The following is a 72,089-nucleotide window of genomic DNA, read 5'->3' as shown; positions in this document are numbered from 1 at the left end:
AGCAAATCTCTGTATATGTATGTATGTGTGCATCTCACTGATGCACCCCTCTCGAGAACTCAGACTTAGCTATTTGGCACCAAGAGTGATTCTAGAAGAACAAAACTCAAAGAATAAGTGGTAGTTACATCATTTCATGTCAACTTGAAGATATATGAAAGTGTAAGGGTAGAGTTTAGTCTGTCAATCAGGTCACACCCTGATGGTGACTCTCTGTGGGCGAGACGTTCTCATAAGCAGGGTCCTGGGCACCTCCCCCACTCTCTGTGCCTTCACTTTCTTGGCTGCTGCAAGCACTACGATACGGTCAGTTGGATCCACATAACTACACCCACTGGCCTGTGATTGTCCTGCATTCTGCATCATTGCATGTGACTTAATGAGTCTGAAGAGCGACTTATAGACTGAAGAGCTGGACTGGGATGGAATGTTTTATTGATCCATAATTACTTCTTGAGATAAAACTTTTTCTTATACATATATGAGTATCTCTGGATTTGTTTCTCTAGTCAACCCGGCCCAACACAGAATGCTTTCTTTCTTTTTTAGTTATATACTTTCCTTGGGAACTCTTACATCTCTTATCACAATCCACACAATCATCCATTGTGTCAAGCACATTTGTACATCTGTTGCCATCATCATTCTCAAACATTTGCTTTCTACTTGAGCCCTTGGCATCAGTTCCTTGTTTCCCCCCTCTCCCCAGTCCCCCTCTCTTATGAACCTTTGATAATTTATAAATTGTTATTTTGTCATGTCTTACACTGTCCGACATCTTCCTTCACCCACTTTTCTGTTGTCTGTCCCCCAGGGAGGGGGTTTTATGTAAATCCTTGTGACTGGTTCCCCCTTTCTATTCTACATTCCCTTGACACTCCCGGTATCACCACTCGTCCTGAGGAGTTCATCCATCCTGGATTCCCTGTGTTTCCATTTCCTATCTGTATCAGTCTACATCCTCTGGCCAGATTTGTAAGGTAGCATTGGGATCATGATGGCGGGGGAGGGAGAGGAAGCATTTAAGAACTAGAGGAAAGTTGTATGTTTCATCATTGCTACACTGCACCCTGACTGGCTTGTCTCCTCCCCATGATCCTTCTGTGAGGGGATCTCCAGTTGCCTAAAGATGGGCTTTGTGTCCCTACTCTGCACTTCCCCTCATTCACCATGATAGGATTTTTTGTTCTTTGATGCCTGATATCTGATCCCTTCGACACCTCATGATCACACAGGTTGTTGTGCTTTTTCTATGTGGGTTTTGTTGCTTCTGAGCTAGATGGCCAATTGTTTACCTTCAAGCCTTTAAGACCCCAGATGCTATATCTTTTGATAGCTGGGCACCATCAGCTTTCTTCACCACATTTGCTTATGTACCCATTTGTCTTCAGCGATCATGTCAGGAAGGTGAGCTTCATGGAATACCAGCTTAATAGAACAAAGTGTTCTGACATTGAGGGAGTACTTGAGTGGAGGCCCAATGTCCATCTGCTACCTTAATACTAAATCTATAACTATATGCACATAGATCTATTTCCCCATCATCATATATAAATATATTTACATATGTACACACCTGTACTTAGACCTCTATAAATGCCCTTTGCCTTGTAGTTCTTTCCTCTATTTCCATTTACTTTTCTCTTGTCCCACTATCATGCTCAGCCTTCATTTGAGTTTCAGCAATTCCGCTCAGTTACATTGTCCTTGATCAAGCCCTACTAGGCCTCTTACACCATCCTCGTCACTGATTTTGGAGCACTTGTTGTTCTCTTGTCCCTGGGTTTGTTAACTCCACTACAGCATGCTTTCTGAACTTATTCTCAAGTCTGGCTGGATTTAAAAGTACTAATTGCTCGACTTCCAATAGTAAAGAAGCATAGTAATCCATGGCATGAGGTGGCAATAAAGACAAGCATAATATCCCCACCATTAGATCAAACATCTGTGAGAGAAAATGCTGTGAGTGACTACTATTTCATTATTATCTTTCAACATTTTTGTTACACCCACAAGCATAGTGAAGCTGGCTGGTTCAGCTTTCAGATACACAACGCGGAAAGAGAAAATGATGAGTCCAGAGCTTCAAAGTCCTGGCTCAAGCAGTACATAAAGGACCTGAAAGTTGCTATTTGGGTCTTGAAATAAAGTCTTATTTCTTGTAGCAGTGTTGAGATTGCTGAAAACCCATCCAGAGTCTTATCCTCACTACCACTGAGTTGGCTGCAATGCACAGTGACTGCACAAGCCAAAATCGAATGTCCTCGAGGGCTCTGGGGGCTATAAATATTTATCGGAGCACAAACTTCATCTTTTACCTGGGGCATGGCTGGTGCTTTTAAAATCGCTGACCTTTAGCTAACAGTCCAGTTTGTAACCCACACACCACCATCATTCCTGAGTCCTAGCTGAAGAATAGTTAATTACACCATCAACTGAATCCCTTATGTTGAAAGGTTTGACGGGGAAGATGTGAGATCCTGAAAATTGAGATGGGAAAATGTGGACAATAAAAGGATCAAGCTAGGGACATGGAGCCCTTATTGTTGAATTACCTTTTTTTATTTTCAGAAGGACCAGCCTCCTGCCCCCATCTGAAGGGATTAACCCACCTTCTTTGCCTGAATCACCTTCGAGAGTAAAATCAGCCCTCTTATCCTCATCTGACCATAGTCCCACAGCTGTGTCCCAGGAATCTTTGTATGAGGCAAATGCTTTGCAAGATGCACTTTTTGCTTTTAGAACAATAACTAGTGTGAAGTCCACTGTCCCGTGACACGACTTCTTTGAGGCATAAAGTGTGGCCCAGGAGGAGGTATGGCATACTCCAGACAGAGACTGCTTGCTTTTCCTACTGAACACAAGGAGAAACAAAGGCCTCGGGATTAGGTGTGGGAACTGTGTCAGTCTGAGTGTAGTGCTATGAGCCTGCCAAGTGGCAAGTCTTCATTCGATGTTTCAGCTCACGGCGTCAGAAAAGTACCTAGTAGTTACATTGTTGCGGGACGACAATGAGGACTATGAAGTGGCCTATACTGAATGAAGTTGAATTGCTTTTATATACTGGAAAAGGGATCTAAAAGCTGAAGTAAATTGGAATGTTAGAGTAGATTTATCAAGATGGACATACCCACACATGCAGGGGATGCTTAGAGGGCTCTATCAATTCCAAGATGAGCAAGTGTATAGGCCCACAACTCCTATGAATCCTCTGAGGTAGAAATCCACTACACTGTCAGAATATAGATAGTTAATATTTCTCAAAGGATCCCTATGGCACTAAACTGACACTCATTCTAGGAGGCCCAAATGTCAGCTCATGCCTATCCAACAGTGGGTACAGTGGTCTCTGAAATAATCCTGTAATAATCTCTCCAGGTCCAGAATATGCAATTGGCAGAATTTTGGATCCCTGACACATGGAGAAAGGGTTATTACAGTAAGAAAGGCCAAGTGGAAGCCATTAGAACTTTCCTCAAAGAAATATTAGACCAAAAGCAGTATTACATTGCTGGAGAACCTGCAGAGATTAATGTCACCATAAAGACTTGAAGAATGGAGGGGGATGATTTCCACCACAATCTCATTCAACTTACCTATCTGTCTTGTGCAAAAAAAAAAAAAAAAAGGATCTTAAGAGAGTGACAGTGAATTGATATAAACTTAACCAGTGGTGGCTCTGATTGTAACTGCTAATCCAGATGTGGTTTCACTGCTTGAGCACATTAGTACATTTCCTGGAAGACAGCACATAGCTATTGCTTTAATCAATGTCTTTTTCTTGATACCTGTCAGAAGCAGTGTACCTTTAGCTATCAAGGTCAAGAATACAAGGGGGCTTCAAAAAGTTCTTGAATGAGATCAGGTCCCTTAAGGGTAGCATTGGTGAAGAAATTAGATGGTGCCCCACTAATCAGACAGAACAGCATCTGGGATCTTAAAGGCTTGTTTCCAAACAAGCAGCCATCTAAGTGAGATGTCAACTAATCCACATGGAAGAAGCACACCAACATCTGTTATCCATGGATTGTAAATTATATAATCCAAATCGGAAGAAGGGAATAGTATCAAAGCTTAGCAGGCGAGATTCTGGTTTTCAGAAGGGAATGGATGAGAGCGGAAGGCCAAAATACATTTGCAGGAGCTACTCAGCGAATAAGTCTCCAGTGATTTTCCGATGAAACTGAGGAATGGGAAGAACCTGGTTACCAGATGAGAGTACTGAAGATGACTATAGGAAATTAAAATGATAACTCTGACTTGAATAGCTAAAATCTCGAACAGTTAAAACTATGGGGGTTTATTTCTGTTGTATTTTGTCATCGTGGTTAGCCGTCTCGATTCTTTGTTATGTTTTTGCTTAACGCCTGGCCTGCAGTTCTAGTTCATAAACCTGCAGACATCTGTTCCTCTGCTACCCCATGAACCAGCAGAGGTCTCCAAGTTGCCACTGGACCCACGGATATGGGACGTGCTAACCCCCCCATGTGTGTGAGTCACGAAGTACAATTTTCTCAATATATTTACATACATGTTTTACTGGTTTTGCTTGTCTACAGAAACCCCGAGGCTGTTCCTGTAAGATGACATGTGAACGGAGTTCTGAGTAAAATGAGAGTCCAGAGACTATCCCAGTTTTTCCCAAAGGGGGCGGTACTGCCCGTTGGGTAGCAGTGAAACAGTCCAGTGACGATGTCTGGGCCTCAAAGCATCCAGGGGCGCTACACAAGCAGACACCCAAACCGTATCCTGAATTAGGGGCAATAGTACAAAAGATTTTAATGGTCAGGTGGACAATGAGTGATTTTTTTTCCTGTAAAAAGGGGTGGTAGGCCAAGTAAGTTTAGGAATCTAGGGGCTATGTGAACACCAGGTAGCAAGAAGAGAGATTACAAAGACCTTGCAGCTGGTCAGGGCCTCGGGTGACTAGGTAGCAGCAGGCAGCCACCATAGCTGAAGGTGTGTGCTCCTGAGGAAACATAGACAGGAAGTCAGGGCAGGAGTGGACACTAAATCTAAGAGAGCCTTAAAGGACACCGTGACAAGGTTGACTTTTACTTTGAAGAAGATGGGAAGGTGTGAGGCGCGGCGAGCTGAGATCTCAGAGGTATTGCAGCGCCTGTGCTAAGAAGAAATCAAGGCCGGTATGCAAGGCAGAACCAGGAAGGCCAGAGAGAGGGCATAAAGTGAGGGGGTGTGGACCAGAGTGAGATCAGTGGGGTACGAGTGCTTGGAGTCTATATCCATTCTGAAAGCTGAGCTGCGAATTAGGTGTAGACCCAGGCAGGGGGGACGAACAGTGGCTGAGCCATGAGAGGAGCATGGAAGGGAGAGAAGCAGGGTTGTGAGCACAGAGTCTTTGAAGGGCATTTAAAGAGCAGAGAGGAGGGCTGAGGGCTAGGCCAGAGGGCCAGGCTTCTTTACAATGGGCTTACATACTTATGGCAAGGAGGGCTCCCAGTGAGTGGGGGAATAAAAAAGAGCAAGGCAGGATGGAAAGAAGAGGAGAAAGGGGACTTAAGAGGAGTAGGGGAGGGACAGGAGGAAGTAAAGGAACAGTAGAACAGTGACAGGCATGGTGCCTGGCACTCGGTAGAGCAAAACCTTTTACAGGGCCGAGACTATTTCCCCACAACCACGAACAGGGAAGTGTAAGTGTGTGGGTGCCTATTTATGGCTGTCTGGTGATCAGGAAATGTTACCGGTATTTAGCACCTGTCAGGAAGGATTCTCAAGTACAACACATGTGATATTCCACCAGTGAGCAACATGCTTCCCCCAATGCTAATCTGTTTTCTACTTGAGGTATACGATGGGGTACCCACAAAACCTGGAATTTTGTTTCAAAGCTTTGTATTTAAATTTTTTTACAAAACAACCTTATCACCTTCAAAGTACTCTCCATTACACCTAATACATTTGTCAATTCTGCGCTTCCATTCTTGGAAACATTGTTTTTTTTTTTCAAATTCAGCTGTTTGGACGGCTGACAGCACCTCTCTCATTTTTTTGCTTCATCTCTTCTATATCATCAACTAGCTGTCCTTTCATGTTCCTCTGCATTGGTGGAAACACAAAGAATTTGCATGGAGTGAAGTCAGGTAAGGTGCATGGGACAAGAGAGGCATGCTGTTTCTTGTCAAAAATTGGCACACTGAGATGGCATGTGAGCAGTTGCATTGTCATGATGGTAAAACCAGTCCCCCATCTGCCACAAATCAGGTCTTTTTTGTTGCACATTGTTACACAATATTTTCAAAACCTCTAAATAGAAAGTTTGATTAACAGTCTGACCTAGTGGAAGGAACTCTAAATGCACTATATTATGGACATCAAAAAAATCAAATGAGCATAATCTTGATCTTTAATTTCACTTGACGAGTTTTTCTTGGGCAAGGTGATGACGGTGTCTTCCCCTGGCTTGACTGAAGTTTGCTTGTCACCAGTAATGACCTTGAGAAAAGTCTGGATCACTTCAGAGTTGTTCTTTCCAAGAATGACTTGTTTCCAGTTGACACTCCTTCTTGGTGGCCTGTCACAAATCTTCTGTTAAACTTCACTCAACTAAGCTCCAAGATAGTCCAGATAACTTCCCCATCTTTTTAATGGTCCATCATTGGTCTTCAAGCAAAAGTGGATGAATTTTTTGGACATTTTTGTCTGTTTGGAAAGTTGATGGACATCCAGAATAAGGTTTGTTATCGATCGACATTTTACCTTGTTGGAAATAAGAAAACTACTGGTACACTTGAGTTTTTTTCAGAGTGCTATCCTTGTAAGTTGTATTCAACATCACAACAGTTTCTGTGACATTTTTCTGGAGCAGAAAGCAAACTTTCACAGCCACACGCAGTTCTCTTAAATGAGCCATCACAAAAAACAAGGTGTGAGCAAAACTGCTTTTATGAAAAAATTCACTGTGACCAGAGAACCTTCCCAGGCGACGCCGCTGGGTGCACTATCTCAGAACAAGTTGCTCGATGCTCAGCTAGTAGGAACAATGCATCCTATGAAAGCTCCACAGAGTGGAGTTTTCCTGTTTTTCTTTTTTACCCACTCATATATGTTAGGTCATGATTAAGGGGCTGCTCAGATACCTTATCTGTGCAGTATAGTCTCCCCTAACACCCTGACTCTACAGTCCAGGAAAATGTGTTTTCTTCAAAGCCCTTGGCCAACTACAATCTTATTATTAGCTCTCATCAGCTCTAGAATTTAAGTTCCATGAGGGCTTATTTATCTCAGGTCTACCTAGAAAAATGCTTTCCTACACAGTAGGTGCTCAGTAGGCAATGTGCTGAATGAAGGATGCATGAATAAATCCATAACCTTCCTGAGGTTATGTGGCCATCTCAAAAAAGAAACCTTAAAATGATACCCAAAAGAAAATAAGTACAATAAACAAGCTAGTTTTATATATATAATAGAATCTTTTATTGACTGCTATTAATTATGAATCCTGTGGAAAATTACTTCATGTTCAAGTATAAGGTGTTGACAGAGGCTCAGTCTGAGGGGTAACTAATGAACATGGCCTCTCGGAGTCTGTGACCAGACAGTCTCTTACTACACCAGCTGTGTGAATACCCAGGAGGTAGAAGTGTGCAGATATAAGATGTTTGTGAGGAAATGACAAGAACTTATCACTCACCTGGTCCTTCTGCTCATCTACTTTTTCTTGTAGAAGCATTTCCATATTCTTTAAGATCATTTCCACTTTATCCACTTGCTTTTCTGTGGTATTAAGTTGTTTTTCATGTATTTCCTGACAAAAGGAGGTTACCAATCAAAAAATTATGTTTTAAAAGAACTAACTTCAAGACATTTAAAGTGGTATTTGGGCGAAATGTACACATCTACAAGTTACTAGCTACGAGCCTCTGTCTGAACATGGGATGCTAACAAGCTCTGTCAGGAGTATAGGTGTGGCGCAAGGCGTAGTGTTTTGCATAGGAATCCGACAGTGGCAGTTTCTTACATAGGCTTACAAAAAAACAAAAACAATGCCATCAAGCCAATTTGACTCACAGCGTCCCTCTATAGAGTTTCTGACAGGATTTCTTTATGGGAATAGATAGGCTTATCTTTTTCCCTCGGATCATCTGGTGGATTTGAACTGTCAATCTCGCTGTCAGCAGTCCAATACTTATCTGGTAATGTAACCACTATTCCAAAGGCCTGTCATATGTTTTAGCAGTTGTGTTCCTAGGTATTTACTCAAATGAGTTGAAAATCTGTATCCACATAAAAGCCTGCATACAAATATTTATCGTAATTTTATTCATTATTGCCCCAAACTGGAAGTAATCAAGAGGTCCTTCAACAGGTCAATGGCTAAACAAACGAGCATATCTGTATCATGGAAATATTATCTAGCAAAAAAAATAAATGAGCCATCAAGCCATGAAAAAAAATATGGAGGAAACTTAAGTACTTATTAAGTACAAGAAACCAGTCTGAAAAAGCTACATAATGCATGATTCCAATTATAAAGCAAAATTAAAGAGACAGAAACAAGGTCAGCGACTAGCAGGAGTTCAAGGAACAATAGAGGAACAAACAGGTGGAGCAGAGAATTTTAAGGGCAGTGAAATTATTCTGCATGAAACTTTAATCTTGGGTACAGGGCATGCCTACGGGCAACCCTAAGCGTCATCCTGAATGGGAACAAGAGACAGCAGTTAATAACGAAAACTGATGCTGTGGAGTTAGTTCTAACTCAGGGCAACACATGTATTTGTCAGAGTCGAAGTGCTCCATGGGGCTTTCTTGGTCATGATATAACTCTGTAATTCTAACATCCCAGAAAACCTGATCTGATCTGTAACCACATGGAGTTTCTTTCTATCTCGTTATTTATTTTTCAATATGAAAACCGTTTGCAGTAGTGGTCTCATACAATATCTGTCTCTTGTGATTGACTAATTTCACTCAGCATCATGTTCTCCCGAATAATCCATATTATTGTTTTGCATCACATCTTTTAAAACAGTTGTATTAGCACTTCACCCACGTCATACAATTCAATCAGATCAAGAAAAGTTGTCCAATTGTTACAATATTTAATTCAAAACCTTTTTCTTCTTCCTTGTACTCATTGTAATTCATGTACTTATTTTTTTCTAACTGTGGCACAAATGTACAGAAATATTTTCCAATTGCACAACTTCTAGTTGTATAATTCAGAGCGAGAAGAGGCTCAATAATATTCTTCATGTTGTACAACTATCATTGTTATCTTTTTTCAAACTATCGACCACAGTGACAGAAACTCAATGCTCCCAAAGCAACAGATCTTTCCCCTTCACCCATGGTAACTGTTGGTCAAGTTTGGTTTCTTTTTTTACAGTATTTTAAAAAATCATTTTTTTAGGGGCTCATACAACTTTAAAAAAATTTATTATTATTTTTTAAACAATTTATTAGGGGCTCATACAACTCTTATCACAATCCATACATATACATACATCAATTGTATAAAGCACATCCATACATTCTTTGCCCTAATCACTCTCAAAGCATTTGCTCTCCACTTAACCCCTCTGCATCAGGTCCTCCCAAGAGCAACCTCACTGGACACCCCTCCCCCACAATGTCAGCCCTCCCTCTTCTCCCCTCAACAGGCATGCACCTATGTTCCCCCAAATTTGACCATTGCCTTTCTTCTTTCCTGTGCTGCCCCTCGCATCAGTAAGCCCCATTCCTCTGACAGGGCTGATTCCCTCTCTGGGAGACCTCACCCCAAATCCACATGGCTACCTCTCAGGGACCAGCATCAACCCCACCCCATCCATCTGATTCCAGCTCTCATGAGGTGACCTTCGGCCAAGTGACCTACATGATACTTACTTTGAGCAGATGATGTGTGGCTCTTTAGCGGCCTGCCTGGTCCCCAGCCAGACGACTGGATGGCCTGCACACTTGAACTTGTGCCCGTTCTGCTGCATGTTCCTATTATCGTGGACTCACACAGTGTTTATCCTTCTGTGCTTGACTAGCTTCACTCAGCATAATATCTTCCAGATGCCTCTACAACTTGAGGTGTTTCATTGTTGTTTTTAGGGATGTATTCCATTGTATGTATGTACCAGAGTTTTTATCCACTCTTGTACTGATGGTAATGTAGGCTGTTTCCAGCTTCTTCCTGCCCACCCACCAGCTTTTTGCTACTATGAACTCTGCTGTGATGACCATAGGGGAGGGAAACATCTGTCCGTGATCTGCTTCTTATTTCTTTGGGGTACATACCAGCAATGGTATTGCTGGATCATATGGTAGTTCAGTTGCCATCTGTTTTAGGTATCGCCATACTGCCTTCCAGAGTGCCTGTACATATTTACCAGTCCACCAGCAGGGGATAAGAGTTCCTATCTCACCACACACTCTCCAACATTTGTTGTTCTGTTTCTTTTGAAAAATCATTTTATTGGGGACTTGTACAACTTATTGTAATCCTTCCATTGTGTCAAGCACATTTGTTCATTTGTTGCCATCATCATTTTCAAAATATTTTCTTTCTACTTGAGCCCTTGGCATCAGCTCCTCATTCCTCCCCCTACCTCCGCCCTATCCTCCCTTTCACATTCTGTTTTTTTTAATTGGGCTAGTTATGGGCATTAGGTGGGATTTTATGGTCATTTTGACTCGCATTTCCTGGGTGGCTAGTGACAGGGAGCATGTATCAGTATACCAGTATCAGACTGTTTTGACAACTGTGGCTGTATAAGTAGGTTTTGGGGTCAAGTAATGTGAGATCACCTGCTTTGTTCTTTTTCTTGGGGAGTTCTTTGCTTATCCTGGGTTTCTTCCCTTTTTATATGGAGTTAATAATCAGTGTTTCCATTTCTTTGAAGAATGATGTTAGAATTTGGATCGGCAATGCATTTTATTTGTAGATTGTTTTAGATAGTATCAACATTCTCACAATACTGAGTCTTCTGATCCACAAACACGGAATATGCTTCCATTTGTGTAGATCCCGGTTGGCTTCTTATAGTAATGTTCTATAGTTTTCTTCGTACAAGTCTTGGTTTTTGGTTAAGTTTATTCCCAGGTATTTCAGCTTTTGCAAAGGATACTGATTCCTTGGTATCTTTTTCTGTACCCCCATCCCTGGTATAGAAGAAGTCAATTGTTACTCTTGTATACTGCTACTCTACTAAACTCCTCTATGACTTCCAGCTAGTCTCTTGTGGACCCTTTAGGATTCTCAATATATAAAATCATATTATTTGCAAACAGTGAAGTTTCACTTCTTATAATGAGATTCTTGAGGCTCTTGCTATCTATATTTTCAACTTGTCTTTTCAGAAAGGTTGTAGGAATTCACTCTCTTTTTAAGATTTAATTCCTTTATGCTACTCTTCTAAATAAAGCAGATTTATAAAAAACTATGATATTCCATGTTCTTTTCCCCCAGGCTTCCTGGCTATGTGTGGGGCAGTGTATGTCTCCATATCTTTAAGTTGTTGCTCTCATATTCCCACTCTGCACTGCGCACTCACCTGCTCTTTCACCTGGTGACCAGCCCGATCCATCTTCAGTGTCAGCAACTGAACGGGTACTTGATTTTTCTCATTTTGAGCCTTGTGGACAAAGGCCTCCTCACCCAGGTGAAGGATCCTATGGTTGAGCTGAGATAACTGATCCTTGTATTTCTGACTCTAGAGCAAAAAAGGGTAAAACAATGATTGAAAACAAAAACGAAGCCCCAGCAGATCCTTTCAGTGGTTAATGAGGGGTAATTTTGTCTCACTGTGGGACGTGGCAACATCTGGAGGCATTTTTCATGGTCATAATTGGGGTAGGTAGGGGTGGCTACTGACATGTAGAAATGCTACTAAATATCCTACAGTGTATAGGACAGCCCCTATACAGACTTATCCAGTCTCACACAGCAATGATGCTGAAGTTGAGAACTCTGCTTTATTCCTGAGAAGAAGTGAGAATACATCTAGACCATTAAGAACATTTAAACCACTGTTCTGAAGGCCTCCCACTTTTATCTAAGTTATTTAAAACATCGTGTTAAGGGGGGGGGGGAGGAAGAAACTTAAAGCATATGAATCTCTTCAAAAGGACCTCTGACCTGTCCCTGATATCCAAATCTATCTGGCAGTAAGTTGTTGATATTCTCAGTACCACTGGGCCAGGAAATTAGAGTGTCTGACAGATGTCCTCTTGGTGTATACACAAATGGCCGTGTGTTCCAACAGTTGCTAGAAAATTTCTCAGTTTTTCACCATAGAGATTTCAGTTACTGTCAACCACTGGTCAGGAGCATCTTTCAATAAATTACAATTTAAAAGAATCAAATTAAATTTTTGTTGGATTGCCTTTCTTTTTTTCTCACAACAATTAGTTTTCAGGGGAGAGATCAACCACAGTTCCAAGGTATTCCCACGTTGGTGTGAATACCTATGGTTCAGCAATGAGCAGAATCATATCATTTTTATCTTGTAGGTTTAATACGCACACACAAGGGTAAGTATAAAAGCATTTTATAATAGAAACTTGTTAAAAATGATTATGGAAACATATGTATGAATGTGCTTGACACAATGAATGTATGTATGGAATGTGATAAGTTGTATGAGCCCCCAATAAAATGATTAAAAAAAGAAACCTTAATTAAACAAAACTATCAAAATATGAAGCTACTGTTTCATGTCATATCTTTATCTATGCCTATATGCTTCTGAAGTGTTTTCATCTTTCTATTCATTTCCCAAAGAATTCTCACTCTTCAATTTATGTCATGTCAAATGGGAGTTTTGTAATGTTCAAGGGATGCAAATCATGTTCGTTTTAAATGTCCTCTGAGCTTGGGAACACAGAGCAGTGTGGAAGGCAGATAAGGCTGCGTCAGGTGGATGGGTCGTTCCCAATGAGGAGCTCGTCAGACAGTCCTTGCTACCCTCCAGGAGGAGCAGGTATGGCGCCGTAACAGAACACACGCCGTGGTACATTTTCCTGTCCTTCTTCCTCCTCCCCAGCGCAGCTTTCCATTCTCTTCAGATGTCTTCCTGAGAAGTCTCTGTGATCATCCTTGAGAAAATATAAAGAGGATTCCTTTGAAACCCAGAAAGAGAGTCTCCAAAGCCTTCTGAGGTGACTTGCCTTGAATTCATCTTTGAGGTCTTCCCGACCTTCATTAAAACGCTAAAAAGTATTGTGTTATGTGGAGCAGCAGCATTCCTGTAAACTTGTGGGAAAACTTAATTAATTTGGGAATATTCACTTGAGTTTTGTTAAAAATGTGATAGCCCTGATGTAAATGAAAATTGATTTTTTAAAATTTATGTTTTTCCCAGATCATTTTATTAGGGCATAATCCAGACATCATACCAATAGCTCTATCAGATCAAGCAGCGTTGTGCAATTACTGCATATAATCAATTTCTTCCTTTTCATACTACGTGATATCAGCTCCCCATTACCTCTTTCCTCCCCATCAATACACCCCAAGAACTCTTACTCCAGTTATTACCTCTACAGATTCACCCAATCTGGGTTTGATAAACCCCCAAACACAGAAAGATACATAACAGAGAATCAAGAAAGGTACCAAAATAACAAAATACAGCAGAGATAAGACCTAATCTAGAAAACAACAGCAAAACCCAGAAAATATTAAAAACTAGATAAAAGTCAAAGTGTATCTAAAGGGAGCTCAAATAACAAGATTTTAACCATTCAAGCCCTATTTATCATTTTAATTTACTATAATCGTCTTTCCAATACCAGCTGCCTGATAACCAGGTTATTCCTATCCCTCAGTGATAGTCAGAGGGGGGCCACTGGAGGCTTATTCCCTGTGGAGAACCTGAACATGTATTTTGGGCTCCCACTGTCAGCCATAGCTTTGTGAACACCAGAATTTCACAAATTTCAGCTCTGACAGCACGCCCTTCTTCAGATCTGGTTTATATAATTGATAATCCTTGGATCATCGATGATCGTGTGCTTCTTCCAGGTGAGTTTACTGACATCTCACTTAGATGGGTGCTTATTTGAAACAAGCTCCAATTATTTCCAACAGGGTTTTGTGGAGACCTTGGGTTTTTCTCTCTCTATAAAATCATACCATCTGCAAATAACTAGAGCTTAATTTCTCTTTGCCCAATTGCACTCCCTTAATCTCTTGTTGCCTTTTGATTCTGGCTAGGATCTAGCACAATGCTGAATAAAAGTGGGGATAATGGGCATCTTTGTCTGGTTCCCATTTTCAATTGCAATGATTTCAGCTTTTCTCCATCCAGTATGATACTGGCTGTTGGATATTAAGACATGGACTTTAGTATATTGAAGAATTTCCTTATATTTAATTATTGTTTTTATTAGGAATGGGTGTTGGATATTGTCAAATGCTTTTACTACATCCATCAATATGATCATCTGGTTCTTCTATATTTTGTTTATATGGTGGTATGAATCCCATTTGGGCATGAAGTATTATTATTATTTTGATATGTTGTTGAATTCTACTGGCCAGGATTTTGTTGAGAATCTATGTTCATGAGAGATATTGGCTTGTAGTTTTCTATTTGTGTGAGGTCTTCCTTTCATTGTCATTGGTTTAGTAATTTTTTCTCCATCTTTTGACTCTCAGTCTGTTTTTGTCTGTGAGTTTGAGGTGTGTTTCTTGAAGGCAGCAGATTGATGGATCTTGTTTCCTAATCCAGTCTCCTACTCTGTCTTTTGACTGGGGTATTTAGCCCATTGATTTTCATTGGTATTAATTCCAAATGCAGGTGAGTTACTATCATATTGTATTATCTGTGTTTGGGAGGGAGGAATCTATTCATGTCCTTGTTTCCCGTCTAGATCTACTGTTTTGGGTGTTGTTTTAGTGTGTTGACTTCTGGAAAGAAGCACGGACTGTGGCGATCTCATAATGTTTTTGTGCTGTTGATTTTCTGACCATAGAGATATGGTTAGTGTTTTCGGCAATGCTGGTTTTGTTTTTATGAATTCTCTATTTCCTTGTTTGGGAATACCTTTATTTCTTCTTTATATGTGATATATCGCTTTGCTGGATACAGGATTTTGGTTGGCAGGTTTTTACTTTGAAAGTTTGATCTATGTTGCTCCATTTTCTTATTTCCTGCATATTTTCTGCTGAGAGCTCTGAGCTTATTCCAATCTGATTACCTCTGAAGGTGACTTTTTCCCTCTCTAGCTGCTCTCAAGATTCTCTCCTTTTCCTTGAAGTTGAATATTTTGACTATCATATGTCCTGATGCCCTCCTATACATGTCCCCTACCCCCACCCCCCGGGTCTAACCTCCTTGGAGTTCTCTCTGTCTCCTGAATGGTTATTATCTCCTCCTTTATAGTACTGGGGAAAATTTCCTCCACAAATTCTCTTACTAATTTATATGTAGATTTGTTTGTTTCTTCCTGTTCCAGTATTCCAAACAAGACATTCATTACTTCTGTTCATGGTTTCTCACATCATCCTCAGGTTTACTTCAGATTATTTTACTCTTTTGTTTGTTTCTCTCATTTGCTGAAGTCTGCATGGTTGTCTTCAAGTTCATAGATTCAATTTTCATTTTCTTCCATTCTATTGTTCAGTTCTTTTTTGGGGGTAATTATTTTATTGGGGGCTCATACTACTTTTATCACAATCCATTCATACATCCATTGTGTCAGCACATTTGTACATTTGTTGCCCTCATCATTCTCAAAACATTGCTTTCTACTTGAGTCCTTGGTATGAGCTCATTTTTTACCCTCCCTCCCTGCCCCCCTTTCTCATGAACACTTAATAATTTATAAATTATTATTAGTCATGTCTTACACTGTTCAACGTCTCTCTTCACCCACTTTTCAGTTGTACATCCCCCAGGGAGGGGGTTATATGTAGATCATTGTAATTGGTTCTCTCTTTCTACCCCCACCTTCCATCTACACTCCCAGTATTGCCACTCCCACCACTGGTCCTGAAGGGTTCATCTATCCTGGATTCCCTGTGTTTTCAGTTCCTATCTGTACCAGTGTACATCCTCCGGTCTAGCCAGATTTGTAAGATAGAATTGGGATCATGATAGTGGTGGGGAGGAAACATTTAAGAAATAGAGGAAAGTTGTATGTTCATCATTGCTACACTGCACCCTGACTGGCCCATCTCCTCCCCGTGACCCTTCTGTAAGGGGGTGTCCAGTTGCCTACAGATGGGCTTTGGGTCCCCAATCTGCACTCCCCTCATTCACAATGATATTATTTTTTGTTCTTTGATGCCTGATACCTGATCCCTTTGACACTTCATGATCACACAGGCTGGTGTGCTTCTTCCATGTGGGCTTTGGTTGGCCTAGAAGGCCACTTGTTTACCTTCAAACCTTTAAGACTCTAGATGCTATATCTTTTGATAGCCGACACCATTGACTTTCTTCACCACATTTGCCTTCAGTGATTGTGTCTGGAAGGTGAGCATCATGGAATGCCAGTTTAATAGAACAAGTGTTCTTACATTGAGAGAGTACTTGAGTAGGGGCCAAATGTCCATCTGCTACTTTAATACTAAACCTATAAATATATGCATAGTTCTATTTCTCCATCATCATATATAAATATATTTACATATGTACATGCCTATATTTAGAGCTCTATAAATGCTATGTGCCTTGCAGTTCTTTCCTCTATTTCCTTTTATTTTGCTCTTGTACATGTTCAGCCTTCATTAGGGTTTCAGTAATTCCTCTCGGTTACATTACCCATGATCAAGCCCTACCAGGCCTCTTACACGCTCCTCACCACTGATTTTGGATCACTTGTTGTTCTCTTGTCCCTTGGTTTGTTAACCACTTCTTTTCCCCAACCTTCCCCTCTCTCTTGTCCCCCTGGAACTGTCAGTCCCATTGTTTTCTCCTCCAGATTGTTTATCCCACCTATTTTATCTAGATAGACCTGCAGAGATAATAATATACACAAAAACAAGACAGAACAAAACAAAGCAACAAAAGAAAATAAAATAACACCACCAAAAAACAAATGACAAAAAAAAGAAAAGCCTGTCAATAGTTCAAGGTCTGTTTGTTGACATTTGCGAGTGTTTGCTGATTGAGCCTGATGGGGTGCCATGCTCTGAACCCAAAGTCTATTTTTGATAATGCCTCGGGACTTCCTTGCTCTGCTTCCCTTGCTGTTCTGTTGCATGCCCTTCATGTTTTGCCTCAGTGTGGTGGGGTCAGATCGGTCTAATTCCCACACTGTGTCTCCAGTGTTGTCCCCTATAGGGCTATGGGTCAGTGGGGGATGTCCTGTCTCATAGTGGGACCAGCCATATGGTCCTCTCTGTGCATTGGCTGTTCTTAGTGGGGATATTGTCCTTAAGGCTTGGTGGGCCAGGATGTGCTCCAGTCTCTCTTCCTCCCCCTTCATTTGCTTCGATTTGCTCTGATCAGACATGTCCCTCTCTCGGAGCTGTAGCTTCAATGCTATCCTCTGAAGTACTTTCTTCTGGGGGCAAGGGCTGCTGTCCATGTAGTTGGGATTGGGGCCAACCCCTCAGACCTCTCTACTGGTTCCTTGCTTCATGCCAGTATGTTGCATTCACATCTTGGAGCATGGGGTAGAAGTCTGGTCCTTCTTTCCCGGCGACGATATGAACAAGACACTCCCTTTGGATGGGTTAGTTCCCTGTTCCCCAGCTACCCATTTATTTCATTTTCTTCCCACCCCCCCCAACCTTTTTAATTGTCTAACATATGTATCCCTGGATTTGGTCTGGCCCCTGCCATACTACCACCCCAGGAATGTTTGTATACAGTAGCTTTTTCCTTATGTCCCTTTTGCATTTTTTTTAAGTTTACCTCAGCGGACTCATGTTGTATTTGTGTTTTGTGCTTGGCTTACTTTGTTTAGCATCATTTTCTCCAGTTTTTCCCATGTGGCAAGGTGCTTCATGCATTCATCACTGCTTTTCAGTGATGTGTAGTACTCCAGTGTATGTATGTACCATAGTTTTTATTTAAATCATTTTATTAGAGGCTCATACAACTCTTAGCACAATCCATACATACATCAATTATGTAAAGCACATCTGTACCATAGGTTTTTAATCCATTCATCTGTTGATGGAAATTTGGGTTGTTTCCAACTCCTTGCAATTGTAAACTGTGCTGCGATGAACACCGGTATTGCTCAGTTCTCATACAATGTTTTTTAATTCTGTTATCTCATTGTTTTGTTTCTCGGTTTCTTTGGGGTGTGAGGTTTTTAGTATCACACTTTCTTCCTTTTTTCAGAATTGATCCCCAAATCTCTTGTATGGTCACAAACATCATTCACCTGTATTCTCTTTCTGGTAATTTAAGGTCTTCACTTTCTGTGTATTCCAATGAAGTTACGTAATCTTCAGTTGTTGACTTTTGTTTATCTTGATTTTTTGTGGTTACTACTGCTGACTGTTGTTTGCATGGCATAGTGATCCAACTGTAGATGGTATGTAAGGTTCTGGATTGTGTGTGAGTAGGTGGAGGAGGGAGGGGCAGGACTTGCTCTTTGGGTTAGTGGAGAAAGTTCAGATAGGGGCTGGAAATTGTATTCTGTTGAGATGAGGAAGAAATGATAGAGCTGACTGGGTAGAAGGAATAGGAGATAGGAATACATGAGTAGGATTTAGGTGACAGAAATAATCATAAGTGGTGTTCTGGTTATAGTGGTTTTCTGATAAATTAAAAAAGGGGATTTTAAGGGGTCTGCTAGTACTTGTTAGTTTATGTGAAAGTGTGTCTCACTGTTAAGATTCTGGCTGAGACTGGCTGAATTCCCAAGGAGGTTCTAACTGGTGGCAGTTTCTAACATTTTATATTTTCTTTTGGTTGAGGTTTTTCTCTGTTTTGCTTTGTCATTGTTTGTGCTTTGTGTGATTTTTTGTGTATGAAATCCAGGCTATGTAAATCTCTAGAGACAGTAACTGGAGTGATAGTTGGCTAGGGGCATGGCAGGAAGGTTGCGGGAAGTGGGAAGCTAACAATGAGTGGAAGAAGGAAGAGTTCTGACATTGATGGTGCTGATGACTGCACAACTCTTACTCTTGTACTTCTGCCAAAGAAGCCTCATCTCAATCTAATTATTATCAATGACTAGACAAACCCAAACTTCAAGACACGGAACAAAACAATTGCATGTAATATTCAAAAGTGCCATGGTCTCCAAAATAAAGAATAGACCGAGAGAAAGAGACAAGAAGACATGATATAAATGCCATATGTGATTCTAAGAATTATCAGGATGGCTGGCAGCACCAAAATGGGGTGTCCCTGACGGCAGTAATGTATCCACACGAACTTTCTGATTTTTGACAAGGGAGGTAGTTACTGCATTCTGAAATCGTTGAGGAACAAAGTCCTCTATAATATTCGAAAATAGTTTTTAAAGAAAGAAAGAAAGAAAGAAAGAGAGAAAGAAAAGTTCATTAGCTTCACATCAGGTGGTAATACTAAACCTGACTGTTGATCATTTCCATTTCAAGGCAGGCCTGATATTTCTCTTTCTTTAAAATATCAATTTCTTTCCTGTTGAAAAAGCAAAATTAACAATATCATTGCCAATTAATGTGTTTTCTTCTTCTAGTAACAGTCCACCATGGCTTGGACAAAAAGGCCCACCCCTACCTCCCCTCATATTCTACGGCCCAGATCCCTCTACACTACTGCTACTGCTATGATTGATAATAGTGGTGATGGTTCAATCTTGATCCCAAGCTCCTAAAGCCAGAAGAATTTAGGAAAGTTTACCCTTAGGACTTCAAACCGATTCATTCCAGTTCCAACCCCTGTTGATAATTTGAATTTTTGACCTAAATATACTGAATCACAATCAATATTTTAGCAAAGTTCTCAGGCGATTCTTTAATTTTTAAAAAAGTTCTATTGATACATAATTCACATATATACAATTCAATAGTTCAATCATATCAAGATTGTATAATCATCACCACAATCAGTTTTGGAACATTTTCTTCATTCTTGTACTCGTCGTTATTAGCTTTCCATTTCCTTCTAACCAACTGTGTGAAACTCCCAAAGAACCAGTAATCCAGTTAGGGTCTGTATAGATGCACCTATTCTGGACTTCATCTATAGGAAAACATACTTTAAAAACAACAGAAACAACTAACAATAACAAAGTAAAACAGACAAGAACATTTAGAAAAGAAAGCAGAAAGTATTAAAAACTGGAACAAATTAAAAATGGAACTTAAGAGAGATCAAAAGACAAGGTGCCAAATTTTAAACTAACTGCATCTCCAATAATCCCCTTTCCAATGCATTTTACATGCGAACAAGGCTGGTCCCATCCTTGGTCTAGGGTCAGATGGGATTCGTCAGGTGACTCTTTTTGAGGCGGAAATGAAAATTTTCAGCAGGGAGGGTGAAACCAAAGCCAGGTGTCACCTTGGTTTGTGCTGGTAACTGCCAAGGTCAATGGTATAGCCTCCCACACCCCTTAACGATTCAGTCTTAGAAACCCTCTACAGACTCAATGAGAGTGGGTTTAGTTTTCGCTTGCAAGATTTTGCCAGATTGTACAAAAGGAGCATTCTCCGTGGCAATCCTTAGTCAAGCAAATTACTACGGATTTAGCAAAGTATGGAACTAGCCACCCAGCAACACAAACACAAACCATCTTACCCTCACTGCGATCTGCTGGGAATGGAGTCTGGTAGTAAACTTAGGAGAAAATGGTTTCAAGGGAAGACCTCCTGGATTTCAGAACTGTAATGATGCAAATCCCCGCTGGTCCCTTCCCCTGCCATCCATATTCTGACCGTCATGGCTACTCCATCAACTATGCTCCATGCTCGCAGCAGGTCAGAGTTGACTTTATCTTGAACTTCTTATTTGGAAGAAAAATCAAAAGGCAGACTGCCCTTGGATATGGCTACAGCAGTGAAAACTCACTGACCAGTGTTAGCACTCCACTCCCTGTCCCTTGTTCCTGCCTCAGTGTCCTAGGGCCCAGACCTACCCCTAATGCCGATATCTACATACAAATATAAACCGTGGTGAAAAGTCCACCTGAAATTATTACTGAGTCATGAACATAGATATTGTATTTGTCTAGGAAGGCCCTAGGATCATTTCACTGTACTAAACTATGTCCACCTGTCCTCACCATCAGGTGTGATGCGGAGTACTTTCATACAGGGAATAAGGTGGTATGCCACGATGGCAGAGGTAAGAAGGATGGGTGTAGCAGCTGCTCACTGTGGGGTGGTCAATGCTGCCACATACATACGTGTTCTACCTTTTACGTCTGAGACCAGGCATTCAGGTATGAGAGGGGCTGCCTGCATGTGGAGGTAGGCCAGGGCCCTTTACATATGTGTCATGTCATGGTCAGAGACCAATTAGGTTCATCCACTCTTGGCTTTCTGGAAAGTGAGGTTGATTTGAGAATACGCCCCACTTTCTATCTCAGTAACTTCTACACTCACTTTACTGAGAGGAAACCACTCATTCTGCTATGTGAAAACTGGGTCACAAGCTCAAAGGTCCTAAGTTGAACCTGGACAAGCCTTTACCTCTGTACATCATTTGTTCTTTCTGCAACTTTAAGTTCTTGCTGAATCCTTCCCAATTCATTTGTCAACGATGTGTTTTCTTCAGAAAGCCTCTGTAGCTCGGCTCTGCAAGCACAATTGACAATCAGAAGTAAGTTGGGAACCATGTGCCCATGGTTGGTATCAATGCGTAATACTGAATGTGAGACCTTGGGGCATTCCAAAAGCTATTCCCTGCTAGTGAATCCCGGCAGGGATCTAAGAAACAAGAATGACCAGAGCTTAAAATATATGCACACATTTTCCTCTTTAGTGAGACTGTCACCTGCTATACTCCAAGGTCATCACTGGAAGGAAAAACTGAGGAAGAAACACAAATTGATTTATGGAGCGGCCTGATGCACAGTGAATACCTCAGCAGAGAAAGGCAGGTGTCACTATCTACTCCATGACCAAGGCTACCCTGGGCCACATTATTTCCTGACAAACAATTCTTAAAGAATCTCTGCCAAGACAACACAAGTGATTTATAACAGGCAAGTATTTTTACCAACAAAAAAATCCCTAATGAGCTTTGAACCCATACTTTCTGTCCTGAACACATGTCGATATTTATCCCCCCAACTACGTCTTTGTCTGGCATCTTGTTAGATTCTAATTTTCCCAATCTAAGTAATCAAGGTACTATATAACCTTGCCATGCTTATCTTATGCATTATGTTCTAGTATCAAGCACAAGTATGTCTCATCTGACTTCATTTGATCTCATGGGGCACTAAGGGAAAAATAGAGAAAAAGAAGTCATGGGAACTTTAAAAGCAGCAAAGGGTTTAGAGTAGGGCTGTCAAATAAATGGGACATGAAATTTGAAATGGTCACCCTGGCTCTAGTATGGGAAACAGACTGATTCTAGGTGTGTACACTGTGTTAGGTGGAGGTGGAATTCTACTTTTGGCTGCTTGGAGCGCAGATACACTGAAGATTGCTCATCCTATCTGCTGAACAATTAAGAGACTATGTGAAGCCAAGTATGTAACTGCCCTCACAGAAGTAATGGAGAACACACTCAGAGCAGAAGACAATGGATGACTAGGGGCTCCGAAAACGTAGACAATTGTGTGTGTCAAGAGATTCCACCAAGAGTTAAAAGAGAAGCTAAAGGCTGTGGAATTTCATATTGGACAATGACATACTGGACAAGAGACTCATCTCTAAAATTTACAGAAAATTGAGTATCTCAACAGAAAGAGATAGGCAATCTAATTTAAAAAATGGTCAAAGGATGTGAACAGATCCTTCACCAAAGAAGACATTCAGGGGGGCAAAAATATATGAAGAAATGCTCTTAATCATTAGCCATTAGAGAAATACACATCAAAATGAGATACGACCTCACCCCCCAAATTAACTGGAAGGTTAAAAAAAACAACAACAGATAACAACAAATGATGGTGAGGGTGTGGAAAGACTGGCACTTTCATACACTGCCGGAGGAACTGGGAAATGGTGCAGCCACTGTGCCAGGCAGTATGGTGCACCCTGAGAAAATTGGGAAGAGAAATACCATGACACATCAATCCCTCTACTTGGTATGTGTCTTCGAGAAATAAAAACTATGACACAAATAAATAGATACAGACCCATGTTCATCATAGCATTATTCACAATAGCAAAAAACAGGAACAATCTAAATGCCCTGCAGTGGAAGAATGGATGAACAAACTTGGGTGCAATAAACACACAATGAAATGCTATGCAACGTCGAAGAATAACGATGCACCTGCAAAGCCCTCACAGAGGGATGGACACGGAGGACAGTACGCCGAGTGGAATTAGTCAAAAACAAAAAGGACAGATATCGTATGAGACCACCACTATAAAAATCAACAGTAAGTTTTCTTATGGAAATAAAAACATTCTTTGATGGTTGCAGAGGATGGAAAGGAGGGGGGGGGAGGTGCGGCTAGAACACAGGCAAGTGATAGCCTGGGCGGAGGGGAATGCAACACACAGGAGAAACGATGGAGGCAGGCAGGCGAGTACACCGGTAGTTTGCAAGAGTGAGAAACTACAGACGCAAACACTGTTAGATTCAAAGTCCTACAACAGTGGGGGATTGGGGAATCTACAAGTGAGTACTTGGACATACACACAGGCTGAACAGATAGGAGACTTTTACAAACATATATATGGGTGTGTGTGTGTGTGTGTGTGTGTGTGTGTTTAAAAGAGAGTATTTGTATATTTACTTTTACTGCAAATATATCCATGAATGTGGTGGGGCGAACAGAGGACAAAATTATGACAACTTCTTAAATATAAGCAGATACTCTGAAGGAATAAGGTACTGGGCTTTGGGGGAGTGGTATCACAATAGCTGCAGGGGACAAAATGATCCATTAGCATATCATAGTTCACAAAGACAGTGCTCTACATTCTAATCTGGTAAGTAGCAGCGGTCTTAAAGGTCTCTGAGCAGCCGTCTAGGGTGCAAGGACTGATCTCTCCCTGTCCAGGGCAGAGCAGCGGGGTGGCAGTTAAACAGACACAGGGAAAACACTTAGTTGAAGGGACAGTGAGAACACCGGTCTCCACAATCCTGGGCCCAGAAGAACGGGGTGATACCTGGCGCCACCACCACCAGCTCTGCATAAAATCACACTAGAGAGTCCTGGAAAGAGAAGAAGAACCTGTCAATCAAAATCCTAAAAGAAACCAGGCTTACTGGTCAGACAGCGTCTGGTAGGGCCCCTAAGACCGTGCTCCCTTGGGTCTGGACTTCAACTCACTACTGTGTTAGAAAAGTCAACCGTTAAAATGAGATGGGGAGCATTCACCCAAAGACAGAAGGCTAGGAAGGGAGGAGAAAAGGACACAGAAAACAGGGAAGTCGTGGACTAAGGGAGGGCATATTAAGGGGACTGGAATGAATGAATGGCATCAAAATATGTATGAATTGCAGAGTGTTAAAGTATGATCTGCTCTGTAAACCTTAATTCACAATAAAAACTTCATTAAAAAAAGAGTTGTAGTTGAGTTTTGCACAAGACACATTGTTTCTTATGTCAATAAAAAGGTAAACATTATTATATCTTAAAATCTAAAAAATTCCATTCCATACAAACATATTGCATTGACCCAGAACTTTCATAACAGTAGAAAAATGCAGGCAAGAGAATGAAAAATAAAGTGCAAATGAAATAACTATAGCTCTAAGCAACAATATGGAAGAATCTCACAAGCAACATATGGTAATAAAGGACGGATGGTATGCTTCTTTTATATAAAGTGCAAAAACAGGCAAAATTAAGGAGTTAGAAGTCAGGATACTGGCTATGTGTGGGGAATCCAGGAGGGTTCTATTTCTTGTTTTGGGTGCTGGTAAAACGATCTGATCAATTTCTTATAAAATCATAGCAGTACACTTTTTTATTGCATATAACATTAGAATATTTTAAAAAATACACACCTAAATACACCAAAGATATGTGATCATGAATGTATCAGAGATAAAAAACATCCAGATCACTACTGTGGTTGGCAGATTAATGACCTCCTAAAGACTGTTCTGGGAAGCCATGGTGGTGCAGTTGGTATTGTATTCATCTGCATTTCACTCTAGGTTGCTAACTGGAAAGCCAGCAGCTAAAAGACCCACCCACTCACTGCTCTAAAGGAGAACGATGGGGCTTTCTGCTTCTATCAAGATTTATAGCCTCACAAACCCTAGGGATCAGTTTTACTCTGCCCTTTGGGGTGGATATGAGTCAGAATTAACTCGATGGCAGTTGGTAAAACATTATTCATGTTCTAATTCCCGATTGTGAATATTATGTTACATGGCTAAGGGGAATTACAGTTGAAGATGAAATTAAGTCTGCTGATCAGCTGACTGTGAGATAATGAGATTATTCTGGACTATTCTAGTGGGCCTATTGTACAGACTAGGGTCCTTTTAAATGAAAGAGGCAGAAGAGGCACAGCCTTAGATTCAGCCAGCCATTGGACGCTTTGAAAAGTGGAAGAGGCCACGAGTCAAGAAATGTGAGTGGCTTCTAGAAGGTGGAAAAAGTAAGTACATGGGTTCTCCTTAGAACCCCTTGGAAGGGGCACAACCCTGATGACACCTCGATTAGAGTACAATTTAGCTCTCAGTTCTAGCTAACATGCAACTAAGCTGTCAAGAAATTAGCTAAATTTTAACCTATTTCTGACCTGTAGCGTCTAGAACTGTAAGATATTAAATCTGTGTTGTTTTAAGCCACTCAGGGACATGGGTCCATCTATGGAAAATATTGGGAAAGGCCTTCCTATATCCCAGGCTTTTGAGATAGAGCATTTGCCAGCCAAAGTCCTCAAGCGAGAAGGCCAGTTCCACCTGTGGCCTTTCAAGCAGCCTGCCCAGCTGGTGGAATTAAGAACTCCCTCTCAGCTCAGCTTTCTCTAGAAGGCATTGGCTTCTGCGGCCAACATCCGAGTGTCCCAGTCAGTTCTTGGGGCTCTCACAGAATTCACGAAGCAGTAGATCTGCGCCAAGGACACTTTCAATAAATACACACAGTGGGACTAAAGGAAGGTGCTTGGAGCTGGCAGGCAGAGACCTTCAGAGACCCCAAAGGAATGAAATGGGGTTCAGGGCAGTCTTTCGTGGGCCCCGTGAGACAAGCACAGATTTCCTGCTGACAGAGATAGTGAAAACCTGAGTCTAAGCCACAGCAGTCCTCTTGGTGAAGTTCTGGGGGTTTCTGTATGGAAAATTTCTCTTTTCGCATTCACACAGCACCTAGCAACACCACGGCCCGAGTACAGGCCAGACTGGGCTTGTAAGCTTGGGCACACCTGGGCTACGTGGTATTCTCCTGGTGCCGAGTCTACCAGCCTGCTAGGAGGAAAGGGGGTTATGCAATCAAGTCATCAGGGACTGAGATGACTCAGTTCCACTTGTTTAAGAATGGATAGAGGGCAAACCTGTTATTCTCTCTCGAGTCTGCTTCTTTCTCCCTAGCCAGAAGCTTATCTTCCAGCTGTAGGAGCCAGGTTTTCATGTCATTCTTTTCTCTCTCCAGCACAGTTTCTACCTTCTGTTATCGGTACAGCATCTTCTAATTTCTGCTGTCCTGTCCTAGTGGTCCCTACCCCATGCTCACCTTCCAAGACACAGAGGCTCCTAGAGGGGCAGCTTGTGTCCAGCCATGTCCAGTAAGGGCTGCTCTGTGGCTTTGGACTCCTGCTGCTCAGATGATCTTTGCTTCTGACCAGCAAGGCTGCTAGCCAAAGGTACGGGTTTCTCCAGGAACATGGGCCTTGCCCCTCTAGGGGATAGCATAGATCACCCATGTCTCTAAAGGAGCAGGAGCCACCTCTATATCATTCACCAAGATGGGATGGCCCTGATAGTGAGCTATGCAGAGGGTCCTCTGGGCTGTGGGGCTGCTCTCGGGACCGGGCTCTGGACAGGATCTGCAGTGAGATGCCTCCCTGGCATACGCAGGAACTCAGCCTCTCCACGTTCTGACCCTGCTGGTCCCGTCTCCTTTCTGACTTCTGTGGACCTCAACAGGCCTGGAGGCAGTTGCCTTTCCCTCCTTCAAGAAGGCTTTCAGCCCCTCTGCCTCCAGGGAAAGCCCTTTTAATTGCTTCCTATATGTGGTATCTAACTTTTCAAGTGCAAACACTTTGCAAATTTTAGCTTGCTCTTTACTCATCAGCCCTCCCTGCCACCCTCCACCCTCCACCCCCCACCCAACTTGCGTTGCTGCTTCTTGCACTGGGCTAGCATCTCCTTCTGCCTCTCTTCTCTATCCCTTGTCCAAGTCCAGCTGGGCTCCCATGTCTGTCACTAGCTGCAGTTGCCTCTGAAGCATCTTTTTCTTTTTACAGTCCCATTGCTGTAACAAGTGCGCTGCTTCCATCCACAGGAGTTTCTGGCTCAGTTCAGCCTTTGCCCCCTTTCTACAGAAACTTTCACATGGACCTGGCTCAGAAACACGAATGTCACATGTATCACAGGGTTAGAAAGGCCTGCCCAAGCGCACGTTCTAAGTGCACAACTCCTCGCTACTCGTGCCAGCTGTGCTCAGAGAGTGCATGCACAGGATCTAGTTGATAATGCAGCAGACACGACTTGTCAAATGGGACTAAATTTACATTTAGACGGATTAAAATGGAATAAAATCAAAGCTCAGATTCTTGGTCACATCAGTCACTTTCAGTGACCCCATGTGGCCAGTGGCTCCTGTAATGGGCAGGCAAACACAAGATATGTCTATCACTACAGAAAGCTGTATTGGGCAGTACTGGCCTAAAGTTTAGTGAAAAAAAAAAAAGTACCTTTAGTCGAAATTACTCTAAAAAGTATTTTAAACATCTAGGAAAGAGGCCTTTAGAAGCCCCAGGAAAATAACACTGAGGTGGAGTGAGGCCCAGCTGAGAGCAGTCAGCCTGGGAGAACAAGAGTAACTCAGCTCATCAGAGTCATGCAATATGGCTCGACTCACAATCATGACATGGGGTGGGAATGGGGGTGGGAGCAGCCTTCCAGCCAGTTAAGGAAACTCCTGGGACCAGACATGTCCCTTTGCTGCTTCTTAGAGCCTGAAAGGGCTTGGGAATAGTGGCAATGGTCTATAAGGTGTTCTGGACAGTAGCCCGCCCTTTACCAGACAGTTCACAGGTTCAGATACTATGAAGCAAAATTCTCAGGAGGAAGCTCTGGATCATCCTAGCGGGCAGTATGTGTTATTGCAACGCCCAGGTCTGAGGCCACTGTGTGGTCATCTTTTGGGGAACAGAAAGGCAGGGTACAGAAGAGGGTACAATTCAGTAGTCCAGGATTTTCTTTACCGCCCATACTTAAGCTGCCTCAATTTCCTTGCACCATGACAGAAAGGCAGACTGGCTCTGGGATCATCAACCTCCCCAGGTCACAGGACACGGGAGATGGCTTGATCCACTGTGGTCATCGTAGTGCCACTTCTAACCCGAGCCATGTTCCCAGCTAAGAATGCTTCCCAAGGAGGCTTTGCAGGTCTGGTCAGCAGGGCTCTAGCCCGCTTGGTGTCCAAGTTGGCGAGGGCCAAGATTCTCTGTGGGAGAGTGAGGTCATGATAAATAGGCATGGGCTGGCAGCAACCAGTTATCATTCCACTAAGTGAAACCTACTTGATACGCTCAGTTTTCCAAAGAAATCTTTCATTGCTTTTCTTTGTGATGACACAGCAACTCGCTGCCATGAAACCGATTCTAACTCCTATGCTCTGCAGGATGGAGCAAACTGCTGCCGAGGCTCTCAGATGGTCCCTCTTCTTGGAGGAGCAAGTCTGTTTTTCTCTCACAAAGCAGTTGGGAGGTTGGAATCACCAATCTTGTAGTTAGCAGCCTGATGCTAACCCAAAGCCCCAGCAGGGCTCCTTTCGCTTAGGACAGCTTTGAAAAGCTACCTTCGCAGATAACTGGCCTCCCTATTGCAAAGGAGCTTTTAGCCTTTTTCTCCATTTGCCCACATACTACCGCGTGCACTGGAAAATTAGAACATGACATTAAATAAGGAAGATGCTTTGCTACTTTGTTCCTTTGCTACAGAGAAGTCTGAGGCAGAAAATAAATATGAATGTGTTAAAAGTAGTCTACAAACTAAATTACTTCATAACTTAAGTTTTAATATATATATTTCTAATTTAAGTTAAAACAACTCATACAAAGCCCTATTTTTTCCTACCTTCCTCTCTGTGGCCAGAGAAAAACTACCCACTTAGCATGCACTGCAGTTGAGTCATTTCCTGAATTAAATATCTAATGTGGGTTTTTGGGAAGAACTTCAGACTGAAGGAGGACCCAGAAGAAAACAGGGCAGCAGACCTGATTTGTGGTAGTCCGTGCTGGTGTCTCAGGCGTAGCTTCTCGTCTGGCCACTGAGCTAAGGTGGCCAACTCCTTGGGGCAATGTGGGCCCCCACTCCTTATCTCCCACAGCTGCCCCTGCAGGCTGCAAAGGGCATCCTGAGACTGTGCATGGAGCGCCTCTCTAGCATGCTGACTTCACTTTTGAACATAAGCTCCATTTCCCTTTTCTCCTTCTCAAAGTTTTTCTTCATTAGTTCAATTTCCTGCTTGTAGTTTACCTGGAAAGAGAAACATTAGCCCCTGACAATATGACATGGAAACAGCAAGGTTGTCGGGCATGCCAAGGAGCTGAGGCCTGCAGAAGTCAGGGATGAAAAGGCAGCGGTGACATCCCCAAGACTCAGTGCTCAAGATGTAGGCACAGCCTTGTCTGGACCAGTTGGATAACCTCCCGTGGGAGAAGATATTGTCTGGCCGTTGGCTGGCAAGCTCCGTTTAGGTAAGTAACTTGCACCCAGGAGCTCAGAGGTCCCGGTGGAAACAGGGTGGCTGGCTCTCTGAGTCCTGAAAGTAGAAAGAACGCGGCACATGGCAACTGTGTGCGGACATTCTCTTAGTCACCATCTAAGGAGAGGCAGGAGCTAACTTCATCTGAGAAGACCTTGTCAGCCAGGGTAATCCTGGCTGAGAAACTATGCAGCATCCCACGAGAGGCAAAGCCAAGGATAAGTTATGCTAAGAATGAGGTAGGTGGTGTGAATTCCCACACAGCAGTTGGCAGGGCTGCACTCAGCATGCCAGCCCCCAGCGACTTTGGGCCAGGCACTGACAGTCATTTCTCTTGTATTTCCCTCAAACTGTCTTCTTAGTGCCCCCGCTCACCAACCAGAGAAATCCAAGGCAGCTGCCTGGAGAAGGGTCAGCACTAAGCACGGCTCTCTGTGCACAAAAGGAAGCCCCAGGCTCCCCTTCGGGCACCCCTCACACCTACCTTCATCTCCAGCTGGCTCTTGACGTCTTGGTAACGTTCTTTCACCTGCTCCATCATGAGTTCCGTTTCGAGGCTCACTGGAGTAGGAGCTGTAACGCATGTGAAAAAGCCTGCGAAGAAGAGGAAATCTCAGCTTAGCTCAGTGAGGACATTACAGGTTTCTTACAGCTTTCCTATTCCCAAGGGACAACAAAGCACAGATTCTACATGTGCTTTTTCAAGGGAAAGGCAGTGATGGTGGAGTCCTGCCGCACTGGCGTACAACAGCACGCATCACTGGTGATCTGCTATGTTGTATCCATGTAGAATAAAGGATCTCAAACTTATTTGGTCAGCTGTCCAATTTTCAGAAAAATAGTTACCCAGCAACCCTCTGGCAATTAACTTTTATACAATAGCCCATCCCTAATCCAGGATAGGGTGTAGGTTATTTGCTTTGGCAGCTCCCACGGATTATTCCAGTGCCCCCCAGGGGGCAGCATTGCCCACGTTAGGAAACACTCATTTAGAACCATTTCACACTTTCACCAGAACAGATTGCTCAGGAGGCTCCTGCAGCCCATCACACCCTTCAAGTTCCTACAAAGTGGCAGTGATATCGTGTGAAGGGACTTCAAAAAACCTCCAGAACACGGAAGAAAAAGATAATGGAATTGTCCATGAATGTAAGGCCCCCTTGTACTTCACTTCAAGTTTATTCCCTGGTGATGCCAGGATCATAGAGGAGGTGGGGAGATGGAAGAAGTGGGGTGACCTGGTGACACATGCCTCTGGGCAGTGTGATGCCTGGGAATGAGCCTCACTGTGTATGAAGGTGGCCAGACACACCTCATGGCCTGTTTATTAGCTAAAGACTTCAAATTGGCCTCCTCCTCCTCACACAAATAATGCTGGGTTTCAGGATATGTAGGAGCTCTGGTGGCATGGTGTTTATGCATTGGACTGTGATCTGAAATGTCAGCAGTTTGAAACCACCATCAAGAGTTACAGTCTCAGAAACCCACAGGGGCAGGTCTCCCATGTCCTATAGGGTCATTATGAGTTGGCATCAACTTGATGGCAGTAAGTCTGTGTGTTGCTCGATAAACTGGTCAGATGATTGCTGAAGCCAAAATGGGTGCATAAGCAAATGTGGTTGAAAAAAGCTGATGGTGCCTGGTTATTAACAGCATATGGGGTCTTAGATGCTTTGCAATTAAATAAGTGCCCAACTAGCAGGTAAGAAACAGCCCACAAGGAAGCACACCAGCCTGTGTGATCATGAGGTGTTGAGGAGAAATGGTATCAGAAGTTCAAAAGATAAGCAACCAAATTGATGTGAAGGGGCATGGATGTAGTAGAGACCCAGAAATCACAGCCCCTCTGGTAGTTGGACAGTCACGCTCAGAAGGGACACAGGAAGGGATGATAAATCCAGGGTGTGGTATAGCACTGATGAACTACATAATTATCCTCTAGTTCCTTAATATTCCCTCCCCTTTTGATTATGGTTTTTATTTGTTTTGCCTCTTTAATCATATCAGATTTGATGTAGGTTCATCGTATATTTAATATCATTTGATACATGAAAGCTAAGATAGATAACCCTTCAGAAACAATAAATGGAGTAACGGTTCCCTGAGGGTACGGGAAGGGGGGAGGAGATAACAGGGAGCTGAGAGCACTGATGACTGAATAACCCCACTCAATGGGATCGAACAACAGAATTGTATGTGAGTGGATATATTGGATGTGCAAGATATGGAAAAAAATAAAGTAAGGTTTCCTGGGGCGGGGTATGGTGGGCAAAGGAGGGAATAAATGGGGAGCAGATATCAAGGAGTTCAAGAAAAAGAAAATGTTTTGAAACGGATTGTGGTAGCAACTGTACAACACTGTTTGATGTGATTTAACTATGGAATGTTATACTTGTAAGATGTCCCAACAAAATGATTTTAAAATACAATAATAATAATAATAATAAATAAAGCAGTCAGGCACATTCCATACGTGTGGAATGAGGAATGGTGCTTGAGAGCACTGCAAGGACTCGCTTTCCGACCTGAATCACCACTCCGCACACCAGGCACACAAGGCACATCTTTGAACTACGTGTGTTGCTAGGGCTTGGAAGAGAGCTGGTCTGAGACTCAGAATTGCATTTATGCCATGACTCAGTCTTCATTTTGCAGTGTCAAGGATGGGACGTGGCAAAGTCATCCTCTACTCTCATTGTCACCCTGAAAATGGTGACAAACTTTGACATAAGGGACAAGACAAAAACCTGAATGAGAACCTCTGGAAAGAATTACTTTGCCTTGGAAACTGAGAACTGTCAACTTGCGCAGTCACCTGGGCTGACAGGAGGTCCGTGAGGCTGGACAGTCCACATCACTAGGCTTACTGCAACCCAGCTTCTTACTATTCTCTCAGCAGCAGACAAACATCGGAAGGGTCAACTGAGCCTTGGTGCTGCTTCTAAAATGGTTTCCATCAGAGGGATGGGAGGACAGTACATAAAAAGGCCACATTGTGAAACTGCTAGGTTTCATTAGCGATGGCATGAAGCCTAGGTCTGTGATCTGGTGCCGCAGTCCCCAGTCTCGAGCAGACCCAAGACTTCAGGGCCTTGTCTCCCAGGTTTTGGGTCAGTGGTTCGTGCTGAGGGCCATAAATTCTGTGTAGTTGAGGGGACACAGTGTCCATTTCCCTGGGGATGGCTGACCTGTCTGTTGTGTGGAAGAATACATAGGATGCCTTAAATGGATGTCACAGCACCCTTGGCATCTCTGGATGTGGTGCAGCTGGCTGTGTCAGGCTCCATCCCACATTTCCCAAATGAGTCTAATGGCCTTTGGCTGTTGACTCACAGGATTTCAAGACACCAATCTGCCATTTGCAGGTGAGCAGGTTATGTTGGGGTCCAAAGACGCTGTACCCACATTCAGAGAAAACTTAAGGTTCCCAGGTTGGCTCTTTTAGCTATAATTCATTTACATTTTATTAAATAAATAGCTTTAGAGCACTACAAAACTGGGAGGGAGGAGGATGCAAAATGCTCGACTGCCAAAGATCCACAGGTCAGTGTCCACAGATCTCCCTGGGGTGAGGGAATGGCCTGTCAGTGTCCACAGATCTCCCTGGGGTGAGGGAGTGGCCTGTCAGTGTCCACAGATCTCCCTGGGGTGAGGGAGTGGCCAAAACTTAGCACACAAAACCACTGTGTATCAGAGCTTTGGCAGCAGGGCTGAGAGACTTGCCACGGTGTCTGCTGATGCACAGTTGGGGGCACTGATCCAAGAACCAACCCCTGGCTATACAGGACTATGACAAAACTCTAGGGCAGCTGTGTTACCTCCTTGTTCTTGTCTTTTGAAGGAGCTGAGATTAATCAAACACAGTCTACACTGTAGGTGGAATTTGTCATAAACCTCAGCACTAAGAGGATCCTGAAGCCAGAGATATCTACTTTTAAGCAGATATGCACGCCTATGCACACAGGTCCCAACTGCTTCCAGTGCTTGACCTGTGTCCTGCGCAGGCGCCGCTGGCACAGGTCTATTCTGACGAATTCTGACACTCAAGGGGACAAATCTCAAGCTCTCTCTGAATATCAGGGAGTCATTAATATGTTTTAGATATAATTTATCTCTTTTATTAAAAGAGTTTTCACATCAACCAGCTTACAGCTCAGAGGACAATCTGTATAGAGACTGGTCTGTGACCTGGGCAAAGGAAATATAGCTCCTTTATTTACTGTCACATACCCTCACTCTCTCTGTCTCTAGCCTATGCTGAAACCTCACCACCAAGTCCCTTCATCTTAATCACAACTCTGGAGGTGGCTTTGGAACATCTACGAGTGATGGACATGCCTCTGATGAGGTCATTGTGAGATCACATAACTGCTGCCATTTCATTACAGTTGATAAAGCCCCCATCCCCTTCCATAAATTCCCAGCTACAAGGAACTCAGCCGGGTGGTGCCAGTGTGTCTGGGGCAGGTGTTTGTGCCTCAATATACCCTATGATGCTTGGAAGTGGCCCATGACACAAACTACGGGTAGGTCTGAGAGATAGCCCAGTTTGCTGGAACAAGGACTCCACCCTTTCCCCAAGAAGATCCTCTACCTTCGGAGCAATCTGCTGGGGGCAGGCATCCATCTGGCCGGAAACTAGATGGGCTACTCTGTGTCTTGTGCATCCATGTCTGTAGGCCTTCCAGCGCAGCCTGCAACTCATCATTGCGGTCCTGCAGGTCCTATAAGCAGAGTAGAGATGGCCCTGCAATCCCCATGCTACACAGCAAGGCCCAAGGAGCAATGCAGCACCGCAGGGTCTGCAGGATGCCCAGTGGAAAGGAAATTCAATTCCTGACAGCAAACATGTAACATTCAAACTATAAGTTTCCAACTATGCAGTGAGTTAAACATGACAGGGATAATTCAGCTTTCTTAAATCCTACATCGCCTTCTATCACTAGAATCATAGCAGGGGCTAAATTTTTTTTTTAAAGTGAAGTGAATGTGGAGGAGAAATGCAGATCACCAACACCTGACTCAACAGGAATGTGTGCAAGTCCACCACAGTGATGGGGTATGGCCAAGAAAAGCAACTCACTGGTGTCCTTTCTCCAGAGGGTTCTGCAGCTTTGACTGTCAAGGCGTTGCCATCATCTTAAAACAAAATGCCACCCAGCAGAGCAGAAAGGCCACATGGATGGCTGAGGCCCAATGAGGCACATAGAGTGGGGGCTGCAGGACAGACAGGCAATGCTGGGAGGCTGCCCTGAATCTGCACCTGGCTGCAGTGGTCTGTCTGCACAGGAGTTGAGGAAATGCACTGTAAAAAGCACACTTGGTTGCCAGGGTTTAGAGGCGAATCTCCCAAGACACAGCTCTCACTTGTAGATTTAAGGGTAAGAAGGCAAGAAGCGCCTGTCTGTGGGACTGTCTGTGGGACTATCGTGGTGTGAAGTCTCTTGGCATGGCTCTTCTGTCTAGGTCTTTGTGATTCCCATTGATGATTAGGTGGGACTTTGCAAATAGGGCATGTCTAACACAAAACAGAGTGGACTGGTTCATTTTCGTTGCCACTTCCCTGGCCATAGGGATGTGTTATCTTAGAACAGGAACAGAGAGGAATCCCATGAACTTAAGGGATAAAGAACTACCAGTGGAGAACAAATGAGATCTCTGTCTAAAGACAAGAGGAACCAGAGGCTGTGAAACAGAAATTACTGGACAGACTGAAAGAACAAGGCAAAGTCAGAGGCTGAGGCAAGGAGACACGGGACAGAATTGAAGAGCAACACAGAGACTAAGGACTAGAGAAAGACTTGATTGAGGCGAGATGATACTGTGGACCAATGACTGTATCCTTAGTGTTTTCTGATCTTGGCTTGTAGTAACCCATTAAGTTCTCTAAAAAGCTCCCTTAATTGTGAGTATTGCCTGTGAGCTCTGTGCGACCAGTGCAATGGATTATAGAACACAGCACAAAAGTAGAATGCTGTGGAAGAAACAGTTACTATCAGAAAAGGGTAAAGAATGATGGAGGGTGGAGGCATGCCTGATCTCTATTTTGTGGCAATCGGCCTTGATTGATGGAGCTACGTAGGATTCTTCTCCTTGATGTAGCCAGAGGTCAGCTATGCACTCCATGCGGTTTACTCAGGGACCCTAGATCCCTTCGTGAAGGAATGTGAGGTGTGTGGTCACTTTCCCTTTTGTGCACCTGGGGATGGGGGACTTGGGACTCTTCAGACCTAATGAATACGGCAGCAGTGCTCCCAGGGACTATAGGAGTATGATTCTACCTGGTTTCTCCTTTAGGAAACGTACTCTGGAGGGACACTAGACATTGAACTGTGAAGAAGCCCAAACTGGCCCATCAGGCAGCCACATGGTAAGCGAGCTTTCAGACATTTCTGGTCTAGCCAGTAAGGTGTGTAGCTGAGGCCCCGGCATCATAGGGCAGAGAAGAAACATGTTTGTTATGCTATGTCTGAGTTCCTTCCCACAAAATATAAAATCTATGAGCATATTTAATTGCTATTTTAGGCCATTAAGTGTTGGCGATAATTTCTTATGGAGCCATAGTAACTGGAATAACATGTATGAGTGAGCCACAAATAGCTCATGGAAATAGGATCAAAAGGTAAAGGAATTTCCCATGAATTTTTGAAGCCCTTTTTCTGTAATTTACAAAGGTAAATTACAGTCTCTTGAGGGGAAAAGTATATTAATTTTAAGTGGGAGAGAAAAAAAAGTTCTCACAAAAATCTGTTAAGAAATGGATGGTAGAGACTTCCAGGAAGATGGCGACTGAGTAACACATAGCAGAGGAACTCCACAGAAATCTGTGCAGGAGAGTCACTAAGAGGGAAATTCCACACCACTAGGTCGCAGAAGGAGCATCAGAAAGATAAGTAGGCAGAGATCCAATAGGTTTTAAGGAGCTGGGTCTTTTGGCTTACCACAATGGAGGCCAGCTAGGGTTTGACCTTAGCCTAAGGTGACCAGACGTACCGCTTTTTAAACATTTTTTCTCGTGTCTATGGTGTTTTTAAAAAGTCCCAATTTTTGGAAAGAATGCACAACAAGTGAGGGTATATACGGTTTTCGGCTGCCATGTGGCAATTTCACCAGGATATGAGTTTTATCAATGGTGTCCCGCTATACCAATGTTAAAATCTGGTCACCTTACCTTGGCCCGGCCACTGTCTTGGCTGGAGCCAGGATCATTTGTAGGCAACACAGGGGCTTTATCTCAACACAGCCACAGTTTGACACCATCTCAGGGCAGGGATTAAACCCCTCCAGCCCCATGGTCAAGGATCAGGTTCATTTATATTGATGCTTCAGTTTCCCTCTCTTCTCTCTATTCCCCCCTATCCCCCTGTCTCAGTGGGCTGTTTTTTTTTTTCCTTCTCTTTTTCTCTTCCCCTTTCTCTCACACAGCACTGCCAACATCCTGACCACTACCCTTAGCCTAGGGCATTAATGCCTGCACTCAACCCTGCTGGGCGAGCTCCTCCCTCTGCAGCATAACCGGAAGCTGGGAAAGACGACCCACACTCCAACAGGGGATATCCTGCCCAACTTCTTCCCTGGAAAAGCCCACCTGCCGGTCCTCTGTAGTGCTTAAGACATGGCTGGAGAAATTCGGCACCCCTTCTTTGGGGGAAATCCTGCCTGTGTGCCTTGGGGAGCTCCTATCCATCCTCTGTGGTCCCACGTTACTGAGGGAGCTTCCTCCCGCCTGCTGTAGTGCCTCACAGACTAAGAAAGCTTATCAAACACTCACCAGCTTTCCACGGAGCAGTGGGAAACTCTGCCTAACCTACGCAGTGATCTACCTGATCAGGGAAATTCTGCCCACCATTCACGGTGCTCTATACCAAAGCAGGCAACCAACCAGATTTCTGTGACACTCCTGTTGCAGCGGGCACCTTTGCATGCCACCTGTGACAACCCAAGCCGTCATGGGCCACACCATCATGGATTCTTGTGAGATCACCCAGTAAAGCACCATCCTCGTGGATCCACAACAACCCAACCAGCATCTCCGGAGAGGCCCATCCAACTTGTTGACTAGGGAAAGAGTGAAGCCACAGGAGGACAAAGTGGTTGGCTAATTCCATAGTGAAATTAGCTGTAGCAGTTCGAAGAAGCTTTCCTACGAGTCTCCCAGAGAGAGCCAGTGCTCTTTGACTCCCTGAAAAATGGCACCTGGCTCCTCTAAAACAAACAGCAATCAGGCCCAATGACCTCAACAAAAAAACATGAGAAACAAACTTCAATGGCAGAGATGTCCTGAACCGAACGACATGCATAGAAGAAGCAGATATTTATCTGCCACATAAAGAATTTTTCAGAATACTTCTTGCAGTAATACAGGATATGAGAAAAACAATACAGAAAAAAGATGAAATGAAAGAGGAGATTAAGTCCATACACCAAAGGGAAATACAAGAGATCAGGGAAGAGATAACAAAAACTAGTAGCAGACACACAGACCTCGAGAATCGACTAGAGGAGGCAGATAATTGCACCAGTGACCTAGAGGACAGCCAAGGAGACTTTAAATGCGAACAAAAATCTAATAAGATCATTAGTGAAGCTGAAGAGAACCTAAAAGCTAGGTCTGATGCTATGAAGTGGAACAACATTAGAATTATTGGATTACCAGAGGAAGACACCACAAAGAAGTCAACTGCAACAGAGAGGAAATTCTTGGAGGAAAACTTCCCGAGCTTAATGAATGAAAACCTGGCAACCATTCAGGAGGCTGAAAGAACACCAGTCAGATTGAAACCCAAGAAGAAATCAAGGCACATCATACTTACTATCCAACTTTGAGGAAAAGGAGAAAATCATGAGAAGAGCTAGGGAAAAACAAGCAATCACATAGTTTCCCAAATAAGAATATGCTCAGACCTATCATGTTTCCCCAAAAGTCAGACATCCCCCCAAAATAAGACCTACTTACAGTTTTGCCTCGGGCTGAAATATAAGGCATCTCCCAAAAATAAGACCTCCCCAAAAATCAGCACCCCCGAAGCTACCGTAACTCTGGACTCTGGATCATAGTGGTGGGCACCACCACGCAGCTCACTATTGGCTGCAGCGCAGTCAGAGCAGACAGGTAGTACGAGGTCTCTTTTAATAAAACAATAAACAATAAACGTGTACCACATTCTTCTCCATGGAAAAATAAGATATCCCCTGAAAATAAGACCTAGTGCATCTTTGGGAGCAAAAATTAATATAAGACACTGTCTTATTTTCGGGGAAACAGGGTATCAGAGAACACTATGAAGATGAGGAGAGAGTTGTTGAGCAACATTGCAAAAATTGAAGTAAAATAATGCAAACCCAAGAATACTCTACACAGCCAAATTATTGATCAAGATAGATGAAGAAGTAATTGTCTTTTAGAGAAGGAAAAACTCAAAAAATACATTAGAAGAAACCCAGCCTGGATCCTTGTCGATCCAGTATAGGCAGAAGAACAGCACTCACCAAGCATAAGTAAGAGACTGCCACAGAGAACAACCTCACCCAGAGGGAAACAAAGAGAAAACAGCCCCCAAGATAGCATTGGATTAAGGGTGAAAAGAAGTCAAGAATGAAACACACACACACACACACACACACACTACATTAAAAAGAAAGGGAGGTGGGAAAACACCCAACACAAAAGGTGTAAGATGACATCAGAGTCCACGGATGGAAATAATACCCCTGAATATCTATGAACTAAACTCAGGCATTAAAAGACTGAGGCTAGCAGACTAGTTTAGAAATACAACTAATCAATCTGCTGCCAACAGGAGACACATGTCAAGACTACAAACAAAACTAGGCTGAGAATCAAATGCTGGAGAAAAACATACCAAAGAAACAGCAATTAAAAAAAAAAACCAAGTGTTGCAATCGTAATCTTGGATAAAACTGACCTCAAAGTGCAAACCATAAAAAGAGATGAGGAACACTATATAATGCTCAAGGGAACAGTAGGCAAAGAACCACTAAGCATTGTAAACATATTCCCCAAATGACAGACCTGCTGAATACGTCAAACAAATGCTTCAAAATATGAAAAAGGAAGTCACAGCCTCAACAATTATAGTAGGTGACTTCAATACACCACTCTCTGAGAAAGAAATATCACAGGGAAAGAAACTCAACAAGGAGGCCAGAGATCTAAACACTACAATTAGTCAATTTGACCTGATATATATTTACAGAGCTTTTCATGAAAATACAAAATATTTCACATTCTTTTCAAGCCCACATAGCACATATTCGAAGATAGACGACATGCTGGGGCATAAGTCAAATCTGCATAAATTTAAGCACATTGATATCATATAGACTTCTCTCACTGACCACTGTGCCATAAGGCTGGAAATTAGCAAAAGGAAGATGAATAAAACAAGGCAAACAATTGGAGGATGAATAACTCTCTACTGAAAAAGGAGTGTGTACTGGCTCAGATCATAGATGAAATTAGGAAATTTCTAGAAACCAATGAGAATGAGAATAAGACGTACCAAAACTTATGGGACACAGCAAAGGCAGTTATCAGAGGAAGTTTCATAGCAATACATGCACACCTGAGAAAGGAAGAAAGCCATATGATTGATATGCTGGCACAAAATTTACAGCAACTAGGGCTGAGTCAACAGCACAATCATGCTAATAGCAAAAGAAAAGAAATAATAAAAATCAGGGCTGAGATTTAGGAGAGGGAAAATAAGAAAACTATGGAAAAAATTAATGCTGCTAAAAGTTGGTTCTTTGAAAAGATAAACAGAATCAACATATCGTGGGTAAACCTAACCAAAGAAAGACGGGAACAAATTTCAATAGCAAGAATGAGGGATGAAAGAGGGGACATTACAACAGACTCTAATGAATTCAAAATGATAATTAAAGAGTATTACGAAGGACTGTATTCCAATGAATTCAACAACTTGGAAGACATGGTCAAATTTTGAAAAACAATCCCTCCCTCGAATTTCCCAGAGGAACATCAAGAATGTCAATAGACCCATAGCAATAGAAGAAATAGACAAGGATATCAAGGGATTACCAACCCCAAATTCCCTGGACCAGATGGCTTCACAGGACAATTCTACCAAGCATTTAGGGAAGAAATGACACCAATCCTACACAAAATCTTCCAGAACATAGAAAAGACGGCAACCTCTTGAAGCAAGTATAAATATGATACCCAAACAGGGCAGGAATCCTACAAGAATTGAGAACTACAGACCAATATTCTTAATGAACACAGATGCAAAAATTGTTAACAAAATACTTGCCAATAAAATACAAATGTATATAAAACGAATACCATATATACTTGAATATAAGCCGACCTGAGTATAAGCCTAGGTACCTAGTTTTTACCTGGGAAACTAGAAAAACTGATGACTTGAGTATAAGCCTAGGGTGGGAAATGCAGGATGTGAATTAACACAGAGACCAGAGGGGAGAGACGGAGCGCAGCCACGGACACATCCTGACCAGTTCAGCTGCCAGCGTAAGTGAATCACTATGGGTGCTTCTGCAAATTGGAGCCTTCCACGTCATAGGATGGCTCTGATTGGTTAGATGTGAGTAACAAACATTCAAAGCCCTGCAGTATCAGTGGGGCTTTGAATGAACAGCGGAGGAACGACAATCACCTGTGAGATATTACACCTCGTATAAGTTAAACCCCAGTTTTTCAGCACATTTTTTGTGCTGAAAAATTCAGCTTATACACGAGTATATATGGTAATTCACCATGACCAAGCAAGATTCATACCAGGGATAGTTCAACATACGAAAGACCATTAGTATCATGTGCCACATTGACATGAAAAACTCTAAGAACCACATGATAATATTGATAGATGTGGAAAAAGCATTCGACAACATCCAACACCAATTCCTTTTTAAGACACGTCAGGAGATAGGAATGGAAGGACAATTCCTCAAGACCATACAAGCTATATATGAAGAACCAACAGCCAACATGGTAGTCAATGCAGAAAAGAGGAACACAATTCCACAGAAAAAGGGTCCAGACAAGGATGCCCCTTGTCCCCACTCTTATTTAACATCGTACTGGAGGTTTTAGCTCGCAGCATAAGGCAAAGGAGAGACATCAAAGGTATTCGTCTGGGGAAGGAGAGGTAAAACTATCGTTATATGTAGATGACATGATTTTATAAATGGAAAATCCCAAAAGATCCAAAAGGGGCAGAGTGGCAGGATACAAGATCAACAAACAGAAGTCCACTGGACTGCTATACATATCAGCTAAAATAACAGAAGAGGAGGTCAAAAAGGTGGTACCCATCACAATAGCCAAGCACAAATTAAAATATCTAGGGAAATAGCAGACTAAAAGAACAAAAGATTTATATGAGGAAAACTATGGAACACTATTACAAGAAACCAAGAGTGATTCAACAAATGGGAGAATATCCCATTTTTGTCGATCAGAAGACTCAATATAGTAAAGATGTCAGTTCTCTCCTAGGCACTATATAACTTTAATGCAATCCTGAGAGAATTACCCTCATCTTTCTTGAAAGAAATGGAAAAACTGATTACCAAATTCATATGGAGAGGGAAGAAGCCCAGAATTAGCAGAGACTCCCTAAGAAGGACACAGTGGGAGGGCTTGCTTTACCTGACTTTAGCACATATTATAATGCCATCATGGTCAAAACTGGGAGGTATTGGTATAATGACAGATACTTAGACTACTGGAAAAGAACTGAAAACCCAGAAATAAAATCATCAGCATACAGACAACTCACTTTTGATAAAGCCCCCAAAATATCAAAAGCAGGTACCCTCTTTAACAAGCGGTGTTGGAAAAAATGGATATCTACCTGCAGAAAAATGAAGCATGACCCTCATCTGACTCCATGCACAAGAATAAACTCAAGGTAAATCACAGACCTTGAGGTAAAACTCCAAACTATTAGGTCCATCAATAAGGGAACTGGGACCAATCTGAGAATTTTGGCACTGGGAATACATGGGATAGCAGAAACAGGGAAGGACACAAATGCACATGAGTCACAAATTGACATGTGGGATACACTGAAGATAAAACATCTGTGTACATCAAAATAATTCACCAAGAGAGTAATAAGAGAGCCCACGGACTGGGAAAACATCTTTAGCCTGACACATCAGACAAAGGCCTTATTACTAAAATCTACAATACTCTGCTAGTTTCCAAAGAGAAAAAAACTAATTGCCCACCGAGGAGGTGGGCAAAGGACCTGAACAGCAGTTCCACAAGGGTACAAATCCGAATGCAAGGAGTTGGAAACAACCCAAATTTCCACCAACAAATGATTGGATTAAAAAACAGTGGTATATACATACAATGGAGTACTACACATCACTAAAAAGCAGTGATGACAAATACTAAGAGGACGCCTGGCCCTCCCACCAGAAGAACTTATTTCAAAAGACGGCATTGAATCTGCAGCTCCAGGAGAGGGACATATCTGATGGGAGCACATGGGTGATGATGAAGGGGGAGGAGGAGAAAGTGGAGCACATCCTGGCCCACCAGGTCTTGAGGACGATTATCCCGATTAGAGCAGCCAGTCCACAGAGAGGACCACATGGCCAGCCCCACTATGAGACATGACGCCCCTCACTGACCCATAGCTCTACCGGGGACAACACTGGAGACACAGTGTGGGAACTACGCCTGATCTGATCCCGCCACACCGAGGCAAAACACTAAGGGGGTGCAACAGAATAGCAAGGGAATGGAACGGCGAGGTCCTCAGGGAATGATGAAGGTGGACTTTGGGGCTAGGGTGTGGTACCCCAATTGATTGAACTGGAAAACACTCCTAAAGGCCAACACACAATCCTTGAACTAACTACAAACTTTTCTTTCTTGTGCTTTTTTTTGTCATTGATTTATTGTTGTTGGTTGGTTGTATATTGTTCCTTGGTATTTTTATGTCTTGTTTTTGTGCATGTTATTATCTCCGCTGGTCTTTCTAAATAAGATAGGCTGGATGAACAATCTGGAGGATAAAACAACAGGACCGACAGTTCAGGAGGGACATAGGAGAGGTGGGGGAAAAGGTAGTGGTGTTAACAAACCCAGGGACAAGGGAACAAGTGATCTAAATCAGTGGTGAGGAGGGGCTGGGAGGCCTGGTAGGGCATGATCAAGGGTAATGTAACAAAGAGGATTTGCTGAAACCCTGGTCGGGACTGAGCATGATAGTGGGACAGAAGGAAAGTCAAGGGAAATAGAGGAAAGAGCTAGGAGACAAAGGGCATTTATAGAGGTTTAGATAAAGACATGTATATATGCAAATATATTTATATATGAGGATGGGTAAATAGATCTATGTGCATATATTTATACGTTTAGTATTAAGGTAGCAGAAGGACATTGGGCCTCCACTCAAGTACTCCCTTAATGCAAGAATACTTTCTTCTATTAAATTGACATTCTGTGATGCTGACCTTTTCAACGCAACTGCTGAAGACAAAGCGGGTGCATAAGCAAATGTGGTGAATAAAGCTGATGGTGCCCGGCTATCAAAAGATATAACGTCTGGGGTCTTAAAGGATTGAAGATAAACAAGTGGTCATCTAGCTCTGAAGCAACAAAGCCCACATGGAAGACGCACACCAGCTTGTGTGATCACAAGGTGCCAAAGGGATCAGTTATCAGGCATCAAAGAACAAAAAATCATAACATTTTGTGCTTGCCTCCATGATATGATCGCTGAAGACAAATGGGTGCATAAGCAAATGTGGCAAAGAAAGCTGATGGTGCCCGGATATCAAAAGGTATAGCGTCTGGTGTCTTAAAGGCAAACAAGCAGCCACTTAGCTCAGAAGCAACAAAGCCCACATGGAAGAACCACACCATCCTGTGCGATCACAAGGTGTTGAAGGGATCAGGTATCAGGCATCATCAGAACAAAAAATCTTACCATAGTGAATGAGGTGGGGGGGGCGGGGTGCAGATTGGAGATCCAAAACCCATTTGTCAGTCACCGGAATCCCCTTGCAGAGGGGTGTAGGGGAGGAGGCGAGCCAGTCAAGGTGTGATGTAGCAACAATGAAAAATACAACTTTCCTCTAGTTCCTAAATGCTTCATCCTCCTGCACTATCATGATCTGATTTCTACCTTGCAAGTCTGGCTAGACCAGAGGATGTACACTGGTGCAGATAGGAACCAGAAACATAGGGAATCCAGGGTGGATGATCTCTTCAGGTCCAGTGGTGAGAGTGGCACTACTAGAAGCGTAGAGGGAGAGTAGGTTGGAAGGGAGGAATCGATTTCAATGATCTGCATTTGACCTTGTTACTAGGGGGTGGACAACAGAAAAGTGGGTGAAGGGAGATGTCGGACAAGGCAAGATATGACAAAATAATAATTTATAAATTATCCAGGGTTCATGAGGGAGGGGGAAGCGGGGATGGAGGGGACAAAATGAGGACCTGATGCCAAGGGCTTAAGTGGAGAGGAAATGTTTTGAGAATGATGAGGGCAATGAATGTACAAATGTGCTCTACACAACTGATGTATGTATGAATTGTGATAAGAGTTGTGTGAACTCCTAATAAAACAATTAGGCCTCCACTTACTCAATGCAAGAACACTTTGTTCTATTAAATTGGCATTCCAGGATGCATACATTCCCGACATGATTGCTGAAGAAAAATGTGTGCATAAGCAAATGTGGTGAAGAAGGCTGATGGTACGTGGCTATCAAAGCGTCTGGGATCTTAAAGCGTTGAAGATAAACAAGCGGCCATCTAGCTGAGAAGCATCAAAGCCAACATGGAAGAAGCACACAGCCTGTCTGACCACAAGGTGTAGAAGGGACTGGTTATCAGACATGAAAGAACTAAAAATCATATCAATGGGTGCCCACCTCCCTGATACGATCAATGAAGACAAACGTGTGTGTAAGCAAATGTAGTGAAGAAAAGTGATGGTGCCCAGCTATCAAAAGATATAGCGTCTGTGTTCTTAAAGGTTCTAAGATAAACAAGTGGCCATCTAGCTCAAAAGCAATAAAGCCCACATGGAAGAAACACACCAGCCTGTGTGACCACGAGCTGTCGAAGGGATCAGGTTTCAAGCATCAAGGAACAAAAGATCATATCATTGAAAATGTGGGTGAGTGCAGAGTGGAGACTCAAAGCCCATTGGTAGCCAATCGGACACCCCTTAGTGAAGGGTTGTGGGGAAGAAATGAACCAGTCAGAGTGCAGGGTAGCAGCGATGAAACATATAACTTTCCTCTAGTTCTTAAATACTTCCTCTCCTCCACTATCATGATCCCAATTCTACCTTACAAATCTGGCTAGACCAGAGGATGTACATTGGTACAGATAGCAACTGGAAACACAGGGAATCCAGGACAGATGACTCATTCAGGACCAGTGGTGAGAGTGGCGATGCCTGGAGGATGGAGAGAATGTGGGGTGGATAGGGGGAACTGATTACAAGAATCTACATATAGTCTCCTCCCTGGGGGAGGGACAGTTGAGAAGAAGGCGGTGGGAGACATCGGACAGTGTAGTATATGACAAAATAATCATAATTTATTAATGATGAAGGGTTCATGAGGTAGGGGACAGTGGGGAGGGAGGGGGAAAATAAGCAGCAGATATTAAGGGCTCAAATAGAAGGCAAATGTTTGGAGGATGATGATGGCAACAAATGTACATATGTTCTTGACACAATGGATCAAGAATATATTGTGATAAGAATTCTATGAGCCCCCAATAAAATGATTAAAAAAATAAGAAAAAAAGTAGTGATGAATGCATGAAGCACATTGGAAAGAATTGGAGGAAATTATACTAAGCGAAGTAAGCCAAGCAGAAAATGAGAAGTACTATATGAGTCTGATGAGGAAAGCTTAAAAAAAAAAAGTGCAAAACGGGCTTAGGGAAAAAACTATTGTATATAAACATTCCTGGGTTCAGGTTCAGGGAGTATGGCAGGGACCAGACCAAATCCAGGAATACATATGGTAGACAACTAAAAAGGAAGGGGAAAGAGAGAAAAAACAAAAACAAATGAGTAGTTGGGGAACAGGGCACTAACTCCCCCAAGGGGAGTGTATTATTCATATCTTCTCAGGGAAAGAGGGACCAGACTACAAAGCGGTGCTCTAAGATGTGAATGCAACATACTGGCATGAAGCAGGGAACCAGTAGAGGGGTCTGAGAGACAGGCCCCAATCCCAACTATGTGGACAACCACCCCTGCCCCCTGAAGAATTTACCTTAGGGGCAGCACTGAAGCTACAGCTCAGGGAGAGGGACATGTCTGATCAGAGCACACAGGAGCAAATGAGGGGGGAGGAAGAGAGAGTGGAGCACATCCTGGCCCACCAAGACTTGAAGATGATATCCCTGCTCAGAGCAGCCAATAGCTAGAGAGGGCCATATGGTCAACCCCACTATGAGACATGACATCCCTCACTGGCCCATAGCCCTATAGGGGACAACACTGGATACACAGTGAGGGAATTATGCCTGATCAGACCCCACCACACCGAGGCAAAACACTAAAGGCGTGCAACAGAACAGCAAGGGGAGCAGAGCAAGGACGTCTCGAGGGAATACCAAAAATAGACTTTGGGGCCATGGTGTGGCACTCCATCAGACTCCACCAGAAAACACTCCTAAATGTCAATAGACCTTGAACTATTTTCTTTTTTGTTGCTTTGTTTTGCTCTGTCTTGGTTTGTGCATAGTATTATCTCTGCAGGTCTGTCTAGATAAAAGAGTCTGGATAAACAATCTGGAGGAGAAAACAACAGGACCGAAGGTTCCAGGGGACATAGTAGAGGGAGAGGTGGGGGAAAGGAAGTGGTGTTAATAAATCCCAGGGACAATGGAATAACAAGTGATCCAAAATCAGTGATGAGGAGGGTGTAAAAGGCCTGGTAGGGCTTGTTCAAGGGTAATGTAACTGAGAGGAATTACTGAAACCCAAATGAAGGCTGAGCATGATAGTGGGACAAGATAAAAGTAAAAGGAAATAGAGGAAAGAACTAGAAGGCAAAGGACATTTATAGAGGTCTAAATACAGGCATGTACATATGCAAACATATTTATATATGACAATGGGGAAATAATCGATCTATGTGCATATATTTATAGTATTAACGTAGCAGATGGACATTGGGCCTCTACTCAAGTACTCCCTCAATGCAAGAACACTTGTTCTATTAAACTGGCATTCCATAAGGCTCACCTTCCCAACACGATCGCTGAAGACAACACAGGTGCGTAAGCAAATGTGGTGAAGAAAGCTGGTAGTGCCTGGCTATCAAAAGATATAGCACCTAGGGTCTTAATGGCTTAAAAATAAAGAGGCCATTTAGCTGAGAAGCAATAAATCCCACATGGAAGAAGCACACTACCCTGTGTGATCATGAGATGTTGATGGGTTCAGGTATCAGGCATCAAAGAACAAAAATATTATTATCACTGTGAATGAGGGGCAGTGCAGAGTGGGGATCCAAAGCCCATCTGTAGGCAAGTGGCGATCCCCTCACAGAAGGGTCGCAGGGAGGAGATGAGCAAGTCAAGGTGCTGTGTAGCAATGATGAAACATACAACTTTACTCTAGTTTCAATGCTTCCTCCTCCCCACTATCATCATCCCAATTCTACCTTACAAATCCAGCTAGACCAAAGGATGTATACTGGTACACACAGGAACTGGAAACAGAGGCAATCCAGGACAGATGACCCTCTCAGGACCAGTGGTGAGAGCGGCGAAACAGGGAGGGTGGAGGGACGGAGGGGTAGAAAGCAGGAACTGATCACAAGGATCTACATATAACCACCCCCTGGGGGACAGACAACAGAAATGTGGGTGAAGGAAGATGCTGGACAGTGTAAGACATGGCAAAATAATAATAATTTATAAATTTATCAAGGATTCATGAGGGAGAAGGGTTAGGAGGGAGGGGAAAAAGGAGGAGCTGATACCAAGGGCTCAAGCAGAAAGAAATATTTTGAGAATGATGATGGCAAGAAATGTACAAATGTGCTTGACACAATGGATGTACGTATGGATTGTGATAAATGTTGTACGAGCCCTCAGTAAAATGATTAAAAAAATAAAAAGCAATGGATGGTAATTAAAATAGGAAAAATCCCACAAAGAATGGTGTCTTGCTAGGCACCCGGTTGAGTAGTACTACCAATCCCATGGGTGTCAGGGTAGAACTGTGCTTCACAGGGTTTTCGATGGTGATTTTTCAGAAGTAGATCACCAGGTCTTTCTTTCAATATCCCTTTCAATGTGGGTGGACTCAAACTGCCAGCCTCGCAGTCGGCAGTGGGATGCGTCAACTGTGTGCACTTGCAGCTCATTTCCCTTTCCACTGGGCAGCACGGATCTTGGAAGCAGCATCCACAGTCATATTTATCTGGTGGCCTGCTTCTTGTGTGGTTCTTCTTATATTCCAAATAGGTATTCTGAAAATGTCCACTGCTGATAACAAGTTGATTCTTACTCACAACGACCATATAGGGCAGAGAACTACTTCTTTCGGTTTTTGAGGTGGAAAATCTTTACAGGAACAGACGGCTTCATCTCGCTCCCACAGACTGGCTGATGGGTTTGAACGACTGACCTAGATTTTAACAGCACCCAAACATAGCCACTAAGTACCACTAGGACTCCTTTAGACACATCCCTACCACTCAGCAGTGTGAGAAAGCTGATGCCTGATATACAACGAGTCGAAGTCTCTCTGTCTTGAGATTTAGTAACACAAAACCTAGGAGCATAGTCCATTACAACTGGTAGAGATGTGTGGAGCCTGAGCTAGAGCAGCAGGGCCTTAGCACGTCTACTTGGTGGCTCTCTGGAAGGATGGAAGTCAGACTACTGTTTTTAAGTTATCACTTGCTTAAGTGGGTGGCTGTGGATGTTGAAGGTGATAAGGAATCTGGGGAAAGTCTTGTGAAGTAGCAAGTCCACTAAGGTCTATCACAGCATTAAGAACAAAGGACTCTGGGTTTCTTACAGAGGCCACAGAAAGCCATTATGGTGTCCAGCAAAATACACAGCAGAAAAAAGTATCAAACCAAAGATAGCGGGTTACCATCTTATATTTCCTTTTATCAAAGGCAGCCTCACCAGGAAAATCAAGATGGACAGTTGGGAAAAAAAAGAAAAAGCTGAAATGATGCTTAAAGAGAAAGAACATTTGATAAATCCATTGTAGTGTCCACAATAGCAGTAAAAACTGCCACTGAAAGCGATCTGACTAAAATCTTATATTTGCCAAGGGCAGCCTCATCGAGAAAACAAAGATTACCAGCTGAGAGAAAGAGAAAGAAAGTTAAAATGATAGCTAAATTGGAGGAAAATTCAGCGACAAAGGGAAGAAGCATGGTTGTTGTGCTTTGCAATATGCATTGTAAATTACAGTGAAACTTTACGCTAAAATTTGGAAAAGAATGGGCGCTACGCAGGGGGAAAGGTCATGCTATTTCTCCTTCTGTAGAATGAGTGTAAGACACTGAGTTCAGCCAACAAGCAAGGATATCCCTGTAGCAATGAGCCCATCTGGTAACCTAATCGACCTCAAGAATCATTCTCTTGTCAAATGAACCGGCAGTCATTGGAGAAATGGCAGATTCTGGGGTAAATGGCAGCAATGTACAAGGTAAATCTGGAGTATCTCAGGAACCACGTAATAAAACAACCAAAACAATGATGGTGCAGTGCAAAAACTTAGCAGATAGGTTGACCTGTCTGGCACAATTTGAACACCAGAAATCTAAGCACAGTAATGAATTATAAACCTTTGGTAATAAATCGGAAATTCTTTAATTCCATAACAACAGGTAAAAACCCACTGCCTTCAAGTTGATTCTGACTGTTCGTGTCCCTATGGGAAGAGTAAAACTGCTCCCCATGGTTTCTTGGTTTCTTTTTTTACCCTAGAGTTCTGAGAGCGTACATGTTTATGGGAGCAATAGCTTGATCTTTCCCCTACAGAGAAAGATGGATGTGAATTGCTGACTTGTGGTTAGCAGTATCACACCAATCTGCACCACCAGGGCTCCTTATACCAATATGTGACACACGCCAACCGATAGATGGCATCGTCCTACTTTAATTAAAAAGGAAACAACAGAAAAGCACTAAGTCAAGGCATTTCTTTGAAACAGGGAAGAAGAGTCCCAAATAACCAGAAGCCTTGGGAATTTGGCAATACCAGACCAGCCCTACATGTACTTAAGGAAGTTTTCTAAATGGAAAGGAAAGAACATTAATCAAACACTCAAATGTACACAAAGGGGGAGGAAGGAGTCAGACAGAGATCTCAGAAAATAAGTACATATTACGACTACTGGATGTAGGGTGTACATTACTGTCACTGGAGGTTCACCAACAGAAAAAGGAGAGGGAACAGTAAACCAGGAATACTTAATATTTCACATTCATTGTTGATTGCATGCTAAATGTTACTGTAATTGCATGTTGTATAGTATAATATTTGTAGTAACCACTAAGAGAATATGTAAAGAGGAATTAAAGCTCATAACAAAAGATGCTAAATACAAAAAATAACAGGAAAATTGATAAAAAGAGAAACCAGATAAAAGAAACTCAAAACCCAATTAGCTAAAAGAATGAAGAAAATGTAAATAGCCAAAATATTGACACAAAAGGCAGAGTGATAGACTGGATAAAAAACATGATTCATCTTTTGTTACCTACACAAAACACACATTCACATTAGGACACAAACTGATTGAAAATAAAGGATGGAAAAAATGTTCCGTGCAACCAGCACCCAAAAAAAGGAGTGTGGTCATACTGATAAAGGCTATTACATAATAAAAGGGCTAATACTTCAAGAAGATACAACAATTATTAGCATATATTCACCTAACCTGTCCAAAAACATGACACAAACACTAATATCAAAGAAAAAAAATTACAGTGCCGCTATTAATATTTGTAGATTTGAAACCTTCAATTTCAGTTCTCGACAGAACATTTAAAAAGTGAATCAATAAGGACATTAAGAACATAAAGAAAATCATAAGCCAATTTAACTTAGAACACTCCATCCATCATCAGCAGACATTTTCACAGGATAATTTTTCCAGAACCAACTACAGATTAGGCCACAAATCTCAAGTTTTAAAACATTAAAATCATACAAAGCATACTTTCTGACCATAATGGTATGAAGTAAGAAATCAATCACAGGAAGAATAAAAATGAATAATTATTATTATACCAAAATTAAATATTGTACGACTAGAAAACAATTTCTCTATGTAAGAAATTAAAAGTGAAATAAAAATATACTTGGTATCAAATATAAAGGAAAGCACAACATACCAAATCCTTTGGGACACAGCACAAACCATTCTCAGAGGGAAATTCATAGCAATACATGCCCATATTTAAAAAGATGGATGAAAATCAATTGTTTAAATGAAAACTTGAACAAAAAGGAAAGGAAGAGCAAGAGGCCAAAGATACTAGCTGAAATGAATAATAAATACCAGTGAGAAAGAAATGAAATAGAATACAGTTAAACAACAGAAAAAAATCAATCAAACCAGAAGTTGGTTCTTTGAAAAGGATCACTGAAACAAACTACTGGATATACTGGGGGGGGGGGGGGGAGGGCAAATAATCCAAAGAAATGAATCTGGAGACAACACAACATATTCATTGAATAAAGAATCATAACACTATGAAAAAGAACTGCAACAGATTTGAAAGTGCAGATGAATGGGACAAATTCCTGAAAATATACGACATACCTAAACTAATATGAATAGAAATAGGTTTAAGCAGAGTAATTATGAAATAAGCAATTCAGAATGTGATTAACCCCCTGCTCCACCCCTTCAAAAAAGACCAAAAATATATATAAAAAGAAAAGTCAATGGCAAGATGGCTTCACTGGGATATTTCATAAAAAATTCAGAAGTGCTGACACCAGTTCTATAGAAACTTTTAAAAACATTAAAGAAAGGGGACTAGAACATGTCCAACTGAACACATACACACAGGTAGATCCTTATGTAACAACCAGGATAGACTAGGCCCTAAGAAAAGACAGGTGGCCTGTGATCTCAGACAATGGCTTGAAAGTGAAGTAAAAGGAGGCTTCCATATATCAGAGACTGTGGGAGCAAGCAGAGAAGGGAAGGAAAGAGCAGGTCCACTGAAGAGGCGCCCAGTGGTCTCCTGCTACCCATCTGTAGCTCCATTCTGCACTGCTGGCTACAGCAACCCAGCTCCACTCCTCAAAGACTATCATTGTGAGCAGGGTCCAAAGCTTCACGTGTAATAAGCACGCAGGTCCCATGTGGCTTCCAGCTCTCCAAGCAAGCTGGCCTGCACAGTTCCCGGAGCATAGGTCCCAAAGGACCAGCCTAGGCTATCCCAAGGACAAACTTGGCACCATGATGGTTTTCCTGAAGATTGCCTGTGCTTTGACGGACTATGTTAAGAAGCTCTTGGCCTTAGGGAAGAATACACTCAAGTACAGTGTTCCTCCCCCTCCCAACTTTTCTTAGTACAGCCTTTTACTGCCCAAAGCCTTTTTTCCCTCCCCCGTCCCTCTTCTATTATTCATTTCTGGCACTACTCAACAAAGTCATCGACTCCCACAAAATCTAGCAGCCCTCCCAACCGTAATACCCGGCCACGATGCTGCAGTGGCAGCAGTCACTCCTGATTCATCAGAAGAAGGATTAACAAATGAACAACACTCAGATCTCAAGGAATTTTCTTAAAAAGAACAGGCTCTGAAACTATCATAAATTGAATTCAGAAAAATGTTGTCATGTACTTTCAACAAAGAGTTTGCGAGAACAATGGTCAGAATAGAAAAGCTAGATATCTTCAACAAAAACCTCTAAAAAGAAATGCAGAAAATATTAAGATAAGAGAATTAGGCAACAATTTAGAAGAACAGAGTAAGAGAATTGAAGAAATGGAAAGCTGAATTGGTGAGTTTGAAGGCATATCTCTTAACTCCAATTTATGAGTGATACAATCAGCTAAAAGAACAAAAGAATCTGAAGAAAACATAAGAATGAAGTGGGATTCTATCCATATAAGAAATTCCGGAATAATACTTCCTTAACAGAACAGAGGAGGAGAAAATAATTCTCCAGGAAGCAGAGAGAACCCAAAACACCACAGATCCCAAAAGAAAACACTGGAACATATTGTCGTTGAAATTTCCAAGACAGAAACAATTAGCAGGCTGAGAACAGCTTGGAAAAATTGTTTTAATTCATTTACAAAAACACTTTTATTGGCATATGACTCACATGTCATACAATAGCTCAATTATATTAAGATAAATTGTAATAATCATTATCACCACAATCAATTTTAGAACATTTTTTCTTTATTGTATTCATGTTATTTCCCCCAACCTCCCCTGCCATAGCCCCCAAAACCATTGTCTATATAGATTTAGTTATCCTGGATTTCATATACAGAAAAATGTATTTTTAAAAGCCTAACAACAATAACAAAGAAAACAGATTAAAAAAGCTCTAGAAAAGAAAGCAGAGGTTAAAAGAACTGGAATATATTTAAAATGAGTCAAAAGGGAGATGTATAAATTTTAACTTAAATACATCTGTAATAACCAATTTTACAATGTTATCTGTCTGATAACAGGGCTGTTCACATCCCATGGCTCTGGTCAGAGAGGATTCCCCAGAGCTTGCAAATGTTATCCACAACCTTAAAACCAGGTGTTCATAATTGAAGCTGATATCATTCCCTCCTTCAGATTTGAATTTCATGAGTTAAAATCCTAGGATGTTACAGGCTGGTGTGCTTCTTCCACATGGACTTAGTTGATCCCTCACTTAGATGGCTGTTTAAGACCAGCTTTTAAGACCCCAGAGGCTATTTTTTTCTGATAGGTGGGCACCATCTAGTTTCTTCATTACACTTTCCTATAGCATTCATGTCTTGAGTGATTTCTTCATGAGGACGAGCATCAAATAAGGCCATTTCATAAGAACTAATTGTACTTAGATTGAGGCTAGAATTAAGTGCAAGCTCAAAATCCATTCACATATTTATGGTTCATCTGGCTCTGGTTCACCTCAGAGATATAATTGTTATTTTCTGTTAGAGAACATTATCAATCATCCCCTTGGGCATAAGGCAATTTTATTGATAGTGTAGTTAATTTAGCCAATGGTATAGAATTTAAAACAAAAATATGTCTTGTAAATTTAAATTTTATGTTTTCTTCCCATTGTCTCTCTTTTGTTGCCTTTAATAGATATTTTTATTAATTTATTTCTATTACCATCCTTTTTGTCTTTTTTCTCATATTTTTCTGTGTTACCAATGTTCTTAGGAACCAAGACACCGCTCCTCTATCTGTCTCTAGGTGGGTCCGCCCACATGCAGATACACCCACATGTGAGTACCTTGAGTGAACATTGTTACCCATGCTGCACCATGCTTTAAGACAAAATTTCATTTATTTGTCAACAGAAATAAATATTTCAAACAAAACAAAACTGTAAACCAATATCCCTTATGAATATAGGGGCAAAATCTCAAAATCCTGGCCAACAGAATCCAACAATCTATCAAAAAGCTAAGCAAAAGAACCACAGCAGGTGAGATTGGTTCCAGGGATGCAAAGATGGTTTGAAATGAGAAAAATAATGAATGTGATCTACCATATAAAAAAGAAAAACAACCACATGAGCATTTCAATTGATTCAGAAAAGGTATTTGATAATATCTAACAGCCATTCTAGATACAAATACTAAAAAATAGGATTCGAAGGGAAATTCTCAATGAAATCAGGGACATATATGAAAAACCAACTGCCAGCATCTTACTCAATAGGGAGAAACTGAAAGCACTCATTCCTCTTTCAGATGGAAATACACAACAATGCTCCTTATTAACACTCTTATTCAACATTGTACTGGAAGTTAGCCAGAGCTATCAGGACACAAAAAGAAGTTTCAAAAATCCAAATGGGCAAAGAAGTAAAACTGTCACTATTTGCAGATGATCTGATTCTATACATAGAAGGCACCAAAGGCTCAACAAAAATATTGCTAGAAAATATAAAAAGATTTGGCAACATGGCAGGAAACAAAATTGACATATAATAATCAACAGGATTCTTGCATACTAACAAAGATAACTCCGGAAAAGAAAACAAGGAATCAATACCATTTACAATAACCACATAAAGATGAGTCTCTTTAACAAATGGTGCAGGAAAAATTGGATTTCGACTTGCAGAATAATTAAATAAGACTAATGCCCCACACCCCCACAAAAACATATAATATGGATCAAATATCTAAAAATAAATACCAGAAAATCAATGAGAAAACATGGACAAACTTAAGAGTCCTATTGCAGGGGATACACAAAATGTCAAATATTAATGAAGGATGCACACGTAACAGAAGACAAAATTGAAGTCTGGGACTTAAGAAAAGTAAAACAAAAACTTCATCAAAAAAGTAAAAATGTTATCTACAGATTAGGAAAAAGATTTTGGCAATGATATACGTAATTGAAACACTTCAATAAGAAAAAGATGAATAGGTCTGTGTGGCAAGATGGTGATGGAGTAGCATTCCAGAGGGACTCTGCAGAAATCAGTGGAGGAGAGTCACTGAGAGGGAAATATCACTCTTCTGGGTCACAGGCAGAGCATCTTAAAGATGAGCAGACACTAGGTCTTGAAGAGCTGTGGGGTTTGGGCTACTACTGTAGAGGTTGGCTATGGCTTAGCCTTTCCCCTGCCACAGTCTCGGCTGGATCTGAGCTCTCTTGGCCAGCACAAAGGCTTAACTTCAACACAACCACAGCTTACTGCTGCCTTTCAGCAGGGTTTAAACCCCTCCAGCCCCACAGTCAGGTGACTGGGGCTGTTATTTCTCTCTCCCTTCTTCCACAGTCTAATTGGCCTCGGTACCCACCACCTGGTCTTTTTTCTTTCTTGTCTTTCCTTTCACATGTCACTGCTGGGCTCCAGGTCACTGCTCTTTGCCTAGAGCAACTGCATCCATCCTCCACTCAGCTGGGGCAGCTCCTGCCCACTTGCCCTCTGTAGCCTTACAAGCAGCTGGGGAAATCTTGCCTGTCTTCTGCCACACCTCAAATGGGGGAATCTCCCCTTAAAACATCTAGGAGAACTCCCATCAACCCTCCAAAGCCCTGTAAGCAGATGATGGAAATCCCAACCACCCTCCACGGTGCACCATGTGGCTGGGAGGGTCCCTGGGCCCCTCCCCGTCCTCTGTGGTCCCACATGGCTGAGGGAACTTCCTCCTACTTGCTGCCGTGCTTTACACAACTTAAGACAGCTCTGTGTGAGCCCTCTCCAGTGTGCCATACTGCTGTGGGAGCATCTGTGTGACCTATATGGGAGATCTTGCTACTAGAACAATTCCGTCTGTTATCTGCAGTGCTCTACACTAAAGTGGGCACACCCATCAACACTATGTGGCAATCCCGCTGCAGGAAGCACCCCCGCACTTCCCCTGAGGTGTTCCAAGCCGCTGTGGGCCACACCACCATGGCTTCCTGTAAGATCATCCAGTGCAGTGTCATCCTCCCCAGTCCACAATCACCCAACCAGAGTCCCATGAGAGGACCATCCAACGTAACCTCTAAATAACAGGATACGGGTTGGCTAGGTAAGGAGTAAAACCACAGGAGGAAAAAGTGGTAGCCTGACCTAGTACATTTAGCTGCAGGCAGTTCAATGACGCACTCCAATGAGTTTTCCAAAGTAGGAGACCAGTGCTTGTTGACTTTCTGAAAAATGGCACCAGGCTCTTCTAAAACAACACAACACAAACAGCAACCAGCCACAAAAACCTCAATGAAAAAACAGGAGAAACAAAAGGCAATGCCAGAAGTCCTGAACATAATGACATGTATAGTAGAAGCAGACATTGATCTGCAAACAGAAAGCAATCTTCAGGATTTCTGCTTGGAGTTATACAGAATATGAGGGAAGCAATATAAAAAAAGGATGAAATGATAGAGGAGATAAAGGCCACGCACCAAAGGGAAATAAAAGACCTCAGGGACAAGATAACCAAATCCAGTAGTGAATTCACAGACTTCTCCAAAAGACTTGATGAGGCAGAGAATTGCACCAGTGGCCTAGAGGATAAACAGGCAGACTTCAGCAAATGGGAAAGGCAGTTAGCCAAGATAATCAAAGAAACTGAAGAAAAGCTGAGAGCCATGTTTGATGCTATGAAGAACAACATCTGAATAATTGAACTACCTGAACAAGGCACAACAAAAGAGTCAATGGCATAATAAATAGTGTAGAAATTCTTAGGGGAAAACTTCTCCAGATTAATAAATGAAAACTAGGCAACTATTCAGGAGGCCAAAATAACACCAGCTGGACTGAATTCCCAAGAAGAAATCACCAAGGCATATAACAGCTATTCTATCCAACTTAGAGGAAAAGGACAGCCTCATAAGAGCAGCAAGGGAAAATAGAAACAGTTACCTATAAAGGAACTCAAACAAGAGTCTGTTGAGACCAATCAGCGGACACTGTGAAGAGGAGAAATTGAAGAAAATAACACAAACCCAAGAATACTCTATCCAGCCAAATTATCAAGATAGATGGAGAAGTTAGAGTCTTCCCAGACAGGAAAAACTCAAAGACTACGATAAAAGAAACTAGCCCTACAAAAGATCCTTATCTAACCGGTATGGGCAGAAAAACATCACTCACCAAACAAAAACAAGAGACTGCCACATAAAACAACTCCACCCAGATGTAAACAAAGAGTAAACAGCCCCCAAGATAACAGTGGCAAAGAAAGGCAGAATGAACCACACACAAATGGACAACACACTGATAAGAAAGGGAGGTAGGAAAACATTCAACACAAAAGGTACAAGATGACATCACAGAGTCCACAGCTGGATATAATAACCCTGAATAACAATGGACAGAACTCAGCCAATAAAAGGCAGAGGTTAGCAGCCTGACTTAGAAAACACAACCCCTTGGGCTGCTACCTATAGGATACACATCTTATGATTACAGACAAAAATAGGCTGAAGAAAAATATACCAAGAAAACGGCCATTCAAAAAAAAGCAAAGGTTGCAATCCTAACCTCAGATTGTAAAAATAGTTCCCAAGGTACAAGCCATAACAAGACATAAGGGGTAGGGGCACTATATAATGTTCAAGGGAACAGTAGATGAAGAACCAGTGAACATAATAAATATATTCATGTTCAACGCGACGTCCACAAAATTTATCAAACACTCCAAAAGATGATAAAAGAAATCACAGGCTAACAATTATAGTAGGTGACCTTAATACACCATTCTCTGAGAAAGATCACAAGGAAAGAAGCTTAACAAGGAGGCAACAGATCTAAACATTATGATTAAATGACTTGACCTGATAGATATTTTCAGAACGCTCCACCAAAATGCAAAAACACCCTCATATTCTTTTTAAGCCCTCCATGGCACATACTCAAAGATAGACCACATGCTGGGACATAAGTTGAATCTGTGTAAATTCAAACATAAAGAGACCATACCGACTTCTCTCTCCGACCACTATAACATAAGGCTGAAAATCGACAGAAGGATGATGAAGAAAACAAGGGAAAAAATTGTAAGAAAAATAACTCTCTTTTGCAAAAGGAGTGGTTACTGGCTCAGAAAGATATGAAATTAGAAAATTTCTAGAAACCAATGAGAATACAGTTACCAAAACCTTTGAGACAGCAAAGGCCGCTATCAGAGAAAGTCTGATAGTAATATGTAAGCACATGAAAAAGAAAGAGACGTATGATTGATGTGCTGACACAAAACTTACACCAATTAGAGCAGTCAGCAGAATAATCCTACAAATTGCAAAAGAAAAATAAAAAGGGCTGAGATTCATGAAAGGGAAAACAAGAAAATTATGGAAAAAAGAAATGCAGCTAAAAGCTGGTTCTTTGAAAGGATTAACAGAATCAAAAGACCATGGAAAACCTAACCAAAGAAAGGAAGGAACAAATTTCAATAGCAAGGATGAGGAATGAAACAAGGGACATTACAATGAACCCTAATAAAATCAAAAGGGTAATTGCACAGTACTATGAAGGACTGTACTCCAATGAGTTCAACAGCTTCTCACTCCCCGCTATCACGACCTCAGTGCCGCTTCCCAATCTAGACTAGACGGGAGCATGCGCATAGGCATAGGCAAGAGATAAAACTCACGACACATGGAACCAGGAACAGGAATGGGAATAGAGACAACAAAAGGGTAGGGGGAAGGGGGCGAAGTGGGGAGAGAGGAGACACCAATAGCAATGAATAGCATATAATCCCGTACCCCCAGTCAGGGGGGAGAACAACAGAAACTAGAAGGGAAGGGAGATGGCGGTCGGAGTAAGATTTGAAAATAATTAACAATCTACAATGTATCAAGGGGCCACGAGGGTTGGGGTTGGGGGAGGAGAAGGGAGAGAAAAAAAGAGGAGCTGATCCCAAGGGCTCCATGGAAAGTAAATGTCTATAAAAGAAAGACAGAATATATGTACGGATATGTCAGATACAATTGATGTATAGATTGTAACAAGAGTTGTAAGAGCCCCCAATAAAATGATTAAAAAACACCCACACAACAACTTTGTTTTTAAAGAAAGATATACAGTAGAAGAATAGCAGCCGTCAAGTCTGGAGCACTGGGCCTGGTTTCTTGGGACATTCTTGTGGCTATAACATGAGGCCACTTTTAGATATCAAGTTGACCTTCCACACGCAGCAAGTAGACGTCATCAAATTAGAGGCTTTTCAGCAGAATCAAGGCTAAACGTAGAAGCCCGGTCTCTTCAAGAAGATACTCTCAGTGGTCTCCTCTTTCAACCTCCAAAAGGAGGGCCTGAACATGGCCTGCTCAAACCTCAGCCACTCTCATAGCCATCAGCTAGGTTGAGCTACACAGACACTGGTCACCTACAGTTCTGTCCATTCTAATGGTTGAACACCACCCTCTTAGCAGGTACAATGAGACAAGAAGTAGAGTTCTTTGGACTTTTTTGCACAAGAGGTCTAGAGACCTGCTGATGCAGCCAGAGGGTCATGCTTTTAGAGAAAACCCTAAGTTCCCCATAAGCTTTGACCCTGCCCCAGTGTAGAAATGGTTGGGGAAGAGGATGGGAATGAGCAAAGGTGAAGGTTTGGGTACCAACAACCAAAATGCTGGCATGTAAGACCCAATACAAGATTAATATGTGACTGCTCACAGCAGTCAAAAGAGTGAGTGCAGTAGAGCTGAGGATGGTGAGGGAACCCCCCCAGCCCAGCCCCCCAAACTTCCCTGGCACATACCCTGCACTTGAATTCATACTCCTTCAGGATCGCCATGAACTGTTCTTGAGAGAAGAGTGCAGTGCCATCTGGTTCCAGCTGATGTCAGACCCAGAAAGAAAGCAACAATACAGAGAATGGTAAGGCAGGTCCTCTTGGGCCAGGTTCCTGGGGCCACCTCCTCACTTTCCTTCTGGGAATCTAACTTCTACTTTCCAGTAGCTCTAGAAAAAAGCATCCAGTCTACCTACTTTCAAACTTGTTTAAAAGGTCTTGCCACCAACAGCGTTTTCTTAGGACCCGGAGCCTGTGGTGGCTGGGATGCACTTCTGCCTTGTCTCTGGTGCAACTTCTCCCTTCCCAGCAACGTCCTTAGGGTAGATGACATATGATGGCACCACGCTCTAAGTGCTCCTTTGGCCTCTCTGGCTAATCCCAAGTACTATTAGTGGGTCCTGGCTTTATCAGTACAGAGGCCATACTACGCGGGGTAGCACTAGGTCACAGTGACTTGTCATGAAAAGGGGAAAGAAAAAGATATTATATAGATTTCTCTCCATTACAGGATTTTTGTAAGGAAAAAAACCAAAGTTCTATCACCCAAGTATCATTTTCAAGACATGGCCCACACTACTGACCATGATTCTAGTTGAAAGACTCAGAATAAGCAGAAGCACTTGCCTTGTCCTTCAGCACAAACTCAAGGTCATTCTGCAGTTTCAGCACCAGCTTCTCTGAATCTGACTACTTTTCCACAACTTCAAAGATCTCCTTCTGCAATCGACTGTTTTCCTAAAAGATTCAGGCCAGTGGTTTAATAGCTATATAACGCAAGCAATGACGCAATGGTAAGTTTCTCACCTTTCCATAAGGGAGAGGTGTTACAGGGAGGCAAGCTGCTTTTCCTTGAAAGAGTTCCTGTAGTGGTGGAGGGTGTGAGGGCAGCTGTGTTGAAGTGAAATTACTTGGAATGGCTTTTCTATTCATGTCTTTGTAACTCCCACCAAATTTTGGGGCCATATCAAGCAAATAGGGTATGTGAAATGCTAACTGAGGGAATTTGTTGGTTTTCCCATTGCACTGTGTATATAAGAGTGAATGATAACAGTTGCAGACAGAAACATTCCATGTTAATCAAGATGGAAACACCAGGAGTGAGCACATGTAAGATCCTTGCCTGAAGTAGTGGAGGCACCAGAAGTATCAGAGGCCAAGGCACTGAGAACAGAAGACAAAGCAAAGGAGCAGTGCTAAGCTCATGAGGTAGAGGGCAGAGGTGCAACACTAAGAAAGAGATGCCTACCATCGTGGGTGAGAAGAGGCAATGCAGACCAAAAAACCTGTTTCCTTAACGTTCTGTAACTGGTTAGCTTCCTTAAGCAATTCTATAACCATGAACATTGCCTGTAAGTTTTTTTGAAGACGTTGCAATACATTATTGAACCCAACAGAGAGGTAGCGTGCCAACTGAGGGATGTTGGTATCAGATAAGGGTAAAAAAAGGATAGAGGGTCAAGGCATTCTGCCTTGTGGCAATTAGCTTGGGCTGGTGTGGCATTGGAATCTCCCCCTTCGTGTAGCTAGGAGGTCAGACGTACGGCATTTCATCAGTTGGTGTCAAGAGTGGAATTAACTGCAATGGCTCCAGGCTCATGAAAGCATGGGGTTTTACAAAAGAAAGGTCAGGGTAAGGGAAGTGAAAATTTTGATTCTTAGATTATTCCTTTGGTTATTCTTACTATGGACTGCTGAAAGGACAAAATGATCTGTCTTGGAAGAAATACAGCTATAGTGCACCTTAAGAGTCTAAGATGGGCACACTTTGGACATGTCAGGAAAGACCAGCCCCTGGGGAAGACATTATGTCTGATAAAGCAAAGGGACAGTGAAAAAGAGGAAGGCTCTCGATGCGATCGATTGGTACCATGGCTGCAACAGGAGGCTCAACGGGAAAAACTGTGAGGATATTGCAGAACCTGGCATAGATGCATAAGGTCGAAACCTACATGATGGTACCTACCTAAAACAATGGCAGTGCTTGAAAGAAATGTAAGAGATGTCAAGGGCGTGAAAGTGCTCTGGAGTGGCCTGAAGGAAATACCAGGCTGGTTAAACAAAACAGTTAATAAGAAGGCCAGGGTTTCCTGGATGTACCCTAACAGAGGCCCAAGTCCGTAGACATACGAATGGGATAATCTGGGTGGAGAAAAGAACATTGAACTGAGTGTTTTTAAAAGGATGATGTATTTGGGTTTATGTGTTTAGCTGACTGTTGGATAGAGGTTTCTCCTGACTAGTGTTATAAATAGGTATCATGTGCGATAGAAACAAATACTCAGTTTTATGATTACAGAGAGCTTGTATGTTCACATTCAGCCTATTCTTATTGGATTTGTTAAAAGGGGAGTTAGGAATTTTCCCTGAAGAAATGGGTTTTTGTTTTAAGTCCAAGTAGAGTATTGGAGGCCTGTTGGTGTAGTAGTTACGCACTGGGCTTCTAACTGCAAGTTCAGCAGTTCAAACCACAAGACACTTCATGGGAGAAAGATGTGGCTTTCTATTCCTGTAAAGAGTTACAATCTTAGAAACCCACAAGGGCAGCTCTACCCCCTGCCCTATAGGCTGAATGGGAGTCAGAATTGACTTAACTGCAGTGAGTTTGGTTTGGTTTGGTTTGGAGAGAGCAGTGAAAGCTCTCACCAGTGTGGATGGAAGCCTCACCCAGAACCTTTGCTACCAGTACTTTTGCACTTATTTGCAAAGACATGCAGATCCACCCAGAACAACTGAAAGAATGAGTAGGAGAAAAATCGGTTTGGCCTTTTGAATTTTGAGCTGCCTGCCTTTAGAGTCATCTTAGCAGGGAGAAGTGTGTTCCTCTCAGAGAATGGCTCCTGACAGACTGAAGTTAAGGGAGCTGGCGGCAGCCTAGTATGCTCACTGTGCTGACACTTGGGTCCACTTGGGTGGGAGTGGTGGAACTGCCGCACTGATGACACAGCCTGCATTTTGGCATGTTCTATTGGCACCTGCTGATCTGGCCCCAGAAGCTAGAGATGAGAGAGAGGGGCTGGCTGGTCTGAAGTTTGAAAATGTGAGTGAAGAGGGGAAGACATTGGGAGATTTCATGAGTTGTGAATTATAAAGCTGATGATCAGGACCTAGGCCATGGGGAGTTAGGGTTGATGAGAATATATGAATTGGCCAGTTAATCTAAAGTACAGGGAGGTGTGTGTGAACTCCCAAGCTTGATACTGGTACCTATTTGATCTACCTTGGATTCTAGGGCTGAGTTGACCAGAACCCAAATGAATGACAAGATAAATGTTGACACTATGATCTGGCATACATTGCTCTAATTTGATGGCTTTCCCTGGATTGGATTATATTTATGGAAACAGATGCTCAAAGTTTAAATCATAAATAAAGATTCTTCTGATCAAAAATTTGCTTGTCTCCTCAGAGGACTGGTTGTTAGGGATTGACAATTTAGCAATGGGATATCTAAAATAGGGAGTGGTAATGAAGTAGCTGGTTTACCAGTTTTTATGGGTGTATTAGTATCAATATGAAAAAGAAAAGAAAAAGAACAAGTCAAGGGAAAGTCCCCATTGAAGAGTGTCCTCTTTTCACCATGGGCTCAGGTAAAAGGAGGCGAGGAGAAGATGCTGGTTTGATGATATGACTGAAGTACGAGTGACTGTTAACAGGGTCACCACGACTGTGAAAACAAATCCTAGATGTCAGTGGGCAGGAGGCAATTCTTCATGTATTAAAGGAGCAATGTCTAGAAGAGCCAAAAGGTAGCCCGGGGTGAAGTGAAATGATCCAAAGGGCTCTTCTATCCATATCTTTGTAACACTCATCAAATAATTGGGTGGGACTAGGCAAATCGGGTATGTGAAACACTCATAGATGGGTCGGACAGTGATGCCCTTGCACGGCATCTCAGTAGCAGAGAGAGAGAATCCTGTGTCCATCAAGAAATAAGAGCCATCAGTGGGGCACATGTGAGATCCATGCCGTAAGTCGTGGAGGCAGCAGAAGCCCTGGCACTGAGCACATGAGACAGAGCAAGGAGCAACACTGAGACCACGAGGCAGAGTGGTAGGCTTCCTGGCCCATGGAACAAAGCAGAAGCCAAGGGACTATGCAACTGAGAGGCCTGGGACCAGAGAAAGAGGTGGTTATCAGCATGGTATTGTAGACAAAAGACCTGTATCATTAACATTTCCCTGATTAACTCGATAATTGTGAATATTGTCTGTGAATTGTATGTGGTCACTGAAATAAATGACCGAATCTAGCTAAGAAGAGTGTTATGGGAAGGTTAGGGATGGTTGGCGTTAGAATAGCATAAAGATGAATTGAGGTTTTTTGGTGTTTATTTTGTTTTGTAGGATTTTCTGTATATGAAATCCGGGATAGGTGATCTATAGAAACAGCAATTAGATTAATAGCTCCTTCCGGTTGTGGCAGGGGAGACTGGGGGCTATGGGGAGTTAATAATAACGGGTACCAGAATGAAGAAAATATTCTAAAACTCATTGTGGTGACGCCTACACAATTCTTTTAAAATATGTCTAAACCACTGAATTGTATGATACATGATTTATATGCCAACAAAACTGTTGGAAAAGTTATCTTTCTATAAAATACTATCAACTTTTGTCCCTGTGAATCTATTTAGCAGAACAACATGAATAACCCGTTGAGTGAAAGCAGAGCTCTGTTGTAATGGAACACGGTGCCAACTGCCACGTTGTGCTCAGTGAAAAGGTCTAAGCAGCAATTTTTTTTTGTGCGCTTTCAGTCAATTGGCTTAAGCCTGGGGGCCCCGTGGGCTGGTCTGGAGAACATTTGCACCTCCATAATAGCAAGAAAAATGTCAGTCACATAAGTTTTAAGTTGGATTCAGCTGCTTGGGATATTATTAAGGGGATTAGGTTAGGATTTTGAGATCTGGCTTTCTAAGCCTCTCACCAAGTATGCAAGACCTGTGACAAGAATAACCGTAGGCGGCCCCTTGCTCATTAGGCCCTATTAGGAAGAGGCAAAGCGTCTCTCCCTACACCAGAGACCCTTTTCCTTGTCCCATCACAAGTTGCCTATAGAGGGTGGTGGGGGCAGGCAAGGCAGCAGCCCAGACCCTTGCCAGTCCCGGACCCCTGAGAACAAACCACACCCCTAGCCTTGAAACAACCTCTCCTAGCCTCTTACTGGAGGTAGCTCAGCTCCTGGTGGTAGGAGGCCAGGGCCGCTTGCTGAATGACACCAGTGACCATCAGGAGCTTGTTGTCGATAGCCCAGGCCAGATCCAGAAGGTTCACCTTCTCATCCACACTGAATTCGAGGCTCTAGAAATAAATCCCAAGGGACATTCAAGATGAGTTTAAGTCTCTCAACAATTTGACTCCAGACTCCATTTTCCTTGGCTCTCCCATTTGCCTGAGACTTTTCCTCTTGGGGCCGCCCCCACTCCAACTCCTAGGCTGTCAATAGGAGATCCCACTGTGCCTGAGCCAGGGACACATGAGGAAGAATATGACTCCATGCATAGTACTTCATGGGGATTAATAGCAAGAGAGGGGCCCTTCCCCCCACCTAAACCCAATAATTATAAAGGCTGTATGGAGCTATAGAGAGGAGACTTTGCCCAAGGCTAAGGGCACTGGAAGGAGCTCTGGTGGTGTGGTGGGTAATGCAATAAGATGTTAACTTCAAGGTCAACAGTTTGAACCACCCCATTTCCCTGAGGAATAAAGTAGAGGCTATCTATTCCCATAAAGATTTAAATTCTTGGAAACCCAAAGGGGTAAGTCCATTCTGCCCCCTAGCATCATGATGAGTTGAAATTAATTTGATAGCAAAGGAAAATTTGGAAGCAGTTAGAGATGAAAGGGTACTGATACAGGCACTTACAGAGAGCAGTGGCTAAATTAACTCTGCCAACTGCCCACCACTGTAAGCCACTAACATTCTTTCTTTAAAAAAAATCATTTTATTTGGCTCATACAACTCTTATCACAATCCATACATACATCAATTGAGTAAAGCACCCTTATACATTCGTTGCCCTCGTCATTCTCAAAATTCGCCTTCCGCTTGGGTTCCTGGAATCAGCTCATTTTCCTTTTTTCCCTCCCCTTCCCTCCCCATTGCCCCCTTCCTCATGAACCCTTAATAATTTATAAATTATGATTTTATTTTACATTCTCCTTTTTTCTTATGCCACTTGGAGTTGAGTTTTTACCATTTCAAGCTAAAAGAATTCTGGGAGAGACTCCTAACGTAATATATGTAAAGAATCCTGACACATATTTCATATCTCCATAATATCTATCTATCTATCTATTTATCTATCTACACACACACACAAACACTGATGATTTGTATTGGTAGAAAAATTATGTATCAGAGGACATGAGCCATGGTCAAAAGTATTACAGAAAATGAAATCTTCCTTCTCTCTCAGAATTTTGAAAAATAAACTTAAAAAGAGATGTTATGTGCATCTTACCACCCACATATACAGAATGAAACAATGAATGTTTAAAAATGAATCTTTGCTATATTTATTTTAAATTGACTACTGCACAGTGTGACACTAAGTCCAAGAGCAAGAGCTACACCAGGCTAGTCTCCTGGGCCAGTTGCAGAAGAAATGGAGGAGCATGGGCAGGAAACCCCCATGGCTTCCAGGAATGCGAGGCTGGCCTGTGGAGCCAAGTGGCACAGTTCCCACCTAGGTCTTTTTTGATCAAAGGACTTGGCAGAATGCATGCCCTTATGTAGTGGTCAGTGCTGACTATACACATGCACCTTCTCTGACTCTGATGCCACCACAAAAGTGTGCTTGTTCCAACGCCCATCGGAGTGCTGCCTTGTCCAAGCAACAAGCCTGAAAGGTTAGCATGGCAAAGGGGGAAGTATCTAATACATGAAAACCTACCTTCAGAGTGTTTTTATCACTGTTGTTTTCTCTGTATTTTATTTATGCTCTTTCAAAATTAAAATTTTTATATATTAATAGCCAAAAAGAAAAGTTTCCCGAGAATTTCCCTGTCTGGGATTCTCTGTTGCAGCAGGAGTAAGGAAGCCAGAGAGCAGAGGCCAAGCACAGTAACCCTCTCGGGCTCCCACCCCACCCTCAGCCCATTCTCAGTGGAGCAGCTGTGGCCATCCATTTCCAAACCTGCAAAATCTCCTTGCCATTTTGAATGCCCTCCTGGGCCCACAGAGCCACCACCTGCTCAGGGCATGCAAACCCAGTGCCGTCATCGATGCCGGAGAAGAGGTGCCGGTCTGAGCAGATGGACACGAGGGACGAAGTGGTCGTGTGGCAGCTGCTCTCCTCTGTGGCCTGTACACCAGGGACCAAGAAAGTGCTGTGAGCACGCACGTCTGTTCAGCCCAATCTCTTGTTTCTCGTGTCCCCCACTGCACAAACCTGCACGCTGCCTAGCAAGAACAACCTCACCAGTTATCGCTCTCTTCACTTTCTAGCAAAGGTGAGAGGGCTGGGCACAGCGACGTGATTCATCAAAGCAGCCATGACTGCTCTGGAGCCAGAAGGCAGCAGACAGGGCTTTCTACTCCCACAGAGAGCTACAGGCTTGCAAACTGCCAGGGCAGGCCTACTGTGTCCTGTATGGTCGCTATGAGTCCACACTGAGTCAATGGCAGTGAGGATGAGTGTGAGTTGGGTGTGTAAGTGCAGCCCGTGAACTATCCGCATCTCTCTGGCATGACGAACAAGGTACACAGGGCCTCACAAAGGAAGAGCCTAAAGAGGGGCTTGCCATCATGGAGAAATTCCTAAGAGGCTCCAAAAGCAGAGTGGGCTTCCCTGTGTGTGAAACTGCACATTACTGGGAATACAGAAGCAAGCAGCTTTCAGCTAAGCAAGCTAGGGGAGTCTTACGATGATGGTAAAGTCTCTCAAGCGGAAAGCTGACCTGCTACGTTCAGATATTCTATGAATCCACAAGGGCAAGAAATATTTCCCTTAAATTTTTTCTACCTCAGAGCCCTTTCCAGTAAATATGTGTTGTCAGGAATCCCTGGGAGTAAGAATGAGTGTTCTCCACGCCTTCAGGTCATCACATTTCTGCTCCAGGCATCCAGCGCTCCTGCCTCCCTCAGAGTAAAAACCACCTTGCTCCAACCGGCTCATGGCTCTTCAGCTACCCTCTCCTCACTGCCTTGCTGGCTGGGATCTGGATCTGGGACCCTCAATACCTTGCTCAATCACCCTTAACTCCTCTTTTCTGACACACCGGCTCGCTGGCCTCCAGATAGAAGGATACCTAGCTATTTTTTAGCCCTTTCAAGTCCAGCCCCACAGCTTAAATCATGCTCCTCTTGCTCTTTCTGGCTCATCCTGGACTCTTTCCGGTCCCTTCTCTGATGACCACCAGGCTTGTCCTGGCTATACTCTCCACCCTTCATCCTTCATCTTCTCCCAGCAGTACACTTCCTGAGTCAGGCTCAAGGGAGCAGAAACCTCCTCTGCCTGTACTCACTGAGTCACCAATTCTCTAATGAAGGAGCTTGTTTACCGAGCTTACTAAGCTACGCTGGGTGCTCTGCGTGCCAACTGGACAACACTCTAGAGCAGGTATTTTACTCTGTTTGCAGGTGGAAGAGGGCACCATGGCTATCAATGGAGAGTCCCAGATACTCAAATGCATCTGGAACTGCTATGAACCCTCTAGCCACTTACTCTAGAAAATATGAGGCTCAGAATGGGTTTCCCCTATACCATGTCCACCTGATTCTCCTGCTGTCATATATATATATATATATATATGACATCAGTACAGAGCTAGTATACCTGTTAGTAAGTAGGTTATCTATCTATCTATCTATCTATCTATCTATCTATCTATCTATCTATCTATCTATCTATCTAACAGGTATACCACATGACATGGTCAAACATCACACTCTATAGCCAAACTGTGGAGACACACACAAGATATGGCACACTCTACTTTGAAATAATACAGAAGACTCTACCACCCTGGCCTCCTTCCAGTTTCTGCCCTAAAATGACAGTGCAAATGGGCAATTCTCAGGTGAGAGCTATCAAGAGAGGGGTAGGACTTTGTGCTCCACAAACGAAAGACTGAATCCGCCCACTCCTCAGTTTGACATTCTATGCCCCAAAGGTATTATATACTGTGTATACACTCATATCTCTGCAGTGAATTTAGTATGGGTGTGTAGAGAGTGCATGTATATGAATATACTGTGCATGAATGCATACAGAATGTATAGTGAAGGGATGTGTAGGCACTGTGTTTATGATGTTTACGTACACTAGCAGTGTGTGTGGTGGGCATGAGTTTGTGTGCCTTACAATTTGTGTGCATATAGTAGGTGGTACCCCCCCAAAAAAACCCTGGAATTTTTTTCAAAGCTATGTATTTAATTTTTTTCCATGTACCAGTGACCGGGCTATGGAGGCTGCTGAAAAGGAACAGCCCCATGCATGCATCCCAGGATCGCTCTGGCCCATTGCCATCGCTGGAAAGCTGTACCTGCCCAACAGTGCCCAGCAACCATGGGGCATGCATTTAAATTCTTTTACAAAACAAACTTGTCACCTACAAAGTACTCTCAATTACACTTGATACATTTGTAAAATCTGCAATTTAATTCTTGGAAACATTTTTCAAACTCATCTGTTTGGATGGCTGACAGCACCTCCCTAGTGTTTTTCTTCACTCTTCTATGTCCTCAAATAGTTATCCTTCCATGTCCCTCTTCTTTGAGGAAACAAAAAAAATCACACAATGCAAGGTCAGGTGAGTAAGGTGCATGGGGAAAGAGAGACATTCTGCTTTTTGCCAGAACCTGGCACACTGAGATGGCTGTGTGAGCAGGTGCATTATCATGGTGGCAAAACCAGTCCCCTGTCTGCCATAAATCAGGCCTGTTTTTGCCGCACACTGTTATGAAATCTTTTCAGATCCTCTAATAGAAAGCTTGACTAACAGTCTAACCTGGTGGAACGAATTCCAAATGCACTACAAATCGACATTTTTATCTGTTCGATAAGATGATGGACGTCCAGAATGAGGTTTGCCATCAATCAACATTTCACCTCTTTTGAAATGAGAAAACTACTCATACACTTAGAGTTTTTCCCATAGCACTGTCTTTCTAAACTGTATTCAACATCACAACAGTTGCTTTGGCATTTTTCCTGAGGAGGAAACAAAGTTTCATAGCTGCATGCTGTTCTCTTAAATTCGCCATCATGAAAAACAAGGTTCCAGTGAAACCGCTTTTACAAAAAATTCACTGTGACCAGAGAGAACCTTCTCAGGTGGCGCTGCAACTCGGAGCTCTCAAAGAGGGAGAAAAAGTCATATTATGAAAGGTCTACTCTGCCCAGCACAATTCCAGTTCTGGGAGGGTACCACCTTGTATCATGTGCATATATAGTGTGTGTGTATAGTTAAGTGTGTGTGTGTGTGTGTGTGTGTGTGTGTGTGTATGACAGACGCATCTATAGTTTGGGTGTATACATGTAGCATTGACTACATGTATCAGGTGTGTATATATAGTGGGTGTACATGTATACAGTGGATGGGTCCAAACTGTGTGGATATGTGTACAAGTGTGTGCTGTATGTAGAAATACACGTGACAGGAAGAGTAGATGGCTATGACAGCAGGATAATGGGTCAAGTTGCTGTGCTGAAAGACCTGTTAGTCTGGGTAGATTAGAAAAACAAATTCATAGACACTCATAGGTGTTAAGAGAAAGCTTTATACACAAGAGCAATTGAATATTGAGAAAAAATTTCACCCCAAGTCCAGATTAAGTCCATAAATCCAATATTAGC

General features: G+C 42.5%; 1 long non-coding RNA gene and 1 other non-coding gene across 2 annotated transcripts; both read right to left on the bottom strand.

Annotated features, from left to right (window-relative positions):
• Positions 1–34,469: 34,469 nt before the first annotated feature.
• LOC142436859 (uncharacterized) lies at positions 34,470–61,975 on the bottom strand. Its single transcript, XR_012782156.1, has 3 exons — positions 61,913–61,975; positions 61,253–61,330; positions 34,470–34,589 (listed from the first exon to the last, which is right to left on the bottom strand). It is a non-coding gene; the product is annotated as an uncharacterized LOC142436859 (long non-coding RNA).
• An 8,699-nt stretch (positions 61,976–70,674) lies between these two features.
• Positions 70,675–70,806, bottom strand: LOC142436860 (small nucleolar RNA SNORA84). Its single transcript, XR_012782157.1, has one exon. It is a non-coding gene; the product is annotated as a small nucleolar RNA SNORA84 (small nucleolar RNA).
• Between the last annotated feature and the right edge of the window lie 1,283 nt (positions 70,807–72,089).

This window comes from Tenrec ecaudatus, unplaced genomic scaffold, assembly GCF_050624435.1.
Source record: "Tenrec ecaudatus isolate mTenEca1 unplaced genomic scaffold, mTenEca1.hap1 Scaffold_710, whole genome shotgun sequence".
Classification (NCBI taxonomy): domain Eukaryota; kingdom Metazoa; phylum Chordata; class Mammalia; order Afrosoricida; family Tenrecidae; genus Tenrec; species Tenrec ecaudatus.
This window is presented reverse-complemented; position numbering and strand designations above follow the sequence as displayed.